Source organism: Fringilla coelebs (genome assembly GCF_963513975.1).
Source record: "Fringilla coelebs genome assembly, chromosome: 1".
Lineage (NCBI taxonomy): Eukaryota > Metazoa > Chordata > Aves > Passeriformes > Fringillidae > Fringilla > Fringilla coelebs.
The window spans coordinates 147,136,310-147,193,204 of record NC_140028.1 but is presented as its reverse complement, the minus strand read 5'-3'; the positions used below and the strand labels follow the sequence as shown (position 1 = coordinate 147,193,204).

The 56,895-nt window shown below is 42.7% G+C and overlaps 3 protein-coding genes across 3 annotated transcripts; 2 read left to right on the top strand and 1 right to left on the bottom strand.

Moving 5' to 3' along the window:
* Positions 1-7,452: 7,452 nt before the first annotated feature.
* LOC311155913 (uncharacterized protein C9orf152) lies at positions 7,453-12,997 on the top strand (the record flags this gene model as incomplete). The annotated part of the gene is made up of 2 exons (XM_084209396.1): positions 7,453-7,684; positions 12,426-12,997. Exons 1-2 carry the CDS (start codon positions 7,456-7,458, stop codon positions 12,995-12,997), a joined length of 801 nt encoding a protein of 266 aa, XP_084065522.1. The 5' UTR covers positions 7,453-7,455.
* A 3,130-nt stretch (positions 12,998-16,127) lies between these two features.
* NUB1 (negative regulator of ubiquitin like proteins 1) lies at positions 16,128-29,704 on the top strand. Its single transcript, XM_084207957.1, has 15 exons — positions 16,128-16,261; positions 18,409-18,526; positions 18,613-18,774; positions 20,023-20,081; positions 20,623-20,693; positions 21,438-21,620; positions 23,120-23,208; positions 24,191-24,297; positions 25,160-25,346; positions 25,687-25,794; positions 25,955-26,107; positions 26,972-27,118; positions 27,407-27,502; positions 28,250-28,442; positions 29,061-29,704. The coding sequence occupies exons 2-15, from the start codon at positions 18,410-18,412 to the stop codon at positions 29,222-29,224; spliced, it is 1,836 nt and encodes a 611-aa protein (XP_084064083.1). The 5' UTR covers positions 16,128-16,261; position 18,409; the 3' UTR covers positions 29,225-29,704.
* Positions 29,705-32,444: 2,740 nt separating this feature from the next.
* Positions 32,445-53,371, bottom strand: WDR86 (WD repeat domain 86). The gene is made up of 6 exons (XM_084212510.1): positions 53,099-53,371; positions 50,341-50,482; positions 48,480-48,912; positions 39,059-39,194; positions 34,870-34,973; positions 32,445-32,955 (listed from the first exon to the last, which is right to left on the bottom strand). The coding sequence occupies exons 1-6, from the start codon at positions 53,259-53,261 to the stop codon at positions 32,737-32,739; spliced, it is 1,197 nt and encodes a 398-aa protein (XP_084068636.1). The 5' UTR covers positions 53,262-53,371; the 3' UTR covers positions 32,445-32,736.
* Positions 53,372-56,895: the final 3,524 nt, after the last annotated feature.

Genomic DNA, 56,895 nt, shown 5'->3' with positions numbered 1-56,895 from the left:
AAAGGACTGTGATTTAATCCTCAGCAAGTCAAGACAGAAGAACAGAGGGTTTTAAATGCTGCTTATGTCAGGTACAAAAAGCACACACAGAACATCTGCTGCATTTAACTCCTCAAGAGTAGCACTGAATATGACATGTAACACAGTAGCTTCTGATTGACCATATTTAATATCCACAAAAAGGAAAAAAAAAACCCAAGGAATGTGGTTCTGCAAAGGAGACTGGATAGTACCCAGCTCCTGACACCTGCAAGGCCAGATGAGTGAGTACTAAATCATAGAATCACAGGATACCAGGCTGGAAGGGACCTCAAGGATCAGCTGGTCCAACCTTTCTTGGTAAAAGCACGTAAAGCACAAGATATTTGGTATGAAACCCTCAGGGCTAACTTGGTGTGCTTGACTTAAGCCTTTAGAGACACCCAGGTAGAGTGCAGGATCAGAGATATTTGGGATATGCCTCCCTACAAACACTACCTAATTATATTTACCCAAAGACACAAGGAATAAAATGGGTATTTAGAATCCTGTGAAGGATATGTGAAGAGGGACCACATGCAACCCAAGCTCACCAAAACCCAAGCTCACCAAACCTTCAGAGAGATGTGAAGGGCAGCTGGTCCCTTCCTTTGACATACTTGAACCCTCTAGGTCTGAAAGCACAGAAAAGATCAGATCAGAGGAAACATCTCAAGATCATTTTGAAAACTTCCATCATGGGATCCTTTACCCCATTAGCAAGGACACACAGAGAGCACCAGAAATAATCTTGCCCCATCAGAAAGTCCTGTGCTCTACTCACAACATACTGTAGCTGGGGCATGCTTTAAGGTTGTGCTTTCAAACAATAGAAATGTGTGTGCTCTTATCAAAAATCTCACTGAAAAGTAAATAATTCCTATTGATTCTACTAATACTGCCTGGAATCCAAATAATAGCAGCCACCTAGTTTCTATCCTTCTTTGTGTTATTACATTTTCTAACAATAAAATAGTCACTTTCTTACACTTCAAGACTGCACTTCAAAAAAAATTTAAAAAGCACTATAGAAAGCTAGAGAAAGGGGATTATCACAGTAACTTTGATTTTCCTTCTCAGTGCCAGTTAAAATCTACAGACATTTGTATTCTGTCTTTTTAACCTCCATGAACAGTGCTGAACATGTCTATAATTCAGCACATGAATATCATGAATAATATACCTCTAGTCTCAGGTGTGCAGTAAAACCCAGTGTTACAGGAAGTGCATTCAGTCAGTTAACCATTATGAGCATTTTTAATTATCTTTAAATCAACAATTATTCCTAAAAGGTCCTCCAAACAATTTTTAATACAAAACTAATTTACTACACACAAATTAATTAGTTTGAGATAAAATTAGTGGCATCTTTTTAAATGAGATTTCGCAACCAAGGTCGAGGGCAGTAAACATCTACTTCAGGTTCTAAAAGACACAGCTTTTGGACTATGAAGTATTCTCAAATTTTGTTTTGCCTCAAGGAAATGAAGAATTGGTTCCATTGTGATGGAAAAAAAGACTTAAGGGAAATAGGGCACTTCAGACTTCAGTGGATAATCAAGTGCAAACCACTCAGATGATGTTTTGATCAGGAATTTGCTCAATTAAAAAAGAACGAGTTTTGCCACAAACCTAATCATGGCAATAAATTTTCAGAACCTGTAGTGCTGTTCAGAGATACATGTGCCAGTGCTAGAAAATGGCTTGGCTGCTTATACTCCTCAGCAACCTAGAGCAACCCAAATGGAGATCTCTAAGGTGTCAGTCTTAGGAAACACAGTCATGCCACACCAATAGTGCCACCTGCTGCATACTGGAAAAGTGTACAGGGCTCTGGAGCTCCAGGTAATTCGATTTAAAGATTGATTGACTGATTTTAAAGAAATCACATGGTATGCATGCATGACAATAGGAATTTATTTTTATTTATTAGTAATACCTGAAAGGAAGTTGTTCCACTATGCTGTAAGAACAGAACCTGTGGGAAATCTGTTCTCAAGTTTATCCCAGTGGCATAACAAGGATTAGCTACATCAGCTCACTACACATCAAAGTCACAATTAACCTCATGTATTTTCTGATGTCATGGAGATTAGAGCTGCAATTTCTTTTATTAATCATATCCTGGTTGCAAATTATTCACAAAAAACACACAAATGTGTAGATAGATAGATAGATAGATGGATAGATAGATAGATAGATACTTTGTGTGTGTGTGTGCATGTACATATACAGACACAGAGACACTTCATGGCAAAGTGTACCTGCACAAACACACAAACCCATACACACCTCCAGAGTCTGATTCAATCACATCTCAAATCCTGTGAGCAGTTTTGGGCCTGCCATGACAAGAAAGACATTGCTGGAGCATGTCCAGAGAAGAGCAACTGAGCTAGGAATGGGCCTGAAGCACAAGTCAGATGAGGAGCGGCTGATGGAGCTGTGGGGGCTCAATCTGGAGAAAAGGAGGCTCAGGGGGGACCTTCTGACTCTCTACAGCTCCTGTCAGGAGGTCATAGTGAGGTGTGGGTCAGTCTCTTCTTCCAGGTAACAAGTGGCAGGATGAGAGGAAATGGCCTCACATTGCTCCAGGAGAGCTTCAGACTGGATTTTAGGATTTTTTTTTTCATGGAAAGGGTTATGCCTTTGGGGAATGGCACCTGAGAATATGGTTTAATGGTGAACATGGTGGTCCTGGGTCGACTTGCTGATCTTAAAGGTTTCTTTCAGCCTTAACAATTCTATGCAGACTCTGCTCACAAGTTTTCCCTGAGAAGCAAACAAACTGCAATGTATATAGGACTGGCTGAGCTAATCCTGTTTGCAGTTCCTCCTCTCTGCTGTACCACCTGGGCCCATTCCCTTTGTCTCACTGCCCATCTGGCTCCTTTACTTGCTTTGTGGCTCTGTTGCTTACACATGGAACTGCCTGGGAGGGGACTGACTTGTATAAACCCCTCATGTGACTACGTGTGATGATTTTTCTGTGATCCTGAGGGAATGGGACAGCACAAATAATTAATAATAATTTCTGATCAGATACAAACTCATTACATGTTAAATGTTCTTCTAATGAGAAGTGAAGCTCACATCTCTGAAGACAGAGCCTCTGTTTCAGGTTTAAGGATGTTATCCCAGTAATTCCTCCTGCCACACACAGGCAGGCTGCACAAGTCACTTTCACAGGAGGTCAGAGAGTCAAACAGTGTGACTGGAATTTTAAAAAGGTTGGGTAACTTTTATGACCATTAATAATGTTTGTATTGAATGCCAGCTCAAACTGTAATGAGATTAATTAAATCTCCTGTCCCAATGTATAAGCCAACTGCCTGAAGGTCCAGAGGCAGACTCCATGTGACAGCAACTCAGAACACTGGACAAACAAGGCAATTGAGGTGTTGCATGCTAGAGAGTACCAGGTGTTTGCCACTGCTGAAGGCAGAGTATCAAAGTAGATCTAACAAAGCCATGATGCATCAGAACAATTCTAACATGACACGTGCTTTTTCTGAGGTAGAGAAAAGCCAACTTCAAGAGTACCCAGAGTGTCTGACAGAGTATTGTTCTCTCCCTGGCTAAGGCAGGAAAGGACTGCAGCTGAGGTAGGTAACCCAGCTGTAAGACACAAGCATATTGAGAAGGCAGGAGTAATTATTAACGAGTCAGCTACAGCAGATTTACACATGTGAGCCTGCTGAGCTTTCCCAGAACTCTGTACTGCATATCTAGAGTCTTGCCACCTGCAGGCACAGAACCTCCAAGGAGATTCACAAGATCTGCAGGATTTCAGCCTGATTCAGTCAATCATTTATGTGCAACCCAAGGAACATGAAGGAACAAGTGAACTGTCTGAGCTCAGGCAGCTGGGAAGCTCCAGCGTGTTGAACAGTCTCAGCAAAGAGAACGGCTGCAACATTTCAAGCTCCTGCCAAAAGCCTCCTCTGGAATCACCCACTGCAGCGCTTTGGGCACATCAGCAGATTTCTGCTACAAAATGTGTGCCAGCCTGCAACAAACTGAACTTTTACCCTTTCCCAAATAGGAAAGGGCCCAGAATTTCTGAAGCTGCAATGAGGCTTGGGTTATATGTCTTAAGATATTCAGTAGCACCTAAAACTAAGTCAAAAACTTGACTAAAACTTACATGGGTCAACTTGCTGAGGGTTTACTTCTTTTACTAACTACAGAAGATCATGACTACATAATTTTTAATATCTTTATAACTTTTAAAATCAACAAATACAACCTCTGCTCATTTCTGTTGTTGTTTAATGGATCTTAGTAAATGGCATCTCTTTCTTATATATAAATTTTATAATAACATATTGTTGCTTCCCAACCATCTCCAGTATTTTGTTAGGAAACAAAACTTGGAATGTATTATCAGTTCCCTGATACCATGTAACAATACATCTTCCTTACCAGAGTGTAACCATTTCAAGGACACAGATGTAACTGCTGTAGCACAACTGACTTTTATAGAGAGGATTAACATCCTGCCTGGTGAAGAGAAGCCTGTGTGGAGACCTCATTGCAACCTTCCGGTATCTGAAGGAAGCCTACAGGGAAGCTGGAGAGGGACCCTTCATCAGGATTTGTAGTGACAGGACAAGGAGTCATGGGTACAGGTTGATAGAGGGGAAGTTTAAGCTGGATATTTGGAAGAAATTCTTTACTGTGAGGGTAGTGAGGTATTGGAACAGGTTGCCCAGGGAGGCTGTGGATTCCCCCACCCTAGCAGTGTTAAAGACCACGTTGGACAACTCCTTGAGCAACCTGATCTAGCGGGAAGAGTCCCAGCCCATGGCACGGGGAGTTGGGACAAGATGGGTCCCTTTCAACCCTTAACATTCCATGACTCTATAAAATTCTCTTGTGCCACAGTAGCACCACAAACCTGTGCAAGTTTCCATAAGTGAGTGGTTCTTACCAGTCTAACAGCTGTGGCTTATGTCCTTCTAGACACAAACTCCTCTCAGCCAGAAAAATACAACAACCCCTCACAAGGTATCTTGAAAAGAGATCAATGGATAAATAAAAGCCTATTGTCAAAGTGAGAGAAGTGTTATCCATTTCTAAGAAACTACCATTTTCTTTCACTCGAGGCAACTTCAAACCATTAATCTTCCCAAAAATTCCACTGACTTTAACTCAGTGGGTTAGAGCATGGTGCTAATAACACCAAGGTTGTGTGCTTGATCCCCATATGGACCATTCACTTCAGACTTATGATCCCTGTGGGTCCCTCACAACTCAGGATACTCTGTGATTCTGGGACTTCTGTTGTGCTTTATCATATGCAGGGCAACCCTAACATTTGGGAATGATTGGCATCTGACTCCATTGATTCAGAAGGCTGAACAACTGAATTATTAAAACTATACTACATTACATTAATACTATATTGAAACTATACTAACGAGATACTAAAGAATACTAAAAAGATACTAAAGAAAAACCTGTGACTGTCTCCAGACAGTCAGGACACAGCTTGGACCAAATAGGCCAATTAACATAAACAAGCATCACCAGAATCCAATTAAGAACTCACTCTCAGTAAACAATCTCCATAACACATTCCACATGCACAAAAACAACAGGAGCAGAGAATAGAGATAAGAATTGTTTTCTCTTCTTCTCTCTCTGCTTCTCCAAGAAAAATCTTGGGAGAGAGAATTATGTCTCTCTCTGTTCAGAGAATGTGAATGCCACAGTGCTTGATGGAGGATACAACATCTGGAGATGTCTGCACAGACCCATCTGAGCCTACAATTCCAGAGGAGACACATAGTTCTAAGTGTATTGCAGGACTTGAAGCCCACAAAACTGGAAAAACCCACTGCTGTTTCCTCCAGTCATACATCACATTGTCCATTGTGACAAGCACCCACTTAGCTCCCATGTCCCCAGGGCCCGAGTTCCATGGCAACCTCCTGCTGCTGCTGTGCCCACAGCTGCTCCGGAGCCTTGGCCTCAAGGCCAGCAGCTCCTGCCTTGCTCCCGGGAAGGAGCTTGGGGAGCAGCTGGCTGGGTTCCCCAGCACCTCCCAGAGGCTGTGCCAATCCCATGGGGGGCAGGTGGGTGCCCAGGGCTGCTGCAGGGTGATCCCAGCTCAGGGGAATGCATAGGATGCTGCTCTGGTGCTTCCACTCCCCCAGCCACGAGGGAGGTGTCAGAGCTGTGCCCAGCGCCTTCCCTCCTTGTCTTATTATTAGCCTGCATTTCTTAGCCAACCATTCTGACAATTCCCTGCCCTTTCCATCAACAGTTTGGCTTTCAAGGCTTGTTTCTCTACTTGGTTTATGTCACACAAAAGGTAAATTGTCGGTAGAGGATTACATTTTGGTTACAAAACTTCAGTCTTGCATTCAAAGTGGCTCTTAGGAAATACCCAACTGTTTACTTAAATTAGTTTTTAGATAGTCCTTTTAAACTCTTACCAAAAAGTTGTCACTGCATGAGAATGAGCAGATGCATAATTGTATTAAAATTACAGTTTAACTGCATATTTTTTTCACATACTACTGTCTTGGGCCCTTCATGGACCTATTTCAGGGATAAAAACTTGCAGTACACAGCCCAGGCAAAGTGTTATACTTTACCTGATATGATTAAAAGCCACACATTTTTCAAATTTTTGCCCCATTGTGAGATAATAAGGTTAAGATTAAGTTTTAAATGCATTTTTAAAGTTTGCTCGTGCATTTTAAAAGTTTTTTCAGCTCTCATTAACAAAATTATTATTTCTGTAGTTTATTTCATTTTAGAGAACAGCAGAAGTCCTGAATAATCAGAATAAGGCATTCCTATTTCCAGCCTCCCAATTCCAAGGGTTGTTGGCCCATATTTTTCTGACTCTCCACCCAGGCCTGAATACTTTTAACATATTATTTGAAAGGCAACAATAAGCACAAAAGTATGAGAGCTTGATAAATCCTCCCCTCCCACCCCACTGCCCCAAGAAGCATCAGCAAGAATGTAACTGAAAGTTAAGGAAGTGAGAGTGGGGGAGAAAGACACAAAATACACAGGAAAAAAGAAAAATATTTCCCAGGTGGAACTCCTGGCCTGGGGATGCCTCCACAACAGCATGCATTTAAGAATTAGCTTTGCTACATAAACCATTATTACCCAGCCTTTTCTGTGTTTGGCTGTGTTCAACAAGGGTTTGTACTTCACTGTTTTTTTTGGCAAAGGTTCATATGCTCACAACCTTAAGTAAACATTGAATCCAGCTATGCAGTCCTGATCCTGAACTCTTGTCTGCAGCAGCTCCGGGCACACGGCATGAAAAGGACCTGAGTGACATCCACAGCTCCAGTGCAGACCAGGCAGCTCCTGACACAAGGCACCGTGCTTGGAAGAAAGTCACTCCTTCATTTAGGAAGATTTCAGATGCTTCACACTTGATTTGCTTTTTTTTCTGCCAGCACAATGAAGGAAATGTCCTGCTTCTGCTTGGCTTTTTCTTCCTTGTTGGAACAGATGGTGAAGGCTTACAAATACGTGACTGGTATTTTTTCAGTGACTCATAACTCAGAGCCACAGGTTTCAGATGGTGATAAGAAGCTCACCAGGATGGATGTAAGCATACTTGAAGAGCAGTATGACCATATAAAACAGAAGCAAAAACTGCAACCACACATTATTGTATATAAAACAGGTACGCTTCTATTTGTAGAAAAAAAAATGTATATGTAATGTAAAGATTATTTCTTGAAATCTTTAATAACACCTAGTTTGTTCTTTTTGTGTTCAGCTTCAAGAGATGTAGAAGTAAATTCCTTTTCTGTCATTTTGGGGTTTTATTTGTTTTGCTGAAAGGTGCTTTTATATTTATATCAATAAGCTTCATGTCAGTGAAATATTATTATGTATTTGAAACAGATGAACATATTTGAGGTAAGGTTTTACAGGTTATATATCAGTAAAATAAAGTTCTAAACATAAATAGTAACCTTACAGTAACCATGTTCTTCATGTCTATGATAAGTGTATTTGTGCAATGTATTCTGTAATATTTCCGCTGTCTTGAATATTTCCATCAGAACCAGCAATTCTGGGTCATCTTTCTCTTTTTCCCTTCTTTATCTGTGTAAAGAAAGACTACAGGAAGCAATGGCAAATATCAAGTAACAAGCACAAGTTGGGGTTTTGTTAAAATATGACTTTAATTAAAAGTCATAGTGGGTAACTAAGATACAAGCTTTGAACAAAAGGTCCTGTTTTGAAAGTACATATTGCTTTTTCAGTGCATATTGCTTGGAAGGTGCATAAATAGAAAAACAAGTAAGAATATGTGTCACTCATCTACCTGCCATGTCAAACAGATTTTATATAAGAAACTTGCAATATTTTAAAGTTTTTAGTTTGACTACTGTTGATAATACTACCCTGATACATTAGCTTTCCAAGTTAAAGTGATATTGAGACTACTAAGACAATTAATGAAGCTGTCTTCTGAATTTAATTTTAATATAAACCCCATGCTTCATTCACCTCTCATATTAGTATTTAGCTCAACAAGTGTAGGACTTAGATTATTTCATTCTTTACATTTTCCTCTACATTTTTCAACAGTTCTAGCATTTGGCTGTGTAAGACTTCATGATCAAAACAATCAGAAAAAAACCACATAATTATGAACTATATAACAGATTTGCTTCTTCAATATCCAAATTTGCTTCTTCTTCCATCCAAATGTTTTGAAATTCTCATGTTAAAAGAATTAAAATCTCTGTGAGGAAGAAAAATACATATATATACAAGCTTATTTTATCAGGTATCAAAAAGCAACTAACTTGAAGACAAAACAGCCCATCTAATCAGTTATAGCAAAAATATGTTAGTTAAAGAAGGGAAGCAGGCTTTATTCAGATTAATTAAAATGAATTTTTAGGTATAATGAATGTAATTAGAGCATATTTTTTGCAAGGCCATTTGATTATTAAAATATGGAAGAAAGTAAAACTGCACAGTTTCTGGGGAGTTTAAAATGTAGTAGGGCTAAAAATCCCCATACAAATATTTTCATACACATGCACGTTCCCCAAAACATTTACAAAGCCACATAACCTGCTGCACTTAACTTCTATCTTCAAACAACCTGTATGGAAAGAATTCACGTCACTGTTAGAAGCAGTCAGAATTGGGCATTTTTTGTTATACTGAGTTCTCAAGGTCCTAAAAGTTTATCTTACACATTCCTGTGGAAGTTGGGTAAAACCTATTACATGGTTGAGCACTTTGCACCTGTTACATGCATCAGTTTTCAGGAAAATGTGGAGCAGAAATGAACATTGCCATATCAGGACTGCCCTACACCATCCTGAAATTCCAGATAGTTCCAAAACGCAGTCCATGTATGGATCAGTGATTTGTACTGATAGGAAATTGCTTCCCTACCTAGAGCGTAAAATTATGGCTGTGCTGGGAAAGGGGTGACAACAACAGCACCACCACAAACCCCACACACACACACAAACCTCTAAGGCCAGACACACAAACCCTCATGGAAGGAGATCACCTTCAGTCTCTTGTGGTCTTAAAAGTCCCTGCCAAAGGTCTTTGTTCTTACCAGTAAAACCCTGCTTTGCTCCTGCCTGGCAGAGCTGCTGTCCTTCCATGGAACCACAGGGATTTTGAGCACTGTGGGTTTGCTGCACCACAGTTGGAATGAAAATTCCAAGTTTTCTGGAGGACTTTAAGCTTTGTATGTCACTTCCTGTCTGCAGAAGTCATGAAATTGTGGACCTTTAAACGGAACTTAGGACCCTCTAACTTCTCTATTTTTTTGGACAGAGGGGTTAGTAACCAAGAAGTCACCTGAAAACAACTTGGTTCTATTTCTTCCCCAATACACACAGCCACATTCATGCTTCTGCTCACTCCTGATTATTTGAGAACAAAGACCATGAAAAGATTTGAAAGGCACCAGTTAGGGGATAATACAGCAGTGCATTCATTATTTATTGGCTGAGAAGCTGAAAAACAGTATTTACTTTAGGAATTAAGTGGGAGTATTCAGCACATGCAGTCACAACAGAACAAATACTGGGGCTCTGACTGCAGAAATCTCTTCCAAGTATTTCCCAAGCTAACTTGAGATAAGATTAACTTTTGCCACTCCGGAACCTTAAAAGAATCTATTAATGATGACAGCATATGGCCAGATGGTAAACAACTGTGCAACAAGGCTATAATATACAATTTACATGGAGGAAAAAAAGACAGAAAAACAGAAAGAAAGATCTGTATAATTGCAGCTTTCTTGAGAAGTTTGGACAGTGCTGGAGGTGTGTTAATTCAACACCCAGTGGTTCAGGACTATCGCATTTCTATCCAAGGTCATTGCTCAATTTTGTGTGCTGCACCTGTAGCCAAGCAAGGAATCAAATCAACCTTGAACTCAAAGCCAGTGCACACTATTAAAATTGGACTAGATTTGTCACTCTGAACTTTCTGATCAGCTCAAGATAGATCATAATTATTCTGATGACCAGTTCATAAAGTTCTAGATGTTCTGATGTTGCCTTTCAATGTCAGTCCAGCCAAGAGCAAAGCTAATATCACAAAATCATGCAAAGGTGCTTCACCTCAGTCTCTCAGTTCCATCCTCTCTTGGTTTTTCTCTCACATACAGAGAACAAGCCTTGGTTTTCACAGCTTGGTGCTACACTGTGCTGTTCCACAGAACACACAGGGCTCTGATTTGCACATGGACCTTTTTGTAGCCAGCCAAGCTCAGCTTCATTTCTTGGATAAAAAACAGGCATTCAGCTTTATTTACTGGATGAGGTCCAGTCATAACTTTGATTCTCACTGTTGCATGGCAGAGAACTGTGCATTATGTCTCTGAGTGGTGTCACCTTAAGAAATTCTGTTGACACACCTCACTCTACAGAGGGATGCACAAGCACACCTGTATCTCAAAGCTCTGCACGTGCCTCAGTCTCCTTTCTCCCAGTAACGTGGCATTAGAGCCAGTGTGGTCTGACACAGTTCTCCCTCCCAGCCATGCTGCAAAACAGCTCTTATCAGATCAACCCTTCATGGCCAAGGAGCAGAAAAAATTCTGTGATATTATGCTGGGGTTGTTGTTCTGGCAGTGGGAGAGAAAGGCAGCAGCGAAAGCCCTTGCTTAGCAAAATCCCTGTTGTACAGGTTCATTTACTGCCAATAAATCAGCTGGGTCTGACATCTCCTAATACTTATTTGTAAAGATCACACAAAAGGCAGCTGTAAAGCAGACGTTGTGCTGTTGGATTTTTGTGGAGGCAGTATCCTACTCAAAGTAGTTTCATTTCAAATTCAGGGTTACAATACTTTTTAAAAAGTGGTTCAGAGACACTCAAAATATAATCAGCACTCTTCTATGTCTACTTTTTCCCTTTAATGCATTTCAGAACTTATACTGCAACAGACAATCACTATAAGTCAACCCTGTGAATAACGACAGCATTCTGTACAACCCCTACTTTAAACTGTATTTATACCATCTGAAGTACATTGAAGTAGTGTCAGTGAATTATCTTTAGTGTAATAGATCAGTTTCTGTTCATTTTCAAGACATAGAAAACCTGTCATGTCCAGCAATTTGATGACTGCTACATGTAATTAAAGTAGCATAAGCATTTCTGTCACTAATATCTTAAACATTTTTAACAGTAACTTTCATAGTGCTTTAGAAATTAAGATATAGGGGTAGATGAATAAAAAAAAGGAGACCAGAATCTCTCCAGCTTTTACAGCTGTTACTCTATACCATTCACAGGGGAAGCAGATTCCTCTAAGTTATCATTCAGGCAACACTAGTGTGATAAGCTATTTACACAATTTATACCAACTGGAATAGTAAAATTGCAGTAAAATATTAAAATACAAGCCGATAGTGTTAATGATCCCTCATTAAGAAAAAGAAGACATTCCCAACATGTTTCATCTGGAAATAGTCTCAATATTATTAAGCTGTGAATACAAACTTCAAACAGTATCAAACAGAACATTTTTGTCTTTCAAATTACAGCACTTGCCAACACACTGAGCAAGTCCCTACTCACCTTAAGAAGTTTCGCTTACAAGCAATTAATTACTGAAAGTCAATTCTCAATCTGTGCTGTTAATGAGTCTTAGAGTACCAGTTAGATCAATATTGTCTTGAAAAATTCCCATTTTCATTTGCCTAAAACTAGGATACCATTTATGCCCTCAGAACTGCAAAAGCAAGCGTGAAGTAGTTCTACTCCTTAACCTGGCATCAAAAGAACTTGCACTACTCTCAGCCACTGAGAGAAAGAGCACAGTTTAAACTCATGTTAAAGCTTTTCAGATGAGTTAATGCTGCTGAAATCGTACCCTTGATTTTTGCCACCATAGTAACGTGCACAAATGCATTTCTCCTGCAGGTGGACATGAATCTGCTCTGCCAGAATCAATGATCAACCCTGTTCTAATTAACAAGAAAGTTAAAAGATCAAAGTCATGTAGAGGAGACGTCCCTGTCAGAAAGGTCCCACTGGAGACAACCAACGGTGGCGACTCAGAAGAGGATTTGCTATGGCGCGTCCACCTGGGAAGGCACCGTCTGGGGCAGGCCCTGGGACAAGGAGATTCCTGGGATCTCTCCCACTGCAACAGCACTCCATGGAGTTTTGACAACCAGAGACTGATTTCAAAGGGAAATGGCATACTGCAGACCAAGGAACCAGCAGGAACAAGTGAACTGTCTGAGCTCAGGCAGCTGGGAAGCTCCAGCGTGTTGAACAGTCTCAGCAAAGAGAACGGCTGCAACATTTCAAGCTCCTGCCAAAAGCCTCCTCTGGAATCACCCACTGCAGCACTTTGGGCACATCAGCAGATTTCTGCTACAAAATGCGGACCAGCCTGCAACAAACTGAACTTTTACCCTTTCCCAAACAGGAAAGGGCCCAGAATTTCTGAAGCTGCAAGGAGGCTTGGGTTGTATGTCTCACAGTGAGGACATTCAGTAATACCTAAAACTTAGACAAAAACTTGAGTAAAAGTTAAAATAGCAAAATACAGTTACACAGATCAACCTGCTGAGGGTTTACTACTATTATTAGCCACGGAAGATTGTGACCATATAATCTTTAATACCTTTATAATTTTCAACATATGATTTCATCATTCACTTTCATGATACTCAAAATAATTTCTGATGTATTTTTAAAATCAATTAATAAAACCTCTGCTCATTTCTATTGTTGTAATGAGACTTAGCAAATACAATTCCTCTCTGATACATAAATTTTACCATAATATATTTTTGGTTCCCATCTATCATCAGTGCTTCATTAGAAAACTAATGAGGTCTCCCCTTCTGCAAGATCTTTAGAGGGAGGAGACCCTTTCTTGCAGGTACTCTTCAATGACACAAACAGGATCTTTGTATCACCCACTTCTGGCTGTAAGTGTTCAGACATGCATCTTTTTCAAATGCAGTCTTCACAAAAATTGGAGATGGGAAATGTCTCCCTATTTCATAATGGGTAGCCATGGGACATCATAGTAACTGGGTTTTTTTCTTCAGAGTAGTTAAAGTATTTAAAGAAAGATTAGGAAGAGAAAAAAAATAAGATAAAGCATAGATATACCTACTAAATATAACAGGGAAAAATACTAGATAACAATTAGTCCACATGAAACAAGAAATTAACTGGAAGGAAATACTTCAAAAACTTCATTGTCCTGTGAATTATTTAGTTATCTTAATTAAACATGGACCTTGAAAACCTTGGTTTTAAAGTCAGTGCAGGTTTATGCATGGACTAAGTAACTAACTCCTTTGTAAACTCTTTCATACAAACACTTTGTCCTTTCCTCAGGCTTCTCTAGGATATTACTGTGCTTTGTACTGACTGGAACTAATTTAGAAAAGGCATTTTGCCTTTGGAGAATCTTTCAATTTAATTTCCAAGGGCATTATGAAAGAGCATTTTCAGTAAGTTTTCACTTGTTAGTGTGGTAGTTTCAGTTATGAGAAAAGTTGCTATACTAACATTTCAAGAGACTGGAATATTACACACACACAATTGTCTAATGAGAAAATTACAGTTTTTTTCCTAAAGCAGCTGTAGTGAAAATGAAAGAGAAAAATAAGAAAAGAGCCTAAAACTTCAAATACTAAAAGTCCCACTTCTGAAGGGCACCTGATCTGCAAATCCTTTCCTGTTAACTTCTTCATGTTTGGCCATCATGGGCAGGAGCATTCACCACTGCTACCACAGATGTAGTCAAGTTTGAAGCACTGAACTCAAGACTATCATAAAGCAAATTTTCTCTGAGTTTATCAGTAGGCCAGCCTGACTGATTTATGCACATGGGGGAACATGGAATCCTGAAATTCTAGTTCAGTGTCTTGTTCACAAGCCCATGATCCCTCTGAGGTTCCCATTTCCAAAGCTGGAAACACTGCTGCCTTCAAAAAATACCAAAAAAAAAAGCCCCAACCCGCACATCTCTGCCTCACACACACAGAGGTGGCAGATGAGGGGTGGCTGCAGAACACTCACATCCAACCCAGACCCAGCCTTCCCTGGAGGGACAGTCCCTCAGGCAGCCTTGGGGACCCCCATCATATCCCAGGGATGAGCCACCACATGCTCTGGAGCCAGGAGGTCCTGCTGTTGTCACATTAACCAGTGTGGAACAAGCCAATAATTACTTGAGAGAGACATTATTTATTTTAGAGCTGTACAAGTCTGGGTGCTGGTGGTCTTCCATAAATCAAGCACACCCAACTATAAAAACCTTTTACTATTTACTTTTTTACTATTACTATTTTTTTTTACTATTTATACATTTTAGCAAACAAAGCCATTATTATTGATCTGCAACAAGTTGGATAGTTTTTTTCTTAATTAGTATTCTATCTTGTATCTTGTACTGGTTAATGATTCTCTCACTTATGCTAATAAGCACTTTCTCATCTTTTGAGTCTGTGGGTTTCCTGGGTCAGTTGTTGTGATGTTTCCCTGCTAGAATCACCTTTTACCCAGCTGGAGCTGGGTAAAAGGTGATTCTGGTTTTATTTGTTTCTTCCTTATCTTGGAAGTTCCGCCAAATGTCCTTGTGGCTTGTAAATTCTGCATTCTTTGTGTCCACTATCAGTAGTAGTTCCTTCTTCCCCAGCTCTGTTAACCTTCCCCAAGGTCTGAGATCATTGAAACATGTCAAGCCCTAAACCTTAACATGGCAATTCTACCAATAATTTATTTATTTTTCTAACATCTGGAAGTCACTTAGAACTTGCAATGTCACTTAGAACTTGTTAGTTGCTATTTCATGGGTTATGTCTCACAGAATGGGCCAGGTTGGAAGGGGCCACAGCGGTCCCCTGGTCCAACCTCCCTGCTCCAGCAGGGCCATCCTAGAGCAGGTGGGACACGACTGTGTCCAGATGGTTCTGGAATGTTGCCAGCGAGGGAAACTCCTCCACCTCTCTGGGCAAACTGCTCAGTCACTGCTCACGGGAGGAGTTTCTCCTCATGTTCTGGTGGAATTTCCTGTGCACCAGTTTCTGCCCGCTGGCTCTTGTCCTGTTGCTGGGTGCCACCAAGGAGAGCCTGGTCCATGCTGCTGGCGCCTCTCTTACACATCGATGGGCTAAATCTCCTCAGGGACAGCGTGACAGGGCAGGGCTGTCCTTGAGCTGTGCCAGAGGAGCTTTGGTTGGATATTTGCAGGAATTTCCTCATGGAAAGGAAGATTAGACACTGCAATGGCAGCCCAGGGAGGCGGTGAAGTCCCAGCCCCTGGAGATTTTAAGGAAAGACGAGACATGACTCTCAGCGCTAGGGTCTGCCTGACAGGGTGGCGCTCCGCCATGTGGCAGACTCGATGACCTCAGAGCTCTCTTCCAGCCTAACTGACGCTGTGATTCCGTGATTCCTTTCTTTTTCACTATGCTTAGAAGCAGGCAGCGACCAACCACCACATAACACCCGCCCCACGGGAATTCCGCCACACGGCGCGCCCGGCAGCGGGCACGCCCCAGCGCCTCCGAGTGAGGGCAGGGCGGCCATGGCGGGCGGGGCGCGGCTTCACCTACGTCACGCCCGTCTCCCTGGGCCTTCCGGGCTGCCGTAGGAGCCGCTGCCGATCCTCTCCCTCAGGGACCGCGGCCCTCGCCTCCCTCCCTGCCGGGAAGCAGCTCCGGGAGCAGCTGCGTCGGCCCCCGAGCTTCCCCCGGCGGCGGCTGTGCCGAGCCCGCGGGGCGCAGGTGGGTGCCCGGGGCCGGGGCCGTGCTGGCGGCGCCGCGGTGACAGCGGGGGACTGGCGGTAGCGGCGCTGCCCCGGCACGGGAGGCGCTGGAAGTGCTCCTGGGGAGGGATGAGGATGCCCGGGCCCGCAGGGATGGGGCTGCCGTCCCTGAGGGTCTGCTCATGACGCTGTTTCGGTGCTTCCCCTCGGTCAGCCGCGGAGAAGTGGGTCAGAGCTGTGCTTGCCTCCTTTTTAGGGAAAACTGGTGTGTCCTGCTTTATTATCCACCCATTCTGACAACCCCCTGTTCCTTCCGTCAGCAATTTGCCTTTTGAACCTGGTCACGCATCTTACTTCTCCACTTGTTTTATTTCACGTAAAACTGGCCTAAGAGGATGACATTTTATTTATAAAAGTTGAGTCTTGCATTCAGAGCGTTTCTGGGGAAATACCCCCGTTGTTGACTCCAGTGAGTTTTGAGAAAGTCCCTTTAAACTCATACCGAAAGTGAAATTGCCTCAGGGGCTCTTGTGGCGTTCCATAGCTGATGGAAGAGTAAGTCACAAATGTTTTTGCTATGGATTCTAAAGCAATTTAGTGATGGTGTGATGGAATTTATTATAAGTGTTAGAAATGTTACATATAAAATCATAGGTTTCATGTGTGTGAAAGCAAAAGTTTTATTTTTGAAATAGAGTGTTAGTAGGAATAAGTTTAATTGGAGACTGCAGTGATGCTTTCTGTTTTGATAGATTAATTAGAAATCATGAACTTATCGAGCTACAGTATTGATAACCAGATGAATGACCAGTTTATAAATGTCACCTGTATTTACAATTCTTAGTTTTAAGCCTAGATTGCAATTTTAAATTTTATCTGAGTGACCCAAAACCATGAGTAACTTTTTTTGCAAATGTTAAACAGAATTGTGGCTATAAATGGGCCTTCAGCATGACTTAAAAGTGGAGAAATAATGGTTACAAGCTGTTAATAAGAATTCCCTGGTGTGTTTTGGGAAAGGGGAAAAGCTGCATTAATAGCTACAGTGCAATGTTTTGAAAATTGAGTGGTTTTGTCACTTTTAGCTTTGTAAATGCCATTGTTTGCCTTGGCTCTAAAATAATAGCAGCAGCATCCCAGCAGGAAAAAGAATGTGTGTTTGTCTCTGCTGGTTTTGACAGACACTGTGCAAACTGCAGCAATCCAGCTGGAAGGGTTGTTAAACCATCCATTTGCCCAGTTCATCCCTCTCACTCCTGTTTTGGGGAAACTGTTGTCAGTGCAGCTTGCAGAGAATTCTTTGTAGCTCAATAAAACTGGCCTTGAGGTAAGGCTGACTGGTAAACTTACCACATATTGAATATTTGCCTACTTTTTTTCCCCCCTCAAATAGTGTTTTCCTGAGTCAGGAGCAGTTTTTGAAACTGGGGGAACTCTTCCCTTTTCTCCTGAGAGCTGTGTGCCAATAAACGAGTGAAAGATGGAAACCACTCTGCAAGAAAAATGAAACTGATTAAGTGAATTTCATGGCCACCTTAGTGCATGTTTGCCAACATTTTAAATGTTTTTCTGTCCAATTTAAATGACATTTTCCATATGATTCCCAGTGTCCAAGAGCCACAACTCTCCCATGCTTTTTCATGCACCTGGAGTATGGTTTTTTTTTTCTGTTGAGATCTCTGCACCCAGCTTTCTGTGCTTTCCCTGCTTTTTGGGGTGTTTGGTTTTTTTTTTCCAGGGTTATGTTGATTAACTCAGAGTTTCCTGCTTTGTCTGAGCTGAATCAGAATTGGTGGATCCAGAGCAGGGCAGAACAACTGAATTGTCAATTTTGATGTATTGACTGCAATCCCAGTTCACATGAGGGGATAGGAAGAGGTTTAATTTATCTTGAAATGGCAGAGGCCTTGTAAGTTATCCCTACTCTGATCCAAATTTCACCCTCTTTTCAATTATTTTTTCCCCCATTTTTTCTCACAGTTTGGCCTCAGTTTCCCCTCCCCACCAAAATGCATGGAATTAATTTAATACTCATCATTTATTGCAGAATTCCAGAATGTCACTTAGACTTCTTGAAAAGCAGAATATCTTACTAGAGGAAAGCTGTATTAAAGGATTGTTTATTTTTCTCTCTTTTCCCTTCCAACTGTGCTTTTAATTTAAAAGAATGGCACAAAAGAAGTATTTGATAGCAAAACTGACAAGCTGCTTAAGAGAGGACAAAATTCAGCTATGGAAACCACCATATACAAATGAAAGAAAAGAAGCTGGTGAAGAGATGAAGGTAAATATTTTTTCTGAGTTGATGTCATACATCTTCCATGTCATACTGCTGGTGCATTTTCCCAGTTTTTCTTATCATTTTTTCAGGAACTTGTACAAAAATATTCATCCAAGCTGAATATCAATAAGAATGATACAGAGAATATGCTGGAAGAAATACGGTGTAAAGCAATTGAGCGTGGGACAGGAAATGAGAATTTTAAAGTGACTGGGATTGCAAGACTTGATATATATCTGCCTCGTAGAAAAGTGAGTAACACTGCAGAAAAGTCTGCATAAATAGCTTTGCTTTGAGGTTTGAGTAGGTTTATTTGAGGGTTTTTTCACTACAGCTTTTTCAGGTGTTTCGTATGAGTGATCCGTGTCAGAAAAAAATGGAGAGGGGGAAATTACGTATTTTAGTTTCCCAGGTGTATGGGAATATCATGGCAAAGAAATATAATATTGAAGAGATTAGTAGTTTTTCCCTTTAGGATTTAATGGCAAATAACCTTTCAATTAAGAAAAGTAAATTAGATTTAAGTGTCTATTTCAATTTGATTCCTTCTGATGTAACTGCTTGTATTAGCAATAAAGAGCAGATGTATTTTTTTAGCTCTAGAATACCTGAAGTTGATTCAGCATATTGATGTCACTTGAACTTGGAAATGGGAAGCAGGATTTTCTGTTGTGATGTCACTCACCTCTTCCCTTCATAGATTCATAGTATTACAGAGTCACAGAATCATTAAGGTTGGAAAAGACCTCCAAGATCATCGAGTCCAATCCCTGCCAACCACCACCTTGTCAACTGAACCATGGCACTCAGTGCCTCTTCCAGATGTTTCTTGAACACTTACAGGGATGGAGATTCCACCACCTCCCTGGGCAGCCCATTCCAAAGCTCAGCCCTCTAGAGCAGGCTCCTAAAGTCTTCTCCAACAGAGAACTGAATTAAGTTTTGCCCTTTTGGAGTCAGCTTCTATTTTCATGCATAAAATACTCCTGTAGTGAAAAATAATTACCTGGGCTACAGGGTAGAGAGTTTTAAGTGATTGCCATGCAGTTAAAACAACCAAATAGTTTCATAATTCTGCTTTATAATGCTGCTGGGCAAATAGGGGAATGAATTAATTTAAAATTCCAGTTTATCTAATCTGGGACCAGAGACACTAATAGGAATTAATCATAATTTAGCCAGTCACAGGTGAGTGGCATAATTGCAAAGCACAGTTAAGATTGGAGGTGCATAAATAGATTAATTTAAATTGTTTGGTTCTGAATTTAGATTTATTTAATTCTGAATATCCTGCTGTTATAATGCTTATTTTTAGCGCTATAGCAAGTACAGAACTGGAAATTATTACTATGTATGTCCAGCCATAACCTTCTAAATATGATTGTTATTTGGAAAAGAAATGTTATTGCAGAACAGTTAATCAAGAAAATGTCCAAAGTATCTTGATATCATGCTTTTCTTTCCCTCTTTCTTTTCTCCACCCAATATAATTACTGCAGAGCAGGAAAATCCCACTGGAGACCAGTCTGTTCATCACAGGCAAAGAGCTCAGATCCCAGTAAGTGCAATCACCCTTTGTGCACCTCTCATGAGACACCACCCTGTAATAGAGCACTTTTTAAAAATGCAAACAGACCCACTTTTTGTTTGAGTTAAGCTTTTTCTTAGCATGTATTCTCTGAACAGGATGTCCAGTGTCCCTGTAGGGCAGTTCTTCATGGGAACAGCTGTGGTTAAACAGATGGAAAACAGGAAGAAGATAGTTCTCTGTAAATCCCCAGCAAGTACCAGTGTTCCAAGTCTGTAACCAGGCAGATCCTCTGAACAGTGAACATAACTTTCTCTTTCTTTTCTGTTTTTAAGCCTAAAAAAATCAGATTCTATTCTGTCTGTTTTACTTTTTCCCTTTTTGTATCCCAGGTTTTCTTTATATAGCACATAAAGCTCTCTGATGATGTTATTTTACTTCTAGCAGCCTTTTGCAGCAGAAATTTTAAGCCATTTATAAGCACTAGTTTATAGGTTTTATTGCTATTGAAACAACAATATTGTATTATCTTAAAAATTCATGTTCATAGATGAAATTATTCATTTGACAGGATAGCACAGGAATATGCATTGCAAGAAAATGCTGTCAAAATAATCATAAATAAGAAGCAGCTTGATCTGGGTATGTATCTCTAGTTAAAGATACTTTTATGATAATTTTCTTGTTTTCTGCTTCTCAGAAGAAAATTTGCCTTGCAACTCTTAATAATTTCAGAAATTAAAAAGAAACAGCTGTTATATTTGTTGGTTTCTGCTTTATGGGAAATGTATTAAATTATTATAATCCAAATTCTTAAATAGAATTAGATCAATTAAAGGAATACTGTAATGAATGTAGAAAATCCCCCTTTCTAGTGTTGAAACACTAAAAATGCACATTTAAGAGAAACTCTAAGTTTCTTCAAAAAGCCTTATTGTATAAGAGCATTTTCAAAGACTTTTTGTAATGTTTTGCCCATGCTCAACCTGTCAGACATGTGGGAAGTGATGATAGAGCTTTTTCTTTGCTGATGGCCCTGGAATATATCAGAATTAGAACCACAGAACTGACAGAAGGACCTTGGATTCAGTTCCCAGTTTCTCTGTCCTGTACTCTGGTAGTGTATGATCCTGAACATGTTCTTATTGCAGTTTTTGCCTGAAGATCAATAAACTGAAATAGAAATAATGGTATTTTTTTGAATGTTTGAAAAAAAACAAGGAAACAAATATACCAGTCACTTCAAAAGCACTTTTAAGATGCAAGACTTGAGTCTAAATTTTGTTAAATGTGTCAGAAATTTTTAGGGGCTTTGACTGAGTTCTCAAGTCTTGCAATTGCAGTAGTTCAGGAGTTGAATTGTATTAATCCCACTCTGTTTTGCAGGTAAAACTCTTGAAGACCAGGGTGTCACACACAATGCCAAAGTGATGGTGCTTCAGCTGGAACAGAGTGATGAGGAAACCAAAAGGAAAGTTCAGGAGGAAGAGCTTCAGTGTAAGAAAGAAAAAGAAATAAATGACAAGATGCAGAGAACTAAGAAGGGTTTGGAAATTCTAGCAGAGAGAGGTAAGTGGGCTTGTTGGATTGGGGGGGGGGGAGGTGGGTGTTCATCAGTTCTTGTGCACCCAAAATTACATTCTCACAGGCCTTTCAACATGGAAGAGTGCCTATACCATGGCTGAATTTCAGTTCGCACTTTTCTAGGTTTCTACCTACCTGAAAACTGGATTTTAAGTTGGCTAAAACTTTTTCCCACCATTTTTACACAACTAGAATGCTACAAAAAACTTTGGCACTTTTGAGAAGGATATAATATGAATCAATTGTTTAATTAGCACTTGGCAATTAAGGGACTGATGACTTGTGAGAAGCTTTAGATTTATTGTAGACAAAAGCACAGTGCATAATGTGTTTTAAGTCATTAAACACTTTTTTTTTTTGTAGTTTAGCTATGGCTGTGTGTAACCATGGTTTCACTGTGCAGAGCAGCTCATTTGTCACTGTCATCTGCAACACGGCTGTGGTGTTCTCATTCCCTTGGGATGTTGATTCCTGGCAACTGTGGATTAAGTTAAAGGGATCTAGTTAATTTAACAGTAATAATTCTTCCAAATGAGGTTGTGTTTTTGAGCTGCAGTGCTTGGTGGTGAGTTAAAATCACTTCTCTATTCCATTGTTTCACAAATCCACAAGCAAGGAGCTGTGAAGCTGAGCAGGTCACGAATTCCTGCCAAATGCAGAAACACGCGAACAAAGCTTCAAAGCTGGTGACTTCTGGTTTCTTACCACAATATCAGATTTTGAACACATGACACAAGTATTTGCTTTTTTTGGGTGGTTTAGACCCCAAATTTTGAATCCTGGTTTGGGCCTCTTTTTGTTTTTTCCACTGTCAGTTACAGCCAATGCTGTAGTAAAGAGTAAAGAGCAGAGTCTGTAATGGGCTCCCAGGCTGGAGGTTCTGTGAGAAGTGCAGTGAGGGTTTCCTTTTGTTTCACGTGAGAGAAACCACAGGGCAGAAGCTTTTAATCTCAACAAACTCCTCCTTAACTGTCTTTTGTCTAAAAGAAAATAATCTTTTCATTGTAAATCAAATGGAAGTGAAAATAAAATTGGTAGTTTGATAACAAGCATTAAAGATATGGGGAAGGAAAATACTGAGCTGTATTTTTTTCCAGCTCTATCAGTTGTGCTCAGTTGTATTTTTTAAATATTCTAGCTTTAGTTGATAAATTATTTTGAATGCTATGTTGTGTAAAACGTAGGTGTTTTGTCTTCTGCAAAAAAATACTTCTTTATAATTCATGAAACTTTTGATATTGTGTCTAAATTTCTGCATGCACAAGACCTTTTCCACAGTGACCTTTCTAGAAGTTCCTCATGTTTACCCGCCCAGAGCCACTGTTGGTATGTCCAGAAAAACAGACATGCAGCCTTTATATGTAATTCTGGGGTTTTTTGTTGTTTGCTGTTTTGTTTAACAAAATTACTAAAATATCCTTATGGCAGCAGAGTTGCTCTGTTGAAGGTGGTGTTTAAATTTTAAATTCTTTTATGTCTTTCAGAGGGGTACTTGGATCCAGACTCTGTCCCATACCTAGATATAGCTAATCAAACTGGAAGGTCAATTCAGATTCCTCCTCAAGCTAAAAAAGTAGGTGAAAGCATCTTACAATGCCACTAAGATTGCTCTTTAAAGCTGTGAAACATTTAAAATATGACATTGGAATACAGCCAGATTTTCTGGGGATGTAACCCTGGGCCCACTAGATATTTGTTTAATGCAAATAATTTTGAAATACAATTGAAGTAGAACTCTATGGTGGGGAATATTTCAGTCATCTGGAGACAACCTCTGATTCATGATCTCATTGCAGGTCTAATATGGCACTGACCCCTGTGTGGTCCATATCTTACTTTGGGGTTTAAGAGAAGCTTTAATTTTGTTGATCTTTGTGCTATTATAAATTTTAGGTGTCCTAGAAAGGCATGAAAATAATTTGTTTCTTAGGCCTTATTTCCATTTGTAAACTTGATGAGTCTGCATGCTGTTCTGATGAAGTGCTGAATGTAATAATTCACCTGAAGATTTAAAGCATCCAGTGTTCAAGTGAATGAGATTTCATCAGTATTGATCAAGGATCAGAGGAAATATTGCAGGTTGTTTCTATCCAGAATTATTATTACATTTTCATTTATTATACTGTAGGAGTGTTTTCCTGACACATTCAAAATTTAGTTTTCAGTTCTGAGGCTTTTCAGGAGGTGAATTCTTAGGTTTTGCAAGATAATTGTGATAGCAAAGCAAAACGAGTTTGGTGCTGTTAGGAAGTGCAGCACCCAGAAAAATGCTGAGCTTTGTATCACATTGAAAATCTCTCTGGGGTTGCATACTTAAAGTGAGCTTGGTGCAGCATTTCCTGTGCCAGTAACATCTGTTGCTTTTAACAGGACAATATCTGATGTTATCAGATGGGAGAAAAGTGTGAAGCAGTGTGAGATAGCACTGGTCTTACAGAACTGATACAGTGGTGTTTTTCTAGGAAGAACAAGGACTCTGATGGATTACTTGGATATTTCCTTTTAGCTTTTTGATTTGGGGAGGTGCAGTCAAAAGTCTCAATCTGTTTTTCTAGGCACTTGTGCTGGCTATGGGTTACCATGAGAAGGGCAGAGCATTAATGAAGAAGAAAGAATATGAAATAGCACTGCCATATTTGTTGGATGCTGATAAACACTTCTGGTAAGAACATTTTGAGTCCTTGTGTCTGTCTTTACTGTCAGCCCATAAAGGAACAGCACAGCCTCTACCTCTGCATATAAATCAGGGCCAGTTTTGCCTGGGGTTGTTCCACACCCCCTCTTGCAGATGGGAAGCAGCAGATAAAGCTCTGACTTGCAGTGACAGGTGGCTTCGTGTAGAACAGCTGAAACAGATACTGCCACTGGGCAAGTTAAACTTTCATAACAACATAAACAGAAACTGTCAATATTCATGTACCAGGTTATAAATTGCATTAGCTTGAGAGACAGTTACGGATATTCATTTGCAGTTGCTCGTGTGAAGTAATAATTTCTTGTAAAAGGTGGAGCAGATAGCTGAGGTCAGTAAACTCCACCAGGGCTTCTGCAAGTAAATTCATTTCCTATCAGCTGTCAGAGTCCTAAATTGTTCTTTTGAGAACCCAAAAGTAATACTGTCCCTGTCTGTTTCTCATCTTATGTGGGTGTGCAGGGAGACTGGCACAGTTCTCAGCATGTTCATGTGCACTGAGGCAGTTTCTCAGTCCTCCCAAAGATTACACAGGGTTTAATTCCATTGTGCTTTTAGAGATGCCATATTAAACAGTCGCCCAGCTCATTTTGTTACTGTAATGCTTTAAGATGTAGCCTTGGCATCAGTCCTGTGTGTTAGTGAGTGGAATGGGGGATTAGTGTTTGATTCCTCTTTCCCTGGCATCAGTTTCCTGCCTCAGATATGAAGAGTGTGCTTTCTCCAACATGAGTGTGCACACTTATAATGTTGTTTTATGAATGTTAAAAAGTGGTGGAGGGGAAATAAACAACCCTCTCCCTGAAAAAAAAAAAATTGTTTTATTTTCCAGTGAGTGTAGTACAGAGCTGCTGAACACAGTTGATAATTATGCAGTGCTGCAGCTGGATATAGTGTGGTGCTACTTCCGTCTGGAGCAGCTGGACTGCCTGGATGATGCAGAGAAAAAGCTGTCCACAGCACAGAGATGCTTCCAGAGGTGCTATGGAGAGAACCATGAGAGGCTTATTGACATCAAAGTATGCTGGGTTTGACTTAATTAGGGTGGGATTTTTTTCCTACATGTATTCAGTTACTGTTCAAGTATTGCAAGACTGGCTTTTAGAAGCTTAAAGTTTTCCTGTGTATCATCAACCTGTTTCCTGGTTGATGATACACAGGGGAAACACTGGGCCTGGCAAAAAGGTCCTGGCAAACCTGTGTTTACATGCACAGACATCATGAGGTGTGGTGCTTTATCTGCACACTGAGTGTCACAAAGCCCAGACTGTGTCTTCTCTAAATGTGTAGAGTGTTCTGTTGATAATGAGCTGGTGTTCTACCACATGGTCCCCTCTCCTTCTTTAAACAATTCCTTAGGGAAACTATGGTCGGGAGAAGGTTTTATTTCTACGGCTTTACCTCCTTCAAGGGATTGGGCACTACCACAGTGGCAGAGAAAAGGAGGCTGCGGAGTACATTCAGAAGGTAAGACACCTTTAGGTAAAACTCTGGAGTCCTTCACTCCAGCCCCTTAGTTTGGGTTCCATCTGGAACCTGTTCTTTGCTTTCTCAGAGAAACAGGGAAGCATTTTTTGTTTGTATTTTAACAGTGTAAGTGGTGTCATTTTGTTCTTCCCATATCCAGGCATCCTCTTTGTACGGAGAGCTGTCCATAGATCCTGATAAAGTGGATCGCCTGTCGCTCCTGGGCTTCTCGGAGCAGGAAGCTCGCCTTGCCCTGCGAGCATGCCACGGGAATGTGGAGCATGCTGCCAATCTAATCACCAACAGGAGAGAGGTAAGGGCAGTGAAAGCATTAAACCACAGATACCTGAGTTGGGGTGTCCATGAGATGTGTGTTGTGTGGCCAGGGCAGTGTGGTGCTGAGTTAAGGACTTGGGTTATCCTGCTCTGGCACTGTTGGTATAGCTGACAGTTGGACGTGTTGGCACAAGTTTGAAACCAAAACTTAATGCACTAACAGGGGAAGCTCTGTCTGAAAACAGATGGGACAAGAGTGCCAAAGGCCTGTGGTTGTACTACAGAGGCACATGGGAAGGCTTTGCATCAGTGTTTGCTACTCAGCAGTGATATGGGAATAAACCACCAGGACCAAGCTGTCACTCCCAGGCTTGGCTGCCCCCTATTGTGGGTTTGTACTTGGAAGATGCAGGAGGGAAAATATGTTTTTGTGCTAGAGTGAGTGAAGATAGTGCTGTCCAGATCTGAATTGATGTTTGGTAAGCTGGGGAGGCACTTCTAGACTTCAGACAGTGAAGTGTGGACAGAAAAGCCAACTGGCTGAGGGAAGACTGAACAGAACTCCCTGGCTCCCTGCCCGGTTCTGACTGTCTGTCCTTGGCAAGTCTTGTCTGTGGGCCCATCTGCCAAATGGGTTTGTCACTTACCACACAGGGCCTGGAATAGCTGTGATGGCACCAGATCCGATCTGCAGAGCGGAAGTGTGGCGACAGGGCTGGCTCATGGAAATGCAGCTTTATTTAGGAACGAGTGTCTGGCAGCACAGTCTGTATTTACAAAAAAAAAAAAGCACGTTTTCCTCAAGAGATTCAAACTTGAAGCAAAAAAACCCTTAATGCACAGGCTATGCGTTAAAGCATTCTCATGCACAGTGAGGTTTGCAGTGTCTGTGCTCTTGCAGGAAAAGGCGCAGATCAGGAGGGAGGAGAGAGCTAAAAGGCGGCGGCGACTGGAGGACATCAATACCCTGAAAAGTATGGGCTACTCAGAGAGAGCTGCTCAGATAGCTCTTCAAAAGACACGAGGAAACCTAGACCAAGCCTTTAAGGTAAGGGATTTTTCAGTAGAAATAGTGTCGTACAAAATAAATTTGGTTGGTTTTTTTAAAATTTTTATTGTTTAGCAGATTCTTATTTTCTGTTGTCTACATTTTTTAGTTCATAGCTACCTTTTCTGAGCTGTAATGAGTGAACTTGCACTTCCTGATGCAAAAAATCAGATGTCACTTAAGTCGGCTGAGGTTTTCTTATATCAACCATTGGGCTGCATACACAACTGTGCTGAGGACTGTTGTAGCTCTGTTGCTCTATTCTGATCTCTCTCGGTTTTCTTGCAGTTTATTCTTGACAATCCTGAGTTACTCTTGGAAGATGATGATGATGATTCTGTGGCCATGGACCAGTTTCAGGTTTCCCAAGAAAGTATTGAGCAAGTAAGCAGACCAGTTGCTTTCTTGTGAGTTGGATGTCTTGTTTCTGAGTTGTGCTTGCAAAGACAGCAGATTTTCCTGAAGTAAATCTGTACAAGTATTCTTGGACCCATGTCACTCAGGCTGTCACACTCCAAGGTCTGGCATGCACTCACTCTTCATGCTGAAGTCACTGGGGCTAACATGTAATTTGTGTGTACTTCCTGCCCATTGCACCAACCTGCCATATGTGGGTGTAGAGGGAAAGTGTGTGCCCTGTAATGCTCTATCCCAAAAAAGACAGCAAATGAGAAATTTATTCAAGTCTCTAAACTCTGCAGTGCACAAGGGAAAGAGCTGGAATGTGTATTTCTCATGACAGGCTGTCTGACAAGCTTGTCTGTAGTTAGAGTGGCTGTGTAATTGATGTCAGGCAAGAAAACTGTATTGCCTAGGAAAAACACATGCACCCCCCGATACGCTGGAGTGCTTTGAAGTTTCCTTTTGAAAACAGAAAAAAGAATTGGTCTGGTACTAGACAAGAGCCTCTTGATCCTGCTCAACATCCCCATGCCTTTAATAGGTCACTGCCCTGTTGTTAACTGTTCCAGTAAACCAGAGTCAGTGTCCTGGAATTCCTGGCATGCAGTACTTTTCTCTGTGTGAGAGGATGACTGTCAGCTGCAGAGTCAGATTCCTGTCAGGCCCTGGTGTCAGATGAGCTTGGATTTCCCCAGATTTTCTGTACTATTCCTTTTTCCCCCCCTGCAGCTGACGTACATGGGTTTCAGCCGTGAGTCGGCTGAGCAAGCTTTAAAGGTCTTTAAAGGGAACATCCACGTGGCTTCCCAAACCCTTGCTCATTATGGGGGAGTTCTTCCCCCTTCACTGCTGCTGTCCTCAGAAGGGTCCAGTCCATCAGAGGAATCCACTTCTTCCAAGGACCTGCTCACAGAGTCTGCAGGTGAGAGTGTTACATCCAGCAGGGTGGGAAGGGAAGGGAAGGCTGTTCTGGCTTTTGTAGGAAATAGTTAAGCAATTTCTGCTGAAATCGTGGCACAGGGCTGCAGTAATGCCTCAGGCTGTTTTTATTGGGAACACAGTTACAGGAAGACAGCTGTTGTTCCCTGCAGTGACAGCCACAAAGGAACCAGAGGAGACAGGTACCAGCTGCAGGCAGGTGCAGCCCAGAAGAAAAGGTGACACTCAGGGTGTCCTGGACAGGGCTAAGGAGTTTATTCCAGACCTGTGCTCTGCAGGTGGCTGACCTGCCTCCATACTCCTCCATCATGTCCCTTACAGGATAGAACCATAAGAACTTTCCACTTAAAAGAAGAACCTTCCATGTATTTTTTCTCTCGTTATTTGTCAGAGCTGTAGTGATCCCCGCTGTATAATTAAAGGCTTTCCTACACCACATTTAAATAAAAAGGAAAAATGGCCATCGTGCCCTGTCCTTTGCAGAGTAATTGTAAGAGGGGGTTGTGCAGGAAGGGGCTGGCAGAACAGCCACGCTGGTGAAACAGGGAGAGCACCAGCTTCCCTCATTGGTGAATTCACTGCTGCTGCTTTTTATTGGAAGGTTCCTCTAGTTCACCAACAGATGAAGACATGGAGACTGATGCAGTCAATGAAATCCTAGAGGATATTCCTGAACATGAAGAGGATTATTTGGATTTAACACTCGAGGAAGAGGAGCAGATAATTCATGAATACTTATCCTATATACAAGTACCGCAGCACTAAATCCCATTAAATCTACTTCAGTTATATGTATTTACCTTGTCAAATTGAGTTTGGATTATAAATGCACCTTCAGCTTATCTCTTACTAAGGGCCTTGAATTCCATCAGACTATAGTTGGAATACTTAATTCCTGCTTATTTGTAACTCTGCTTAAAGCCTACATTTGTGATACGTTGTAATTTATTGTCATAGAAAAATAGAAACATTTATTTTCAGAAGAAAATTTAATAGAACTAAACTATATTTTTATTGTGAAATAAGTTAACTCAGTAAAGAAGCATTTCTATACCATTTTAAAATACCAGCTTTAAAAGAGTTTGTAAACGAGAAACCTTAGCTTATGAGGCTGTAGAGGTGTATCAGCTTTCCAAGTTTTCTTCTGAAAGATTTCTAAGAGACATTAATGTATCTGTTCTACTTGTCCCTTCCTACAGGTGTTACACAGGCAATAAAGGTAACTCTGTGCTGCTTCTGCCTTCAGTGAAAGACCTCTGTGCTTTGTTAAAAAAGTGGGAACTACCTGGCAGGGCCTGTCCTGGGACTAGGGGAGTGTTCTACTGGAATTTCCTTTTATAACTAAATAGCCACTTTTCCCAAGCAGCTCTGTTAAACCTCTGCAGGTGTGTGGCTTAAGGTTGATGGATTTCGGGGGGATTACAGGATATTCTGCAGTCAGCTGTTGAACAGTTTGATGCCGTCTCAGCAATTGTGTCCAGCTCCAGTGTTCTGAAGAAGCATTTGGGGGTTTCTGTAGTTTTATAACATCGCTTTTCCTGCCGTGTAAGCACTCCTCTGCGCCAGGAACAGACATTCCTCTGCCTGGCAGCTTTGCCTGGACGTGGTTTATTCGTTTTCCATGGCTCCACGCTCTCGGTAGATGGAGCCCAGGCGCCGTCTGGAGCCGGTGGGAGCAGGGAAGCGGCCGCGCTCTCTACTTCCAGCCAGAACACCACCCCTCCGTGTGGTGACAGTGTCTCCTCAGCCGGCACTTGCCGGCCGGGAAATGAGGGCGTGAACTGCTGTGCGCTGCAGGGAGCAGGGCCTTGGCCTGCGGAATGACTGCTCAGCTCCAGCGCGGGGAAGGAACGGGCTGCAGCACAGGCTCGGGTTCTATACGGATCCCCTCAGCCAAACACAGCAAAAACCAGGCAGTGATTACACTGTTAAAGAATTATTTGTATTTCATTCTTCTCTATCAAGGCAAGTGCTGTAAAAATTGAATGGCTTTGTATCTCTACCCTGAGAGCTGAAGGATTTCCAAAGCCAGCAGTATGAGCTGCTGAGGGAAAACCAGCCCCAGCACCCGTTATATCCTGTTTTCTTTACAGGCCAGCACTGAAGAACCCTGGACAAAATGCAGAGTGAAAACAGAATAGAGAAAAGAATTTAGAATTGAAAACATGCAAGTCATGGATGTAGTTTTAACAAGGAGGTGGAAACACAAATTTACTCCTCCCTTCTGAAACCTCCTGGCATTGGCCAACCCCTGGGCATGCACTGGAGGCAGCATTGAGCTGCACATGCAGCAGTTCTCCTCTTTGAAGTGGCTTGCACAACAAACTGGCAGCGACAACTTCAGAAGGGAAGGTTTGTCCTTGGGGAATTTAAAATTAGCATCATAACATGCAGTGCTTGTCAGAGCAGCCATTCATCAATGATGTAACTCTGCCAGAGCAGTTGTAAGTGATCAGCAGAGCAGGAGGCAGTGGCTGAAAGCTGTAAGTTAATTTTGACCATGCATTTGGAGGCACTGTGATATGTTTAGCAACAGGCAGAAGTGGTAATGACTCATTAATTTCACTTTTTGAGATCTCTACTGACTGCATGTGCAGCTGCTGTGTGGCCAGATAGGCTCTTGTGTCTCACATACTGTGTGTGAAGTTTAAAACACAAAACACAGCCCAGGTGCTCTGAGGAACTCCAACCCAGCTCCTAAAGGCCTCCTACTTAGTGTTGTCCTCAGAAGCAAAACACAAAGAGCTGCATGGCAAGCCAGCAGCAGCTTGTAGACATGTGCCACTGAGCCACAATGACCAGCCTGAGAGGTTTACATTGGAATTAAGTCTGCAAGATGCAGATGGCCTCCCAAATTAGTCTCTTGGTAGGCATTTCACAAAATTGAAATGCTGTTTCCTACTAGATGTGGAAACCTGCCAGGTAAGAACTACCAAAGCTGCTTAGCAGGAGAGGAGAGCGGGGTCTATGATGGGTCTGACCCACTGACACAGTGTTAAGGTGTCAGAACAGGAGGCTTTGGTGCCACCAGGGCAGTGCTGAGTCAGGGCTTGTAGCTCTTTGTCATCCCTGCTTTCCCTTAAGGCTGTGCTTTTGTGTCTGGTCCCCCTTTCCCTGATAGGGGAACTGAGCTTTGGCACTTTGGTGCCTGGTGGGAAGCAGGACAGCTTCACACACACCCAGCTCCAACCCCAGCATTGAGGGAAAGGCAAGAAATGTTCCCAAAAGTGTATGTGGGGGTTTTTCCCCATTTCCATCCATTCTTAACTTCTCTGCTTCTGCAGCCAGGCCACACCCCTCCCCATATATGAAACAAAAATAAAAACTAGACAGTCAGTTGTCTGGAGATGCCACATGTTTATTAATCCATTCTAAAAAGGGATTACAGCATTTTTATCTTGCTGTAGTACAGAATAAATAAAGCCATAAAAATAAAAACATGTGGTTAGATATTTTTGTACTGGTTCTACAAAGAGTTATGTCTGCAAATAGAAAAATATAAGAACCCTTGTTAATTCATGGCTCAGTGGTTATCAGAAAAGGATGAACCTGGAAAAAGACTGGGAAAACTCTTGAGTTTGACTGCTTATCCAGTGCTACTGGCAACCTAGCAAGACACAGCTTTGGGAGGAGGAAAGACAACACAAGGTCAGCAAACAGGTGACCTTGGCACAAAAGGGCTGAGGTTTAGCTTGCTCTGTGGCTTATGTTCTGTTAAAAAAACCAATTAAATTAATTTCTGTGCTACTACTCCCAGCTTTCCAGAGATGTCCAGTCTACTTTAAAGTCCTGCTGCAGAGCCAAACCCTCCTGGCATTGGCCTTGTCAGCCACTGACCGACCAAAAGGTCAGCTGTGAAGATGGAATTCAAGGCCACCTTTCACTGCCATACTGAACTGGACAGGGGTCAGGGGGGTGGGCAACAGGACTGGGAAAATATCTCATTAGACAGCAGGCAGCAACAGGTGAAACACCTCTGTGCCCAGGGAACTGATGCCAGCAGGGGTAAGGAAAGTTCCTAATTGGAATTTTCACACTGCTACCTCACCTGAACCACGCTGCCTCCCCTCCCGACCCCAGAGCTGCTCAGCTGAGTCATCACAGCCAGAGGATCTGACCTGAGTCCATCTGGCAGCCACAGAGAATCCTGGCTCCTCACACAGAGGTTCAGGCAAAGCCACTTCCATCTCTTTCCGAGTTCTGGTTTACATGGACACAGTGGTGCAGAAAATAAAAGGTTCAGCTTTGGTCACTGACATAAAGCCTGCTCTGGACAGTCACATCAGTTCAACAGCCTCGTGTTCCCCATTCTCCTGCTGTATCATACAGCCAACTTTATTGTTGAAGAGACGAGACAGACTCCCCTTCTGGGAGCTCCTGCCCTGCACAGACCTTTCCTTCTTCAAGCGCCGCTTATTCCTCTTGCATATCCCCCGGATGTCCCAGATGCGCAGAGTGCCATCGTGGGAAGCTGTGTAGAGCAGCTCGTTGTGGATCTGGAACAACAGGGTCACAGCACAATCAAACTGTCAAGAATCAGAGCAAACACAGCTTGATCCCAACACTTAAGGTCTGAGCTCCTTGCAAGAGCCGGTATAAATTATCACAAAAGCTGCTGAAGTGGAATGAGACACTACCAAGTCAGGACTCATTTCTCAGCCACTTCACAAAGCCATAAACAGCAAGAGCTATTAATAACCCAGACCCTCTAGAAAAGCAATGGAGAACTAAACCCAATGTCAGAGCAGGCTGTGGCTGGGAATTTCTGCTGGAACTGTTTTCAGACTGCTGGTTTTGGTGTGGAACTTAAGGAGACACCAAAATCATCATCAGTGGGCAGCAAGGGTTCAGGAATGCTTTCTTCCTCACTTCCCTTCTTCCTTTGCACTAAATTATAGGTACAATTCCTACTTCAAACTCCATTGCTCTTCAAAACCTGCAGTAATTTAACCTGGATTCACTGCTGTGGTTTCATTTCCTTTATGAACCATTTGCTGCTATTGGTAATATTTCCAGTTGCCGTTGTCCTGCCCTGGAAGCCAGACATCAGTCTTGGTGATCTTCCTGTTCCTGTATCAGTCTGTCCATCCCATGGGTGCCCTGTGGTTGCCTGTCTGTGCCTGTCTGTGCTGTGACAGTGAGCATCTCCCTGGCTTACATGAAGTACCACACAAGCACCACATCTTTCATCCAGCCCTCATGAGTGTACCTAAGGTCATCTTAAGGTTGCCCCTTCTCAGTTCTCTCTCTTCCCGGGTTTTTTTGCCCCTGTACAGTTAGAAATTCAATTACAAAGAAGAACAAGACAAAGCCAAGCTTTGGTCTTACTTGGGGCTGCCCAGGGTGGTTCTATCATTACTCCCTAAACACATCCAGATGCCCACCTGCTGCACAATAACTGCCCACTACCAGGAGGTTGCAGTTTAAGATCATCCAGCCACTTGCTTATTCAAGAGAAAACTGTATTTACAACTTCATGTGCTTGGGATCAACTCCAAAAGGAATTTTATCTTCTCTCTTTTTCTTTGGACTGTCAGCCTGCCAGAATTACCAACAATGTCTCCCATTGTTAATGAAAATCTTCATCCTGCACACAGCTTACACTGTGCACTTACACTCCCAGTGCAGGGAGATGCAGATTCTTAGAGTGGCTGCCCCATCCATGGAAGTGTTCAAGGCCAGGTTGGAAGGGGCACTGAGCAGCCTGGTCTAGTGGAAAATGTCCCTGCCCATGACAGGGGGGGTTGGAATGAGGTCCCTTCCCATGCAAACCCCTCTATGATTCCATGGTCTTTGCATGGCCAGCAAGGATCACTAATTCCTCCTGTTGTAACTGTTAAATTCCAGTCTCACTTGAACCTAGACATTCTGCAGACAACATTAACTTTCAGTTTGAAGCCAGTGGCAGAAACTCCTCCATTTTCCTGGCAGGATGTGGGTCAGATATCACTACTGAGCTGCTTCAGACTATTTGGGGATGCCATGCCCCTGGGTGATTTGGGGGACAATGCTATAATTATTCTGCCTGCATAAGGCAGGAACTTCTTTTCCCTTTAGAGCACTGCAAACACTTATCATTAGTGTCTTGTAATGGAAAGGGTTCTCATGAGGCTGGAGTCCATTCTGTGCCCCACAAAATGTCAGTTCATCTGTCTCAGTTCTCATGGCTGCTTATCCAACCTGACCTGAAAAAACCCCAATCCCAGACATGGGGCTGTCCCTGGGGACTCGTTCCGTGGTTTCACTTATCCTTATGATTATTTACAAGCTTTTCTAAAATTACATACAGAATATTCAAGTATTATGCTAGAACAGCATCCAATCCAAGACACACAGAACAGTCAGCCACACCAGTTCCCACAAAACAAATGAAGGAGCAATCAAAAGGAAGAAAGAAACCCCTTCCTGACCTGGATACAGTTAATTATGAACTTGTGTCCTCGGAAGATCTTCTGCAGGACTCCACTCCTGGAATTGAAAGCTCTTGCACAGGCATCACCACTTCCTGTGAACACTGACACACAACCACACAGCACAGCCAGATGTCAGCAGCCACATGAGGACAGTTCATGCAAGTTCAAAAATGTACCTAAAACCAGCTCCCAGGGGGGCATGACATATCATTTTGATTCTCTCCTCAGACAAACCAGATCCTTTTGCTGACCCCAGCATGCTTGTTTTGAGTTGTATTTTTTAAAACACTGAAATGATTTAAACCTGAAATTCCTACCCACACCAGCATTTCACTCTGCACATGTTTCAAGTATCTATTTCTGCTCTTCTCTTCCACAGCTATTTCCCTGCCTATAATAATTCTTAGCAGGCAATTTATCTCAAGTCTGGTTTTAAGGATTTCCATTCAACCTTTCATTTGTTTTACCAGAGTTATTTACAGCTTTCCATTCAGTACTCCACTGTTTCCATTACTTTTGCTGCTGCAAGAGGGGCAGGGCTGGGGTAACTAAATTGAGCATGACCAGGAATTTTGGCTATTCATCAGGTTTCCTTAGAGCACCTTACATGTTCAAAGAACAATTTCTCAACACTTCAGGATCTTCGCATCAGATCCCCAGACTGCTGCATCCAGTAACTGTAAGACAGTGTTAATATTTAGATTTTGTACTTAGCAATGCCCAAAAATGAGCCCGTTCATGTGCTTTAAAGGCTACAAACTCTCTTGATAAACACTTCCCTTCAGTTCACTCCTCAAGTTTTTCTAGACATAAATATTTCAGAGCTGCAAAAAGCAATATATTCACTGCTCCCTGCATTTCATATCTTTGTAAAAGCCACTAGCATGGGAATATTTTTACAAAACTGGTGTGCCTGAAGCCAACAGATTCCTTATCTTTTAGGAGAAGTCAGGAACTGAATCTCTGAAGAGGGGTGAAAAAATTATCATGGTTGTAAATTCAGGACTATAATAACAGATGAGAGAACTGACTATGTACTGCCACGAGCTTTTTAAATTCAAATGAAACAGCAAGGAGCTGGGCACCTTCTGGGTGCACCTCCAAGAAACATCTGGATGTGGAAAATCAATGTCACTTTTTATGGGCCACTATAATTCAATTTCCAGCAGAGTCCTGAAAAAGCATCATGTCCCACTGTGCAAATGAGCAGCAACAAAGTAAAGCAGGGAACAGGTACTGATTTTTTTTTCCCAGTGAATGGAAATCACTTAATTCTGTTACAGACATGCAGAGGGTAGGAACCAATTAAGAGCTGTTTTCACTATGCAGCTGCCAGTTTACTTCAGCTGTTGCCATCAGAACTTCCCTTTTGACAGACATCCTTTATGTCTTTTGAACTGTCACTCTGGATTTAGGAATTCTCTCTCCACCTCTGAATTTCAAAGAAGAACTGTTGATCTAACCCAGATTTAGCATTTAAATATATACTTATATATACCACCTGTGAAATAAACAACAACAACAAAATAAAATTAATTTTCATTTTTTACTTAATTTTCATGGACCCTTGGGAGAACAGTTTTGAAATGTTCCCCTGGAGCTTTTGCAACATGAAAAAAATATAAACCACATTAAATTTTAAACGGCTGTGCACATACTTTAAGAGAAAAGTAATCAACATATCATTAAATAAATTAGATTGAGAACTAGCTGTAATATTCCCTATGCTATTAATTACACAAGCAGACTGAGGAAAGCAACTGGAAACACATTCTGATGATTTAATGCTTAGTTTTCACATCTTTTTGGACTCCCTGTATACTATAAAGTGATTTTGGAAACAGACATGTATTTTTCCTCTCTTTCTTCTACTCTGTTTTCGTATTTAGACCACAAACCCTTTGGGGCAATGAGCCTTTGGGCTCTGATCAGAGAGAAAGCAGCAGAATTAAGATCTTCTAACAGAAAATTACCACTTCATGGCTGAAATGTTCTTTCATGTTCTTGTACTGGTGCAAATGTGACATAAACCAATACAAACATAATTTAAATAATTTTTTCCACATTTTTGAGAGGCAGTTCTGATCTGTCCCAGGTGAACAGATTGCATTTTAAGCTACACTAGTTCCAACACTGGTATCCAGTTAACATGTCTTTATAATTCTAATTCTAACAAAATTATTAGATACTGTGGAAATCAGTGATGAATGCATGACAATAATGCAAGCAATCATAGAATATAAATTCTTAGGGGGAAATTTTCTCTTTCATTAATTAAAGTGCATATAATGCATTCAAACAAGTTCCTAATATTTTTCCAGAACTTTTTTTCTACCCTCCAAGTGGAACAATTTGATACTCCCTGTTTGACATTTTTAGTATTTTTGCACTTGATTTAAAACAAGATCTTAAATAACTCTGTGAAGTCTCCTATCACACTATCAGGATGTTCTTTGCAGGTCTGACTGAATGCAGCAATATTGTCTGCATTTTAATACCAAAAAAAAGAGTGTTATGGAAAAATAATGTATGTGTATTCCAGGGACAAGGTGGTAGAATGAGGGGGAAGAGAGAGAAAGCTGCAGAGCTGATGGAGGTGGCATCAGATAATGAAACTTTTGTTTGAGCTAAAACTTCCTTTTCTTTACAGTTTGGTCAAGTCTCTACAGGTTGCATGAAGAGCAGGATCAGCACTGCACTGTGGAAACTCAGGGCACTTGGAATATTTCCCTGTCTGCTCTGGGGTGCCCTGACCCCCAGGGGAGCACTGACTCTGACCCTCACTCATGGAGAAAGTTTCCTAGATTCCAGAATAGAATAGAATCCACTAAGTTGTGAAGTAGATTATAGAGAGTCATGTAGGTGTATCACTTAGGTGGGAAATTCAGGTTTTAGGATTTTTAGGATGTAGGACTCATGCTGAAAGGAAGACCAAAACAAGGTTTCCTGGCTAAAATTCTACCCCTGGGCCTGGTTACATGCTACTTTTCCAAACAAAATTAAGAAATCAGTTCAGTTACTGGGTTATAAATGTAGTTAGGCAAGCATGGTGCCAGACAACTGCTACTAAACTGTGCAGGTACAACTCTGCTAACGTGCACCATCTTGCATCTGTCAGCTATTTATCACCATCACACTGAGGAGCTGCCAAAAGAGAGATCAAGGCCCAGATAGCAACCACTCATTTAGTGTGATGTGTTCACTTCCAAGCTGAAGTGAAGAAATCAGAATCAGGGAAGAGCTGTGAATGTCTAGGTTAGCTTAACACAGTCATGGCCATCTCCTTCAGGGTAAGAGAGGAGAGGAGAGAAGGAAAGAAGTTCCTTTTTGGGAAGCAAGTGAAGGTACATCAAGTCAAATACCAGAAGGAGGATAAGACCAGGATGACACAGAGAGGTTCACTGATCAAACAGAGGTGCTGTCCTGTCTGGCAACCCAAACCCAGACATGCAGAAGGAAAGCCAGCACAGAGAAGGATTTAAAGAGGGAGGTTTGATTGTCAGCATATACTGTTATGTCAGCACTAGACACTGATGGACAGAAACCACTGTAAACAGGAGGACTGAAGGTAGAAGAGCTGAGTCCTGAGCATTAGTAAGGCTTGGCTACTAGAGGAAAGTGATTTGGGGAGCAAATCCACAAATGATAACAGATAGCAGGTAAAGAACCTGTGGAAAATGAGTCTAGGAGATGATCAGAGCCTCAACAGGAAGCCTAACAGTTAGAAAGGAGCAGTGAGCATCTGAGGTGTGATTCTGGTTTAGGACAGGGTGTAACACAGAGCCTACAAGGCAGCAGAGAGGCACAGGGCTGCGTGTCCAGCAGCAGCACCTGCTGTCCCCAGCATGCAGCAGAAGCAGGTGACAGACACCAGACTGGTTGAGGTTAAACCACAGCTACACAAACAACCAGACAGCTCAGGATTTAAGCCACATCCCTTGGTAACAGAAACAAAACAATTGCCTCTTCATTTGTGAGAAGAGGGAGGTAGAAAATGGAGGGAAGGCCTAAGCTTCCCACATGGAGGGGTGCAGAAGTTTGGTACTGAACAAAAACATGTTGGAGTTGAAAAAAAGCAACAACTTCACAAGCATTCAAAATTATTCTCCATTAACAAACTTCAATCAAACACAAACATGGAAAATGAGACTGGAGAGGGCTGGAGAACACAGGAAAGGCAACTTACAGATGCCAGCGTGGTATTTCAAAGTGCTAACGCTGTGTTTGTGAGCCTTGTAGGTCTGGATCCGCTCCCCAGTGTCTACAAACCAGCACTTCACCGTCCTGTCGGCGCTCCCCGAGTACAGGTGACGATTCACCAGCTGAGGGGAGAGAAAAACACATCAGCAAAGGCCTCTCAGGCCCCTTTGTGAAAGAGCTGCACTGAAGAGACCCACACCAAGTCACATTTTCCAACTCAGAGAGCAACAAGTTGCACCTTGAAACAGAGGAGTGGTGAGCAAACCAACCTTCAGTTCTTCATAGTCACATCTCTCATTGATTTCTGGGTCTTAAAAACAGCCCCCATCTTTCAGAACATAAAAGCTTAGCCCATCTTCTTATGCAAGCAGGCAGGATTCCAGGGAGCTTAACAATGCTAACCCTACATCCATAATAAGTTATATTACTAAAGCCTCAAAACCACCCCAGTAGTGTTGTTTCTGCAAAGCATATTTGACAAGACCTCTTACCCAACTGCTACTTTTGAATTGCAAAAAAAATTCAGAATAATTCTGAGTAACAAAAATTTTTAAAATGATAAATTAAAATTAAAATTCTACGCACCATAAACCAGGGTTTATGTTTAGTATGATCACTCTGCACAAGGTCAGTATTCAGAAACACTAACTCTTCCTTGAAACTGTTCTGTATCTGCATTTCCACAAGCCTTTTTAGACTGTAATTGAATTATCAAATAAGTAACTATCCTGATGCAGGTTTTTAAATTTCTTCAAGCAGATTGTCTTCTGCTGTGTGCTACCCCTCATTGCACCAGTCATCCTGCACATTGTGAGAACTCGCTGGTGGGGAGGATGGGGTTTGTTCACATAGACAGGACAGAGAATGATGAAAGGAATGATTGCAGCTGAGGAACAGAGACAGAGAGAAAATAACTGACCTCTGCAAGACTAAAAACCAAATAGCTCACAGTAAACAAGCTACACAAAGCCTGGAAGCTCAGCAAGGAAAAAATCCATAGTGCATAGAAAAATCTGTCTGTGTAAAGACATCAAACTGAAAGTTTTCACAGCCACTGTTATGTAGAGCCCAACTCCAGCTGAAAGCAGCCAGTCACTCCAACACCCAGCTGTGGCTTGAGGGAAGTTTTGAGGATTTGCAGCAGCCTCTGTATCAGAGGGATGGAGAGACAGGAGGGAGAACCCTGACCCCCCACCAAGAAGTGGAATTTCTCCAAGGAGTAATGAATGGTACCTTGTCTGTCCATGTATCAGAAGGTTTGAATGACCAGCAGTGCACAAACCCCTGATGCTTCTCCAATATCTCCAGGAAACCAGCAAATGACAAATCAACTTGTGGTCTTGCTTGTAGAGCACTTTTAAGAGTTGGTTTTCCTGCCACCTTAGATTTGGTCCCCACTCTTTGCACACTCTTTATCTGTAAGGTTGGAATGCTGTTCATGCTCTTCCATCTCCACTCCCAATCCAAAAAGGAATGACCCCATTCCCAAAAGGCATCAGAAGTGAGCTTTGTACAAAACAGCATTGTGCTGTGTTACAACATGAAGCAAAAGGTATTTTAAGATATGAAGCACTACAGTAATGGGACTGTGATAACCCACACAAGAAATGTGTGCAGGCAGATCAAGAGATTCCCTTGCCACGGCTGCCACCAGCTCAGCTGGGGCAGGACATGCCACACTTCCTCCCAGCAGAACCTGGCCCATGGGAGAGATTTCACAGCTGAATGCCAGGAGCTTGTAAAGCACAAACCACTGTAAAAAGCCAGCAGTACTTTGAAATGTCACTTCCTATTACTTTTAAGCTGTTTTAGCAACAGCATTAATGCTACATCTCCATGAGGAGAGAGAACGAATGGCCAGCAGCACTAACAAACCATGAACCACAAGTTTAGCCTGAGGAAGGACTTTTAAATTTCAGTCTTTCCCTGAACAGGCATGAAGAGCATTGTCCTGTGCACCTGTTAAATGGAAGAGGATGCTTGGAATTAGGATCCTGCTGTGTGGTTTGTGGCCAAGTTGTTGATTTTCTTTTTTAGACATCTTGCTAGCAGCATCAACCCACCCACTGAGCAAGGAAAAACACTAAATTATAACCTCCCACAGGTAAATGCCATTCTGCATTAAGGGTACATTAGATTATACCAGTTCATTTCTACATAAGTGGGTGTATCAATGAACAGGAGAGCTGCAGCTTACCTAGATTTGCTAATTTGTTAGATACAAAAATGTTTGAAGTTATGTAGGTTTACTCAGGCAATTTATATCTGTTGGAACCCAGGACATCCCTCTGTCTGTCCTGAGCAGCCAAGACCCCTGCCAGGGGTGTCAGAGACCCTGGCACAGAGCCCAAGGTGCCTGTGGTTTTGATTATGACCTGTGGAGCCAGTTACCAACCCTAGATGAAGATCTGCAAGCCACGAAAAATTACGTAGAATGATAATGAATTTATCATGGGGTAAAAAAGTAGATTTTGGGGTTTTTTAGAATGGGGGTTCAAGGGGCAAGATGGAGGAATCTGGGCATGTCCAGCCTTTCTCCTTCTTCTTCTTGGCCTCCATCTTCTGCTGTGATGTTGGCATGTTAAGATTGCTTTAGAGTAGAAGCTCACTGTCTAACACAGGTGATCAGTATTGGGAAGTTATTGTAAATACTGTGCACGTAGTTTTTAGTATAAAGACATAACAATGCCCCAGGGGCAGGCAGACTGTCTAGCTGAACAGACCTCAGCTGGACAGAAGAAAATATTTTATAGATAAGGAACAATAAACAACCTTGAGACTGAGAACCGAAGAGCTCTGACTCCTTCTTCGAGCACCGGGCTGGGAAAAGAGACTCTCTAACATTTCTTGGGGTCACTCTGACCAGCTAAAGCCCTGAGACAATACCATTAGGATTTTAAGAGCCTTAGAATCATAGAATGGCTTAGGTTGGAAGGGACTTTAAAGATCATCTTGTTCAAAACCTCTGCCATGGTCAGGGACACCTTCCACTATCCCAGGTTGCTCCAAGCCCCTTCCTACTTGGCCTTGAACACTTCCAGGGATGGGGCAGTCAAAGCTTCTCCAGGGAATCTGTGCCAGTGCCTCAGCATCCTCACAGGAAAGAATTTCTTTCTAACCTAAATCTACCCTCTTTTAGTTTAAAGCCATTTCCCCTTGTCCCATCACTCCACAGCCTTGTCCAAAGTCCCTCCCCAGCTCTCCTGGAGCCCCTTTAGGCACTGGAAGGGGCTCTAAGGTCTCCCTGGAGCCTTCTCTTCTCCAGGCTGAACTGAATTCTCTCTTGAGTTGTTGAGTCTCTTGTCTCCATAGCAGAGGTGCTCCATCCCTCTTCATCATCTTCGCAGCCTCCTCTGGACATGCTCCAACAATCCCTGTCTTTCCTGTACTGAAGACTTTAGAGCTGGATGCAGCACTGCAGGTGGGGTCTCACAAGGGAAGAACAGAGAAGAATCACCTCCCTTGACCTGCTGCCTGCACTGGTTTTGGTGCAGCCCTGGATAGGGTTGGCTTCCCAATGTCTGAGATCTGGTGAGGTGGTCAGTACATGAACCATCTCAATTAAATTCAACGCCTCTGTGCTGCCCCATGAAACACTTCCATGCACCCACCCTCCTTCCTTTCTTCCTTTCTTTCTTCCACCAATTTAAACAGGTGAGCACAGTAGCACAGGATTCTCTGGCATGGGAAAGGAAGTATTAACAGGTTAAACAATCCACCAGATGCCACAGGCTGAGCCTGCAGCAGAGCCAACAGCAAAATCCAGGGCAGGCTCTGACTGTCACACAGCCCCTCATTGCCATGGCATTTTTATAAACCAGCATGAAAGGGCTGTTAGTGAAGAAAGCCTTCAAGAGATTTCAGCTCAGGCTGAAGTTGCAAATCAGATCTGTCTTTAGTGATATGATAAGCATAATGTCATCTAAACTGGTTCACATCTCCACAGCTAAGGATAGCCCCCTTACAGTCACTGTGGTCTAGGGCACAATTCCTCTCATCCCGAGGCACACCTGAAACAGATCATGCCTTAAAACTCACTATTTCTCATATCCAACAAGGAGAACCTTCTCAGCTGTGGCCAGAATAATTCAGGGGAGATCACTCCTTCACTTGACTAAAGATAGGTCTAGCTTACAACTCCAGCCTAAGCATCAACACTTCAGATATCTGCATTTACTCTGTATTTAAAATAATAATTATCATCACTTACTGTTCCCCCAGCAAAAGCACCTTACAAGCTGGCCCCACACTCTGTGGCTTCAAAATGTTTAGCACAGTTACATATTCCAGTCTGTGTCTGCCCAGAGAAGAGGTGACATTTCTAAAGCTGCATTTTCCTTGGCTGGCTTTTGAGCACTTGGTTCACTTTGGCCAGCTGCCCAACAAGGCTCCTGATGACAGAACACCATGGCCAGGCAAGGACATCTGCAGCAGAGTGGACAACACAGAACAGATTTGCAGCTCAGATACCAATGGGCTGAGTGGACATTTCAAACCCATGTAGCTTCAAAAACATTAAAAACCTGACAACAGATTGATGCCCAGTTCTAAATCCTCAGCCAGACAGCAGAAAAAAACCCATTGCATTGATATTTGCAATTCTGGATTGTTAATTTTTCTCATGGGAAATTTTGCTTTGAACCAGATGGAACACTGACATGTGAATGGAGAAAACTTGTCCTAATCCTTGACCCAAAGTACTGGAGATGTAACTATTCCTTGAAAAAGTTCAGTCAAACTGCTTGTGAGTTGCAGAGTAACAGCAGTAGCAAAAGACTAGTTGTAAACACTTTAGTATTTACAGGTCTTATTAATAAGAAAAAACCTTACTTGTAGCCCACAAACACACCAGATTTTTAATAAAGAACAAATTATCACGTCCAGGGTTTGTCTTTCAAGACAATCACAACCCTATTACTTCACAAGCTTGGCTGAACTGCATAAATGCAGCAGCTTAAGCCAACTTCTACCTGTAAAAATGCCAAAAAATATCTGCAAAAGAGCTGTTTAGCAGATATTTCAACCTTATAGGAATGGACTTTGCCCTCCCGATTTACCTTTGCTATGAAAAACAAGTTTTGGAGAGCCAAGGAGAGGCAATTGATTCTCTAAAGATATTTGGACATATCTTTTTGCTGAGGGTCAGACTGGCCATCATGAACTTCAGGATGAGTTCACATGAGCAACCACATACCCCATTATCAGCTTATTATTCTTGTGGGGGTCAGTGTTCCTACAATCTGGAATTTGGGTCTTCTGTTCACAGCCACTTCTAAGTCAAGAATCACCAAGCTGGACCAATGTCAAGATACAACTATGTAAGCCTCGGGCTGAGTCAAGAGTTTCAGGATCCCATTCAAACCACATCCATTTTAACGAGCTAACAAACTCCCTGTGGGCAAGAAATTGTTGGTTTTTTTTTTTTTTCCTGAGAATCTATCTAGAATGAGCTCTCTGGGCTGGCTGTTAAGAGAATGTTTTTTTAACTTTTTTACTGCAGTGCAAAGTGATGGCTCCATGTTTTGTTCTTACAGGTGTTGTACACCTTCACATTCCACTCATTCATATCTTCATCCTCTGATGCAACAAATACAAAGGCAAACTGCAAAAAATATGTTAATTTAACTGGTGTGGCAAGAAAACATTTCTGTCCCCGTGATCACAACAGTTCAGCACATACACAGAGTTCAGGCAGTGGCTTTGTTCAAAGCATTCTTTTCTTCTAGTCAGCTTCAAAAGGCAACTGAAGGGAATGGTCCAAACAAAGGAACTTTTGCAGGAAAACCAGAAGCAAGTCCTTGCCCACTCATGTTCCTGTTCTTCAAAAGGGAGTTTTCTTGCAAGAATGTTTGCAGTAGGATCCAAGCTAAATTCCAAACTGGATCATTTCTCTCTGCCAGCTTTTGGCAGCACAATTTTGATAAATACTCAGAGGCAGAACAATCAGCAAAGGACAAAGCAATCCTTGTGAACAGTTTGCAAAGCTACTTAGGAGAGACATTTTGAAAAACACACACAAGTAAATATTTAAATCAGGGTTATTCAGCCTATTGCAGACAGACACATTAATGAAAATGCATATTTTATTATTAATTGCAAATACTGGTCTCTAGCCAGGCCTGAAATTTTAAGTGGAAGAATGTGCATGAGCTATGTGGTTACACTCAGCCCACCCTTGCTTTTTCCCATCACTTCCTATAAAATCTCATTATTGGCTCTTATATGAAGAGGGAGCTCCCAAAACAGCTGCTGTACTTTGTCTGCCAAGCTATGAACACACTGCAGGAGGAGCAGAGTGAAGAGTTCTGGCTGCTCCGCTGTGAGTTACCTTGACTGACTGGGAAAGTCAAGTAATCAATGCTGCCAAAGCACCTAAAACAATTCCTGTGGCAGAGAGAAAGTCTCCCAGCAAAACTTCTCTCAGCCCAATTTAAGTAGTGGAAGGAAGGGAAAAGTGGCATTATGAACATATAAAGCTGCAGAACCTCTTTGGCAGCAGAGCACACGAGGGGGGTTCAGCTGGTCACCTTCACCAGCCTGACCCCCAGGATGGGGGTGAGCCTGGGGAATAGGGCAGCTCAACCTCATCACTCCCCTGCCCAGAGCCACCAAGGACAGGGCACAAGGGAAAGCCCAAATCCCACCCACACTTTCTGTTCTGCCATGCTAGATGAGAGTTGTTTCCAGGCTCCTCTAATTACACTACCTGGCAACAGCACTTTAAAGGATCTTAAAGCAACATGGGAACATTCAAAATCTGAACTTGTCTGTGGCATCACCCCTCTGCTTTCCACACATCACCACTGCAGGAAGCAGGGAGGAAAACATGGGTGTGCTTTATGGATATCTACCCAGAAAACTGCTTCAAGAAGCTCCAGGAATTTCCATTCACTGCTACAGCAACACTATTGGTGTTTACTGTAAAGCAATGGGAGATGACTGGAATAAGCCAGACCTAATTTGCAGCAGTTCAGAACATCCTGGGGCATTCCCATCAATAACAGCTTTTTAAAGTTGGGGAAAATATGGTCTCAATATCCAAATTTTTCCTGATCCGTGTCCAGGATGAGGAATCACACTGAGCATTTCTCAAACTTTTTGAAAGGTCATCCTCCCTTAGGGATCTTTATTTTAATAAATAAAATGAAAAGAAGCCTTTATTTTTCTTTCCCTTTTTTTCTCCCCACACAAGCATTGTACCACCCAGAGAACAGGTAACTGCCTTCAATTGCTGGCATCAACTCAGCTCCTCCAGGACAGCAGAGTGAAAATCTGATGTAATTAGCAGCTCACTGCTTCACTGAAGAAAATGAATTACTGTCAGCAATTAAAACTTCTGGCTACTGTGGGCAACTCACAACTACCTCCCAGTTCTTCCTGATCCAGGGTTTGAAAAATACCATCCCAGCTCATTGCCACAGATTCCAACACTGTCACTAGGAAGCCCGAGGCAAAAAAAGGCCAAAAGCTTTCTGAGAACAAAACAAAAATAATAATAAAAAACACACCTCTATTCAGGAAGTTTCCTTTCTGTTGAATTCTGGTGATTGACCCCTTTCTAAAAGAATGAAAATACCATGTGGGCTGTGCTGAGTGGCAGCCAAGTGGAACAGAAGGGATAGTGATGAACCCAGAAAGGCAGAGGGAGGAATTAGGAAAGATGGACAGCCTAAAGCTATTCAACAGCAGTGACTGCTTAAGCTGGGATAAGTTTGAGAGGCCTGGACACTAAATGCTCTCTGTAGGGGCTGTTTGTACCTCAGCTGGACCCTCCCAGCCCCAAACATTAACTGGTGATGAGAGAAGAGAGGGGCTACCAGTCACTCCAGAAGATTTGGCCAGGACTGCTGCCAACACAGTCTTGGCAGCAGCAGCAGTCTTGTGTACTCTGAATTGTTCAGGCTTTCCAAATAGATGTATTGGTTTTGCTTTTCTTCTCCCCTACAAGAAGTTCTGTTTGCTTAAAGGCATTGCTTAACTCTGTGCTCACAGGCATTGCTCATTCCTGAGCATTCAAAGGGCATAATTGAATTTCCCAGGCTTCTGGGAGAGGGTCAAGCCAGCTTTGTGTAACAATTTTAGCAAGAACCCAATTAAATTAAGGCAAGCTCTGTTGTTGCCAGTCTGTGCCTTGGAGAAGGGTTACAATTAGACAACAAAACATAGCGTGACACTAAGGACAGCAACAGATTTACTTCAGCATCCTCAGAGTACATTACCACAATATCATAAAAACAGGATTTAACACTGAGAATTTACCCAAGCAAGACAAACATTACTCCAGGGCAATATGATATTGTGTGGGTTTTTTTTCTTTTCTAAAAGTGAAGGAAAATAGAATTCCTTCAGTATTCACAGGTTTTTAGTATTCTAGTGTCAGCTGTGACTACCTTATTTAGAAACAAAGGCAACTTTTATTAAACAGCTATTAAAGATACATCCTGTAGCCTCTGTAAGGGAAAAACACTTATGGACAACCAACACAAACAGGGAGAGCATGGAGAAAAGCTACTGTCATTAACTTCAGCCAGACACATCCATATCTAAACATTTATGCTGACCTGAAACTGAGTGACAGACCATCATGTACTCTCTTTAAATGCACTATCAGCATTTTCTGGTGGATAATGAGCTTGTGGATAACTATCATTCCCCTCCTGCTTCATCTGCCTGACCTCCTCCTCCCCCCTGCAATGTTAACAAAGCTGGCAGCATTCAACAGAGAAATACTGCAAATTGAAAAACAGTTTAGTTTTCCAGATCTCATGACATTTTTTCCCTCTCTCCTCCATCTTTTCCTGATTTCTCTCCCCCATGCTCTGCTTCTCCTTTCCATTTTTCTTGCCTGTTTTCTTGTCTTGGCCATCTGTTTCTCCCCTTTTTTTTCTTACATCTTGTCTGTGTGGTCTTTAATGTAGGATTTGTTTCAGCTTTATGCTTCCCTATTTCCTTTTGCCCACAGTTTTGGGTTGGGCTTTGGGTTGGATTTTTTGAAGTTACCTCTTTACTGAGTGTTTTTCCCCTCCCCTTTTTAAATTACCTGACCCTGTGTTACTTGCTCAGGTTATTATCTTCAAAGTCTGGTGAGCCTGACTACACAATCTCACTCAGATGAACAGTGCCCACAGCACACCTACCCATGAGTTCCATGACCTAGTGGAATTTAAATAGATATCGAGCTAGAAGTTGGACCAGGGCAGCCACCAGAAGCTAAGTGGAGATCACTAAGTGTTTTAGAGAAAGAGGGTTTATCTCAAGACCAGAGAGCACTATTATTTTATTACATAAATATTTAAGCTCACCATTTATAACCTGTCTCAAAGAGCTTCTTTATGAATGAAAAGATAACTGAGACCCACGAGTGAAGACAGACATGCAAAGGCCCTCGAGGAAGCCTCTGCCCTTACCTCGAGGCAAATTACTGATCCTTGGTGCTCTTTGAAGACTTTCAGCTGCTCTCCAGTGACAATATTCCAGGTCCTGATGGTGTAATCCGTGCTGCCAGAGAACAGCTCCCTGTTTGGTGCATCAAGTATAAGGCATAAGACGGCCCCAGTGTGTCCCAGCAGGGTCTGGTAGCAGCGCCCGCTGGACACCCACCAGACCTTCACAGTGCAGTCCGTGCTCCCTGTCACCAGCAGGTCCCTGCTCACTTTCTCCTCTTCCTCCTCTTCCTCCTCCTCTTCTTCCAGCACATCCCTGGAGGAATAGTGAGCCAGAGTCAGGACACAGTTCCGATGGCCCCGGAATTCCTGGATTTGTTTCTCCTTGTCCACGCTCCAGCAGCGGGCTGTCCTGTCATAGGAGCCACTGAAGAGATAGTCTTTAGCAACCAGGATTCTGCAAAAAATGAAGGTTGTGCATGTGAACAGTATTGTTCTTTTTACATAACCATCATTTGTCCCAATTTCAGTGCCAAGTACCCCACAGCATGAAACAGCAGCATGAACATAACATCTTTGGCATTTTTAAAAATCAAACACTTCCCTATTTCTACTTTTAAAATTGAGATCCCTCATTCATGTACATCAATGCAGATATTTTTACACTATGGCATTGTAACTTTGTGCATTTTATTTTGCTAAAATTCCTTCCAGCAAGGAATATGAGCTTTTATAAGTTATATATAATACCTAGAAGTTTGTTTTGTTGTTTGGTTTGCGTTTGTTGGACTTTTTTTTTAATTAGCTACTTCTTGTTAATTATTCATTAATATTTCTTATAAAAAATTATTTAAAAACAAACCTGTGACAATAGCTTGGAATCAAAACAACAACAAAGCAACAAAACTGAACTGTTACTGACAGTGTGCAAAATAACCATCTTTCCATCATCAAATGAGGAGAGCACAAAAAAAGAATGCACTTCATTTCACTTAGCTCAGGATCTCAAAAAAGATAAAACACAAGCACCCCTCTTATTACATAATTGAAGAGCAAACCAAAGATTGCACCTCGGGAATTCAACTTCCTAGGCCTTCAAAATAATGAGTTGTAGCTGCATAAACATACAAAACCAGAAAAAAAATCTACAGTTCATATTTCCAAACCAGAGATAGGAAACATCCATAACCTGCCTTCTTTGTCAGCTGAGCTTGGTCCTCTGGAACTTTTCAAACAGGCAACAAAGTCATACCAATGGGGAACACATTTCCCATTTGCTGATTCAAGCAAAAATCAGGCCTATGCCAAAACACAGAACCAGCCTTCCTAACTATTTACAGAATCTCACTACACATCATATGTGTTTTGAGTTTAGAAAGGAACTAAAAAGCCCACACGCCCACCAGAAAAGAAATGTTAAAAAAATACCAATCTTTGCTCTATTTGCCATTAATTAAATCCAGTCCAACTATTAAAAGGCACTTTAAATGGAAAGGCCAATCAGCCACACACAGTAAGTTTATTATTAAATTTCATTTGACCAAACAGGAATAATAATTACAGAAAAATCCCTGACTTTATCCCTCTTGCTGACACAAAAGCTTGACAGGATGTTTTTAAACCTATTTATCAGCAGCATCTGTTATCAATTGGATCATTTCTTCTGGAATTTCATTCCTAGCCCTGGATTCCATTCCCCTGCTGTGTGCCTTTCATTTCTCTCCTATCTGTGTCAGCAGCGTTGCTAGAAAAACTAATCATTGCAGCACAGAACACGAACTCGGAGGTTTACACAGCCCTTTTTATGAGTGCAGCAACGGGGAGATGCAGAGAAATGATGAAGTGTGTGACAGCAGATGACAGGAGCACGAGGGGAGAAGCCCACCTGTTGACAATTGACGTGTGGCCTCGGTAAATGGCCAAGCACTGCCCGGTCACCACGTCCCACTTGCGAATGGTGTGGTCAGCGCTGCACGTGAAGGCAGCCTCGTTCTCCAGGTGGCAGAAGGTGATGTAACTTTCATGTCCTAGGAATAACAAAGGACATCAGTCACTGTGCGTGCAGGAAGGACAGACCAGCCCAGCTCTTCACCTTAGCCAAAAGAAAAATGCGAACAAATGCAGCAAAGCTCCAGTTTTAAATGCACCGCCGTGCTTTTCACGTTTAAAGATTTGTGTAAAACACATTTCAAGTCACAGAAACTTCACTGATATCAGGATTAAGTTGAAGAGTAAAATGCTACAGTTCCACCAAGCAGGTAAATCAAACAGTATTACAAAAATGTAATGAGATAGACTAATATCAATATAATAAAACTCAGCCTAATGAAGTTTTAAACCAGTAAAAAAATAGCTTATTTTTTAATTAAAAAATGCTTTTGCTTCTTTCTTTTGAAAGCAGGGAGAAAAAGGCAGCATTTCAACCCAGCCCGTTGATTGTCAGGACACAGTCATAAATCAAAGCGTGAAACTGAAAAAATGACCTGAGACTTACCAACAAGTTTGATTTCATTGTCCAGGCAGAATGAAAAGCAAACAAAAAAACATACCAGGTAAACAGTCAGCTAATACTTTCCCCCACATGACTAAACCCCACAATTTTCTAAGTATACTTTTAAGGAAAAGAAAGGGAGGGAGGAAGAGAGGGAGGATTAGAGCACAATTGTTTACACAATATGTAGAGTACACAGGGATTTTACACCTACAATAAAAACAGACACAACCACTGCTTTAAAAATGTCACACTGACAAACAAGGCAATACCAAAAAAGAGGAACCAATATTACCACCTCAAGCTTTTGCTGCTGCTTAGCAAGATGTCTCATTTTTCTACTGTAATATTGAAGGCACCACATGTGAAAATCACCTTAGGATTCAAGTCCCAGCTTCATCCAAGATTTCTTGTGTGAAATTGCTGTCACCTATCTAATCATTGGACTACTATTAGCTTGCATTCTTCTGCTTTAACATTTAGACTGCAAGGTTTTAGGAGCAGAACTGTTTCCACTTAAGTCACTATTACAAGAGTGACAGCTATGCCTGAAGTTGGTGGGCCCTACTGTGACTTAAATACTATTCTTTGAGGAAAAAAAGAAAATAAATAAATGAAAGAAGGACAGTTGTGATTAAAGAGAGACAGATGGACAAAGGTATTAGAAAAACAGAATGTTGTAAAATAAAGAGATGGTTTAAAAAACTGTTTCACTGACTGCAAAAAACAGATTTCAGTACAATTCCTGAAGTTTAAAAGCCTTGTTGTAGTTCAAAAGCAAACCAGAATCCATGTTACAAACATATGGCTTGTTTCCTCTAAAACAACTTCATCAGATGCCAAAAATTAAACAGATCACCAGGGCTATAAGCAAAACTACACTCGTTCTCCCATATTTGTGAAACTTTTTGCAAAGCAGCCTGAATGGATCAGGTTTCAATCACTGGGATTTTTCTCACAGCATCATGTAATCCAGCTCTGAGATCAAAACAGCATCTTGGTTACTGCACCAAAGTCTGCCAGGCAGATTTTAACCATCAGTAATACATGACCCACAGAAAGGGTGCCAAATCCCCATGTGGCAGACAAGGTCTGGTGCTGGTCTGGCCAAAAGCAGCCACCACACAAGTCTGCTGGTTGTGCTGTGGTGGAGCATTAGAGATACAGGTTTATCAGTAATTATAGCTTGTAAAATTAAAATTGACATGACAACTGTGTGCATGCATAATTATAAAATACATACAATTATCTGATTTGACTGGCAGTTCACAAACCACCCAGCCCAACCTTCTTCAGAGTTTACCCCAAACACTGGCAGATTCCATAATAATGGATGCTATCCAATACATTTCTCTTTCTAGTTTAGAGGGACTTCTAAGACTAAAGCAAATACAGCAAGTTTTCCAGAAGCTAGAACCGTGGCAGGATGTGGGGAAAAAAGACAATACTCCATAGTGAAAAACAAGCAAGCAAGCAAACAAACAACAAGGAAATCACAGCAATGTGATTGCTTTTTTGGAAGAAAAAAACATTAGCAATTCCAAATTTAACAGCTTCTTTTTTTTTCTGTATGAAAAGAACATCAGTAGGAATACAAACATCTTTAGCCCACATCTAGACTTTTGCATGTCCACTGTCTCCAGTTTTTTTTCATTTCAATTACTGACATGCCAGTCTAAGGATAATCAATTTTTCTTAAGGTGCAAAATTAATTTAAATTGAAAAAGCCCAGCAATTAACATTTCTGTGCGTCAGATGAGGAGGGAAAACAGAAGCAACGTATTTAGCAAGGTTTCTTTCCAAACTTCTGGGTCAATAGGTTCTAAATAAAGACCACCTGGAAATGAGATGACTAAAAGGACCAAAAAAAAAAAAAAAAGAAAAAAAATAACAAAAAGTGAGTACTTTTTCACAGGGTAAAACAGGGCTTCCAGAAAGTGACATAAGTTAAACAACTTCGCACACCCTGAGATAAAAGGATCCATGCATTTTTTGGGTTGAAACAGCTCCTGCTTAACGCTGCTGTAATAAACACCAAAACAAAACCAGCATGATTTTGGCTGCCCGGCAGGGACTGAAGGAGACCAGAACACGCTGTGTGGCCTGTGCCATCCTTCAGACCCATAGCCCAGGAGAAAAGCCGCTGCCGTACCTTGGAAGTGGCCGCGGCACTGGCTGTCGGCGGTGCTCCAGAGCCGCGCCGTGCCGTCCTCGCTGCCCGTGAGCAGCCGCTGCCCGTCGGGGCTCAGGCTCAGCCAGTTGATGCCGCCCTGGTGATCCGTGCAGACCTTCACGGCCGAGCCGCTGTTCCCCATCGCGGCGCTCCCGGCGCAGATCACGGCAGACCGTGCTCCGGACCTCCGGCCGTGCCCCACAGACCGACTTCTGCCATTACCTCAACTCCGAAACATCAGCGCGGCACTCCGGGCTCTGCACAGAGACACAAAGGGGGAACGGGGGAGAGCGCGTTAAATCATTTCATCTCCCCGTGGCTGCATCGCTTCCCCAGCCAGGGTGAGCCGAAGCCACTGAGCGCCCGGTTCCCTGCAGGATCCCAAGCCCCACGGCGGTAGATGGGCGCACACGCTGCCCGCTGTGCCCTCTCCGTGGGCATCGGGGCACTTCCAGCCCCTTGGGGGACTGAGCCCGGGCGGCGGTACCGCTACCTGGTGCCCTCGCCGAGGCTGCTGCTGTTTAAGCAATCTTAGCGCTGACTTTGGGCGACGCCTCCGAGAGGGGAGCCGGGGCTCAGGCGGCCCCCAAAGCCCCGGGCTGCCGCCATCCCTCCCGCACGGTCCCGCGGCACCTCGGCACTCACCGCCCGGGCACGGCTCCGGCGGAGCGATCCCGCACTCGCGCTCCGGGCAGGGGGAACCTCCTCCCGCCGGGGCACCGGAGCCACCGCCGGGCCGAGCGCAGGGTCCCCCCAGCCGCCCCCGCCCTGCGGGGAGGCGGGAAGGGCTCCCGCCGTGCCCCCTCAGCCCACCCCGGGGCGGGCCCTCACCCCCCGCCCCGGCCCTGCCTCCATTACCTCCCGCTCCACGTTCGAGCCGCTTCCCCGCGCGGCGGCCGCCTCGCCCCGCCTGCTCAGCTTCCCCGGTATTGCCGCTCTGCGCCTCGTCCTCCCCTCCTGAGGTGCCCGGCAGCGCTCCCCCGCCGGGACGGCCTCTGCCCGCAGCGACGCCCATGCCGGGGCAGCGGCCTCCCCGGGGCTGAGCCGCCCGTGCCGCAGTTCAGTCTCCCGGCGGGGCGGGAGGGTCTGTCCCGGCTGGGGTCTCGTTAAGAACCGCACCGCAGCCAGAGCAGCCCGACAGCACCCCCGCATCGCGGCGGAGCCCCCGGGCTCGTCCCGGGGGAGGCAGCGCTTCCTGCGGTACCTTCGCCCCTCAGGACGCCGAGGGCACCGGCATTTCCTCCCTGGCTTCTCCGGTGCCTGCCGGGGGGCGCAGAGGCTTGGGCTGGGAGCTGGGTTGAGGGAAGCCATCGCCTTTTGTTCCTCTTCTCGCTCCTCTCCCTGAGCTCCTGCCACGTTTCTCCTCAGGAGCCCCAAACCCGCTGTCTCTCTTTGCTCCGATCCGGAGCTTTTGGGGCTCTTTCTTACTAGTGCAGCCCCTTGCCCATCAGCCCCCTGCACCCCATGGGCACGGCTTTGGCGGTGGGCCCCAGCTTTGTGCTGCCGCAGACCCACCTGGCCGAGGGCTCTGACAGCGTGGGCTGAAGGGTTCTGTCCCACCGTGCTGTAATTAAATGTAGGAAGGCTGAATCTCCTGAGCAAAATAATGTGGAGAGGCTGAGAGCTCCAAGCAAGGCAGCAGCAGGGTCCAATGTGGATTCCTCCCACAAGAAAAGGGAGCTGCTGCTAAATTGTAGCTAAAAACATGCTGGCAGGGGTAGGATAGATAAATCACAAAACTTACTCTCCTGGCTTCTGCCCCATTGGATCAGAAATGCACCTTTTAGTGTCAAATCCCCAGCCCTGTGGCTCCATTTCACACCCTTGGTGCAGTATTGGGGCTCAGCAGGCGCTCGCTGACGTTAATGAGGCTCCAGCCCTGCTCTGGCACAAGGTGTGGGCAGGACAGAAATGCGTGCGTTCAATGGATAATTCCTGGGATGTGTTATTTTGCACAGCACGTTCTGGCAGAGGCCAAACAGGACTAATATGTCACACCCAATGTAAACAAGGAGGTGATCCCGATTCAGCTGCCAGTTATAGCCATGCAGCCGTGGAGGAACTTGCCAGACGGAGCTGTCGGGCTGCAGATTTGGGTTTTGTGAGGGTCAGGTCAAGCCCTGTGGTTTATGGGCCCTAGCCAGCTCTTTTCTGAAGACAAACATTTCCACACAACCCTTGTGCATTCAAGAAATGACCGAGAAGTTCTGGTGTGAGACGTGAATTCGGTATTTCTTCCCTCTGAAAATCCCATTATCCGTGAAAAGATATTTTTTTGGACACACGGGCCTGGGAATCGGGCGCTCTCAGGGAGTGTCCCTCACCATCTGCTCATACATCTGTCAAATCCACTCACAAACCCCTGCCCAGAGTCCTTGCTCGGGAAACTGTAGGATAGATTAGCACTCCTTTTTATTTTCCTGTGTTTCTATGGTGTGAATAAAAGGAATAACTCAGTGGGAATGGATATTTTGTTAGGTTTGAAGCAGGTCTGCACATTTTAAACCCACACAGTTTAAATCTCAAGGGGAGGCTGAGCTAGAGGGAAAACCCTTGGCCGCAGCTCAGCCATGTATCAGCTGTGGGAGCAGAGGGTGTGCTGTTCCTCCCCTTGCTCTTTTTAAAGTCTTTTCAAGGTTTTATATTATTATTTCAAATTTGTATTTCCCTCCTGTGGTGGCTAATGAAAACATCTGAGCTTTTGAATATTTTCATGAATATTTATTCATTTTCTTGAGGGTTTTAAAAATCTTTTTTCAGTTGTTTTTATCTGCCTGAATTTTAGGTATGTTTTCTTCATTGTATTTGTGTTCTTGTGGTGGGTTTTTAATTGTAGGACAATGAAGAAAGTAAAAGTTACCTGCTGCTTGATTTTGCTCCTCAGGGCCAAAATCCTGCAATTAATCCTCCTTCATCCAGAGAGATGTGTACATACACAGATGCATGAGCTGTTCCTAGAACATCCAGGCAGTGAAAAAACCTTAAGAAAGCTTCTAGATGTTTATGGCTGGATTCATAACACATTATTTGCAGGATCCAGTGGCTGTTGCTAAGGTTGGAGCCAAGTTTTGAGTCTTTAGGCAATTATCAGAAGCATAGGAAGGGCGCAGAGTTTAGATCAGCTACACTGTATTTTGGAAGGGGAGAGGGATGCCTCTGCCCTTCACCATGGATTGTGGCAGGGGTCCAACATCAGAAGGTTCCAAATTCCCTGCAATTAAGTAGAACAAATTGAGACTTTTATCTTCAAATCATACCTTGATTCCACCAAAGGTTCAACCTGTTCTCACATCTCTGACCCAGCAACATCACAGTACAGGAAGGCACTTTATTTTCCACACACACAAGACAGTAATGATCAGGTGCAAAATCTTCTGTAAATCCTCTTCATCACAAATTATCTGTGCTTAGAATCACTTGCCAGAACTTCAGAAACACAACATAGGCTCCCAGGCCTTAGAAATTACCAAGTCAGTATTTACATCACTGTCTGCACCGATATAAATGCTGAAGAACATTTCCCTTGGAAATATTTCAGTAATGCTGCAAATGCTTCCAATAATGTTACTGCTGTTGTTTGTGGAGGAAGGAACACAGGCAGCTCCTCCATGTCCACCTCCCCCTCCTGGGGCCTTGGGTATCTGGATGGTCTTTGATGGACAACAAAGGTTCTTTGTTCTGTCAAAGAAACAGAGCCAATAACACCCCAAAGAAGTCAGCACAGAGAGCTAGACCAAAAACAAATGAATAAAGTGTGCAGCAATGCAAATTATCTT

Excerpts from the sequence above, each read along its gene's own strand:
- WDR86 (XM_084212510.1), bottom strand. The coding sequence starts at position 53,261 with ATGGGGAACAGCGGCTCGGCCGTGAAGGTCTGCACGGATCACCAGGGC. Across the intron at positions 48,913-50,340 it reads CACACGTCAATTGTCAACAG|AATCCTGGTTGCTAAAGACT; the intron begins GTGGGCTTCTCC and ends CATTTTTTGCAG. Across the intron at positions 34,974-39,058 it reads GAAATACCACGCTGGCATCT|TGTTCACAGGAAGTGGTGAT; the intron begins GTAAGTTGCCTT and ends GTTGTGTGTCAG.
- NUB1 (XM_084207957.1), top strand. The coding sequence starts at position 18,410 with ATGGCACAAAAGAAGTATTTGATAGCAAAACTGACAAGCTGCTTAAGA. Across the intron at positions 21,621-23,119 it reads GGAAATTCTAGCAGAGAGAG|AGGGGTACTTGGATCCAGAC; the intron begins GTAAGTGGGCTT and ends TATGTCTTTCAG. Across the intron at positions 23,209-24,190 it reads TTCCTCCTCAAGCTAAAAAA|GCACTTGTGCTGGCTATGGG; the intron begins GTAGGTGAAAGC and ends CTGTTTTTCTAG.